Raw genomic sequence first — 72,089 nt, 5'->3', positions numbered from 1 at the left:
TGGGAACCCCAGGATCTCCTGGCAGAGGCGGGCATTCTCCTGGGCCGGGTCCGCGGGCGTCTGCGTGTGCAGGGCCTGAACCACCTTGGCCAGGACGATCTGGCACAGGTTGAAGAGGCCTGGGGCGTGGGAGGAAGGAGACGGGGGGCTGGCACCGTGTCCAGGCCGCGCTTGCCAGCCGGGCAGACCGGAAGCCCCCTTCCCTTCCCTCGGTCCGGCCGCATCTGGGTTGGCCTCCCGGGACTTGATGAGCTTGTCCAGCAGCTCCTGAGGGACGGTGCTGCCCGTGCCCCACCAAGACTGGCAGCAGCGCCAAGGGCCTCACAGGGCACGGCGCCCCCGGCCCCAGAGCCTTCCCTCTGGTTCTCATCACCGGCTGTCACCAGACTTGCATGCAACGTGCTTTTCTTTTCTCTTGTCTTCTTTACGTCCCTCAGCCACGCAATGCGGTGAAGCCCTGACGCTCGCTGCCACGTCGGTACACCCTGAGAACACGATGCTCAGCGAGAGAAGTCATACACAGAAGGACACACAGGGCGTGACCCCACTGAGGAGAAACATCCAGAGCAGGTAGATCCACAGAGTCAGCGAGTGGGTTCCTGGTTGTCAGGGGCTGGCGAGGGGACGCAGTGATAGCTAAGGGCGTGAGGGACATTTTCGGGATGATGGAAATGGTCCAAAGCAGTAGTGACGTCTGTACGGCTCAGTAAACTGTCCCCACACGCCCCGGTGCAGCCTGTGAGAGCATCGCTCTCAGGATGAAGGGCTGACCACAGGAAGACCGAACGAGCAGTGGGTCCTGGGCCCAGACTCTCAGCTGGCGCCCCCCACGTGGGGAAGTCACCGGGACTTGCTGAGCCTCCACGGAGACTGGCAGCAGCCCCCGAGCTCACAGGGCACTGCGCCCCCGGCCCCAGAGCCTTCCCTCTGGTTCTCATCACCGGCTGTCAGCAGACTTGCAGGCAACGTTCCTTTCTTTTCTTTTGTCTTTTTTAAAGGCAACTCTTGAGTACATGTATTTAACATGCAGGGAACCAGCCCTGACTCCTTGATCTGGGTCTTCCAGCCTCTAGAGCCTCGAGGACATCCATTTCCGTTATTTACGCGCCCAGTGCCTGGGGTTTGATGATGGAAGCTGACACCGAGGGCGTCACCACGTGTGGGGTGATGTCAGTGAAAGAATCCCGCGGCGAGGGCCTGCCTGAGGACCACGCATGCCCGGGCCCTCCCCGCCCCCTGCCTGCAGCCCTGCGCCTGGGAGCGGAGCTGGTGCATCGCATGCCCGACGTCGTGGAAGTTGGTCTCCCGCTCATCGTGCCGCAGCAGGGAGGGCAGGTTGGGCGTAGGCTTGGTGAAGTTGGCCACCGTGGCCACGATGGCGATCTGGCAGCTCCCATCGTGCTGTAGGCAGGCCGAAGCAGGCCGCGTGCCCGGACTTCCCCACCCTGCGGAGGGACGTGGATGGGGCCCCGCTTCCACAGAGGAGCCCCGGCCCACGGCCGACCGGGGACAGGTTCCCCCACGCACGCACCGAGGATAGAGGTCAGGTAGAACTTGCCGATGGATGACCTTGCCCGAGGCCGCGTCCCAGACCGTTTAGAGCCTCACGTCTTCGTGACCCATGCTGGTGCCCTCCTCCAGGTCGAAGGTCAGCCCCAGCAGCTCCTGGGAGATGCCCAGCAGCCCGCGTGTGACCGCCTGCACGGGGAAGGACTCATTGAGCAGGTACTGGCCCACGTGGTAGCGCGTCTCCTCCCCCTGGTTCACGTAGTAGCGCAGGTCCCAGGCGTTGATGGGGCCGTCAAAGTGCAGGCCCCGCCTCTGGCACTCGGCCTTCTTTAGCTCCAGGATCACGGCCGCTCCTGCTCCCCGAGGGGCTTCAGCTTCTGGGCCAGCTCACCTGCGGGCGGAGGGGAGAGGCTCGGCTACGTCCCTGGGGCGGCCCCCCAGCCACCCCCGACCCTGTGCCCCTCGAGGCAGAATGAAGGGTCTGGGAAGGTGACCCCCAAGGGCTGACACAGTGGGGTCTCAGGCAGCACCACGTCCGGTCAAGGTCCGCCTGACCCCGTCCCCACTGGGACTCAGGGGGAGGCGGTGTTACCTAGGACAGTGGCCACCACCTGGCTGGTCTTGTCCGTGTTCATCTCCAGCACAGAGTCGGCATGGTGCGGAACCCCAGCAGGCGGGACTTCAGGGCCTGCAGCCTCACCGGCTCCCTGAGGATCACGCAGTTCTCCTGGAAGCCAGAGACGGAAGGCGCTGGGGACCGAGGGCCACGCCCTCCCCGCGGGCCCCGGGCCAGGTCTCTGCAGGCGGGCAGGGCTCCCAGGCCACTGGCGGGCACAGCCAATCCCCCTCCCTCCTCCTCCTGGCCCGGATTTCTAGACACTTTGGTGCTGTCCTAACACGTGGTCTTTATTAACACAGGTCCTTTTGGAAGCAGAAACGGCATGAACGTGATGGGCTCTAAGGCCAAGGGCAGGAAGAAATGCGGCCAGGCTCTCCAGGAGCCACCAAGGGGCCTCCCCGGGCTCAACAAGACAAACACGGCTGCCGTGCAGACAGTAGCTCAACCCCACGGCGCCCGAACACCCAGCCCCTGGACGGTGAGACACCTGTTGCCGCAGGTGGCCCGTGGCTCACTGATGAGGCCCGGCCCCAGGCGTACGCCACCTTCTCGGGGGCCACCTCTCCGGTCTGCAGCGGGGTTCTCCTGGGAGCCCCCAGTCACCACAGCACCAGCGTGGCCTGTCTGCAGCCCAAGAAGGTGGGGACACAAGACTGTCCCCCGTGCCCCCCGCATCCCCCGCGAGGCCGAGCGAGCACCAGTGGTGTCTGCGGGGAAGATGAAGGGCTCACGCACAGCCCGCATCTACAGAAGCACAGACTGCAGCCACATGCGCTATGGAACAAACACAAGTGTCCATGCAGGACCCGATGTCTGAATGTCAAGGCCATGCCCGGGCCACAGTGAGAAGGTGCATCCCCCATGCAAGCCACAGAGAGGGGATGGGGGGGTCCATCTGCGATTCTGAGCTCATCGGGCATCACCCCAGAGGGAGAGGGAGAGGGAGAGAGGTAGACAGACGTACAGAGGGAGAGAGAGAGAGAGGGAGGGAGAGACGTCTCTCCCTTCCCTGGGGGTTCTCGAGTGCAGCCAAGGCTGAAAACCACTGCATTTTGGGAGATGGGTCCTCGTGGAAGAGTTAAATAGTCGCTCATGGCATTATCGACACATACTAAAAAGGCCCCAAATCTTGGGGAGTCAGGGAGGGGAGTGTCGGCTGCCTCGTAAACGAGGAGAGATTGGGCATCAGAGGAGGTGCCTGTGCAGCCTGCGCCCAGGGCCCCGCAGACTTCATCTCCCAGCGGTGGTCCTGGGCTGGAAGTCAGCGGAGAGGTCAGGCTGTCCAAGCATCAACGTTGACTTCAGGGCTGATCTAAAAGGCGCCTGGGGTTTGTTGAAGCAGAAAAAAGAGAAAGCAGTAGGGAGAGGATGGGAGTGGGAGGGGGAGGGAGCCCCCCTCCTCAGCACTTCTACCGCTCTCCCTCTCTCTCTCTCTCTCTCCCCTCTCTCCCTCTACCTCGCTGCCTCTCACTCTCCCTCTCCCTCCATCTCTCCCTCTGCCTCTCTCCCTCCCTCTCTCCCTGTCCCTCTTTCCCTGTCCCTCTCTCTCTCTCCCTCTTTCCCTCCCCCTCTCCCTCTCCCCCTTTCCCTCTCCGTCTCCCCTTCTCCCTCTCTCCCTTCCTCTCTCCCTGTCCCTGTTTCCCTGTTCCGCACGCTCTGGCTCTACCTCTACCTCTTTCCCTCTCCCTCTCCCTCCACCTCCTTCCCTCTCTGGAGAGGGAAGGAGGTGGAGGGAGAGGGAGAGAGAGATGGAGAGGGAGGGGGGAGAGGGAGAGGGAGAGGGATGGGGGAGAGCAAGGGGGAGACGGAGGTGGAGAGGGAGTTGGGAGAGGGACGGGGAGGGGGGAGAGGGAGGGGGGAGGGAGAGAGGGAAAGAGAGAGACGCAGAGGAAAGAGGGAGAGGGAAGAGAGTGAGGGACAGAGGGAGAGGGAGAGAGGGAGGAGGAGAGGGACGAGAGGAAGCAGGGAGAAAAGAGAGAAAGAACACACCATCTACATTTCTGTCAAATGACACCGGGGATCCTTACACAACCAGGAGAAAATAACACAGCGAGGCTCTTTCTCAGCTGGAACTGGAACTGCAGATGGGGCCAAACACCACCAGGGTGGCCACACATGTCCAGCTGCCGCCCCAGCCCCCTGAGTCTGGTCACCAGGGCTCTGAGTGTTTGCTCCAGGGACCTGGGGTTCACCCTGTCACCCTGGAGGTCGGGCCTAGACAGCATGGCCCCGGGCTGGACACATAGGGGGAAAAGCATCCCCACAGGGCAGCTTGTGCGAGCCGATTCAGCTGCCAGATTCTAGAGGCCCGGGATCACCCTGTGGCCCATGAAAGCCAGGAGCCAGGAGGGTCTTGCATCGGGATTCCTGTCCGTTGGACTGGAACGTTTATGTAAGGAGTGTTGGAAACAGTGGTAACAAGACTGAATTCGAAGGAGCTTTAGGATATTATGGACCACTCCGAAGTGTGTGGGTTGCTAAAAACCCTCCCGGCTTCACTCTTGTTGAAAATGAAGATCCCCGAGATGCAGCGGATGCTGTCTGAGAAGTAGACGGGAGAACACTCTGTGGCTGCCGAGTAAGAGTGGACCTGTCGAATGGGGAAGGGAGAAGTCGAAATCGTGGCCGCCTCCTTCTTGGGGTCGTCGCCCTCGAGATGATTATCGGAGGAGGAGTCCTCCCCCTCACCACAGATCTCCAAGACGGAGAAGCTTCTCCCGCAGCCGGAGCAGGTCCCTTTAGTAGATAGAGGAGAAGAGAGAGATCACTGTCCCGGGAGAGAAATCGCAAGCCGTCCCGATCTTTCTCTAGGTCTCCTAGCCGATCCAGGTCAAATGAAAGGAAATAGCAGACCACTTTGCAAGAGGAGTGGTGCACAGGAAATACCTTCATTTGACAGGAGTATGTACAGAAAATTCAAGTTTCGTTTGAGACTTCCGAAGCTTGATGCACTTTTTAAATGTTTTAGCTGTTCCCGTTTGTTTGTCTCTTGGGACAGTGACACATAAAGGTGTCATTCTCTATGGTTTGAAATGGGTCATATGAGGCATGTAATATGAAGAATTGTTTCTTTACAGTGTTCTCTTAAGCAGAATTGAATTTGCTTTGAATTTTTGGTCTTGCCTAGACTGATAATAAAACTCTAACTCCTGCCCACCTAAAGTGTGATGTTTATTATTATGGAAACAACACTGGCAAACATTGAAAAGACTTTCTGTAGCTGGGATGTGGTATGCAGCTGTAGTCAAGCAAGCAGTCTTTAAAAGGTGCTGTGAACACAAGCCAGCAGGTAGAAATGAAAGCCGCACCCTTACCCTAGATGAGAGGTTTAAGAATTCCACTAGTCTTCACACTGGACAAGAGGTTGTCCAGTGAGTTTAGCATCTAAGAAGTTTCAAGGAAGTTAGTTTACCTTTGAGTTAGGTCATAAGTCCCCTCTGTGATTGCTGTACATGAATACATAGCTCCTTGTAAAGTTTTTTGGAAGTTGAGATTATCAAGATACCAATGTCCTGCCAGATAAAGAGTATACTGTAGAGCTGAACTTTGAGTTACTGTGCAATTTTTTTTTTCATGCTGTCATTTGTAATATGTTTTGTGAGACTCCTTGGGATTAAAGTTTTGGTTCCAAACGGAACAAAGAAAACAAAAAAAGGATCCACCTGCCAATGCAGGGGACCCGGGTTCGAGCCCTGGTCCGGGAAGGTCCCATGTGCCGCAGATCAACTAAGCCCGTGGGCCACAACTATTGAGCCTGCGCTCTAGATCCTGGGAGCCACAACTACTGAGCCCCCATGCCACAACTACGGAAGCCTGCACATCTAGAGCCCGTGCTCCGAAACGAAGCCACTGTAATGAGAAGCACGTGCCCGCCACAAAGAGGAGGCCCTGCTCACCGCAACTAGAGAAAGCCCGTGTGCAGCAATGAAGACCCAACGCAGCAAAAAAAAAAAAAAAAAAAAAAAAAAGACGCTACTGGCCAGGTGATCAAGGGTAAAATTGTTTGTCACAAGTCCCGTTGACGGTGTGTATCCTTGATGTGTGTATCCTTGATGGTGTGTATCCTTGATGATGTGACCTGAGGAGAATGACATTTTTATCTCTGTCTGCATCTTCCGCCCCAAACCCCATAACTCCAGCGCAACCATAAGAAAAACATCAGAAAACCAACAGACAAACAAATTGAGGGACAAAATACCTGACCAATCCTCTTCAAAACTTTCAAGGTATCAAAACCCAGGGACGTCTGAGAAATGTCACAGCCCAGAGGAGACTGGGACAGAAAAAGGATGTTAGGGGAAAGCTAGGGAAATTCTAATAAAGTGTGGACTTCAGTTAATAATAACGTATCCATCTCGGTTCCTTAGTTGGATAAGCATGTCGTACTAACGTACTAAAGTACTAACGTGTTGGAAATAGGGGTACTGGGTCGGGGGTCCACAGCACTCTGTACACTCTGTACAGATCTTTGCAACTTTTTTGTAACTTTAAGCTATTCTAAAATTAAGCAACTACTAAACAGAGATAAGAATGTTATTTCCCTGATTTGAACATGGCTGAGTTTGTTTTCATGGTCACATTTGTGCTATCTGGATGTGTCTTGGAATCAGTAGCAAAGGAGAGTTGCCAGCCCCTGGGAAGATGCGGCTGGTTTGCAGGTGGCTTGCTCTGGAGCTGAAGAGCATGGTGGGAAGTCTGCAGCCTCGGGCTGCACTTAGAACCATGGGAGGGGATGGGCCAGCTCAGTTAGGGATGGAACCTATAAATAAAACTTTTTCTTTTCCATTATGGCTTATCACAGGATATTGAATATAGTTCCCTGTGCTAGACAGTAGGACCTTGTAGCTTATCCATCCTATATTTAATAGTTTGCGTCTGCTAACCCCAAACTCCCAATCCAACCCTCCCTCACTCTTTCTCCCCCTTGGCAACCACAAGTCTGTTCTCTATGTCTGTGAGTCTGTTTTTGTTTCGTAGACAAGTTCATTTGTGTCGTATTTTAGATTTCACATATAAGAGAGATCATATATGTGTCTTTCTCTTCTGACTTACTTCACTTAGTATGATAATCTCTAGGTCCATCCGCGACGTTGCTGCAAATAGCATTATTTCATTCTTTTTATGGCTGAATATATTCCATTGTATATATGTACCACATCTTGTTTATCCATTCACCCATCAGTGGACATTTAGGCAGCTTCCACATGTTGCCTATTATAAATAGTGATGCAATGAACATTGGGGTACATGTATCTTTTCTTTCTTTTTCTTTTTTTCTTTCTTTTTCTTTCTTTCTTTCTTTTTCTTTCTTTCTTTCTCTCTCTCTTTCTTTATTTTTTTGTTACACAGCATGTGGGATCTTAGTTCCCTGGCCAGAGATGGAACCCATGCTCCCTGCACTGGAAGCACAGAGTCTTAACCACTAGACCACCAGGGAAACCCCAGGGGTGTATGTATATTTTTGAATTAGAGTTTTCTCCAGATCTATGCCCAGGAGTGGAATTGCGGGACCCTATGGCAGCTGTATCTGTTCTCTGCACGTCTCACATCAACCACCTGCACTCCAATCCTTGCTCTCAACGTCATCTTCTGGGAACACAACCTGCGACAGGGACCTTGACAAGAAGAAATGGCTCAGGGAGAAGCTAGCTGCACAGGGAGGAGATAGAGGCCATCGACCCTGGGGTGTGGCGGGGAGAGTGGGCACAGAGATTGGTCATTTCATCCCTGATACTCAGCCCTCCTGGCTGCCCCACTCTAGGTCACCTCGGGATACAGAGGTGACCCGGTTAGAGTCCCAGCCTGTGCAGGAATCTCGGGGCCCCAGCGGGTCTGAATAATATTAGTGCAGGGTCTCCCCCATGGCACTGGGGTTATTTGGGGCGGGTCATTCTCTGCTGGGGGCCCCTCTTGGGCACTGTGTGGGGTTCAGCAGCATCCCTGTCCCCACCCATTTGATTCCAGGGTACCCTCCCCCCGAGTTGTGACAACCACAGATTTTCCCCAGACATCACTGAAGAACTGGGGGAGGCGGAAGCAGGATGGCCCTGGGTGAGGACAGCTGTGTTGAAGCAACCAGCCTGGCTTAGGGCAAGGTCTGCCCCAATCCCGTCAGAGCCTGCACTTAGAACTGCCCCTTCCCTCTCCCACCTCCCATGCCCTGCAGTGGTCTCCGAGACATCATCCCCATGTAAGAAATCACACCTTCTCAGTTTACTGTCCCCAGCACCTAGAAGAGTGTCTGCTATGTAGTAGATGCTTCATAAATACTTGCTGAATAAAGGAGTTGAATAAAGGGATGAGTGGATGAATGAATGAAGGTTACCATGGAAGGAAGGGGGAGATTCCCTTTCTGGCTCTCGGGGATTGGGATATCAAGTGAAAGATCCATCCTAAATAGGCTGACCAGCCTTCTGGGTTCCCCAGAAATGAGGGTTTCCCCATAGTTCCAGCGCTCAAACCTGAGCGGTCCTGGGCAAAGTGGGGGCGGGTGTTGGTCACCCTGTGTAAACACAGTAACAATTCCAACTGCAATAGCAATGGCCAAGGACCTCTACGGTCTTACTGACCAGGCACAGTTCTTCACCTGGCGGGGAAGGGTGGGCCAGGATTGGAATTCCGGTGATCCAGGGTGGGCGGGTGAGGGCACACCCCGGGCTTGTGTAGGGGAGTCCAGGAAGGTTCTGGAGGAAGTGACAGTGACACAGGAGGGAGGGAGGAGTCTAAGGAAGAACGTCCCACACGACAACGTGTGCCAATGGCCCTGGGCCCAAGGTCACACCTGACCAGGGCTTGCTTGTTTTCTTTTTTTCTAATTTACTTTTCCCCACATAGATATGCAATTGTCCTAATGCCATTTATTGAAAACTCCTTAATTTCCTCACTTTCTGTCATATCAAGTTCTCATCTATCTGTTTCTGGACCTTTATTCTCTACCATAGAGCTATACGTCCCATCCTTGCACCACTAGGGCTGTTTCATCACTATAACTTTATTTTTTACTCATTTATTTCTTTGGCCGTGCTGGGCGGCATGTGGGATCTTATTTCCCTGACCAGGCTTTGAACCCGCACCCCTTGCAGTGGAAGCTCGGAGTCTTAATCGCTGGACCTCCAGGGAAGTCCCCAGGGCTTGCTTTGACATCCATCGAATGGTGGCGGGTGGGCACGGGGAGCAGCTGTCTGTGAGCCACCCTGTGTAGAAATGCAGGGTGGAGGGCAGGACAGCTGGAGCGGGAGGGGAAAAGGCGGAGGAGGGAGGGAGGGAGGGATGGCGGGCGGGCGAGAGACAGACAGAGAGTTTCCGGAGACAATAGCTCTGGCCGTGTCCTAGGGCATGAAAGCTGAAAATAGCTCCTAGTGCCGGGAGCCCTGGAGCCGGAGCCTGGGAGCCATTGTGACTGGCTCTCCTCCCTGGTGTGTGTGTGTGCGGGGGCGGGGGGCTCTGGACTTCTCAGGCTGGGAATGGGGTGCACGGAGCAAGGACGGAGCAGGGACGGAGCAGGGACCCTTCTCTCTGGGACCTCGCAGGCCATCCTTAGCTCACAAAGCTGAGCCACGCCTGGCCCTACGAGTGGGGGGCTTATCCTCCCTGCCCCCTGGATCACACCCCCTCACACACAACTTCCCCTTGTGTGCTCCCAGCAACCAAGAGAACCTGTTTTTAAAAGATTTGGGGGAGGGAGGTAAACAGACAAACAAGAGCAGAATGGATACTTTTTCCGAATGGGAATGGCTCTGTGTAACCCCATCCCCAGGGTAACCAGAGTCCTGACCTCTAACACCCTTGACGAGTCAGCCTTGGTCTGGGCTTGCAGACCCATGGAAGCTTCCTCATCCCCTCCTTCAGACCCCAGTCTCTCCCTCGGCGTCTTTGTGAGAGGCACCCGGGGAAGTGGGACTGCTAGGCTGTACTGCTGCTAGAACTCCACCTGGGCTCCACCAGGCTCCAGCCCCCCGCCCTGTGCACCTCTCTGACCCTGAGGCACCTCAACTGGTAGGAGCGGCATCACCTTCCCTCCCGGGACATGTGACACTTAAGTGAGACACAGAAAGGACAAGCGTTTGGCTCCCTGGCTGGCAAAGAGCAGGTGCTCAATTGTCATAAGTGGCCGTATCAGTGAGGGTTCTCCAGACAAACAGAATCCGTAGGGTGTGTGTGTATATACACACACACGTACATATGTACACGCATACAAAAATATACAGCTGTGTATATATGCAGTACGCATACAGACATATACACATATAGTATATACAATACGCAAATACATATATACACACATATATATAAAATGCATAGTTTGTATATATACAGTATGTATACACACATATACACGTAATGTATACAATAGACACATACATATACACTATACATACACACATATGAAATGCATCGTTTGTGTATATACAGTATGTACACATACGTATAACATATGCAATATACACACCTAGGTACGTCTATATCATACATATATACACACATAGAAAGATATTTAGGTGTGTATATATACAGTATACATACATACACATATAATATATGCAATACATACACGTACATACATATAGACACACATATACACCTACATAGAAAAGCATGTAGAATAAAAATATATATGTACTGCATATATAAATTCCTTGTATTCGTTCCTCCTTTACGCAAAGTGGACCAATTTCAGTGTTAATCTCTTCTGAAAAATACCTTCCCGGCCACATCTGGAATAATGTTTGTGGTTGCCGGGGCCCCACGCAGTGCGCACATGAGATTAACCATCCCCGTGGCGATGATGACACTTTATTTTCTCCCTTGACCATTGTCACTACTATTCCAATTAAAATAGCAGTGCTATGAGGGCAGGGCATTTCCTTTTTGGCCAGTACTGAGCGTCCGCGGTCTGGTGCCTAGCATAGGCTAAATACACGGCAATTTTGTGAACAGAAGCCGGGATTCCAGCTGTCATATTTAATAGGAATTATAGTCTTATTATTGGGGGGGAGGGGTTGTGTCACGGTACGTCGAGGTCGGGAGTCGAACTCGCCACCACTGGCCCTGAGAGGTTTGGCCGGGTCCCCACTTCGGGCCGGTGGGTGTGGCCAGGGGCAGCCGATGACGTGCGTACGTGCGTGCGTGGGAGCGTGCGTGCGTGGGAGCGTGCGTGCGTGGGAGCGTGCGTGCGTGAGAGCGTGCGAGTCCACGGGGCGGGCCGCGCGCGCCGGGAGTGTTTCAGCCCGGCCCCCGGCTCATTGTGGTCGCCTCACGCCGGCCCGAGTTCGCAGCAGCGCTGGAGGCCCCGGGCCTGTGAGCACAAAGAGGGAGCCGGGGGCCGGACGATAGTGTGGCGGCGGCAGCTGGGGCCCAGGCCAGGCCCCCTCCCCTCAGCCTCCCGCCTGCCCGTCTGCCCCGCCCCCGGCGGTGGCGCCGCGCCCCTCCCCCAACCGCCAGACTAGCGCGGTGCGGGTGCCGCGCGCGAAGGAATGGGGGAGAAGCTGGAGCTGAGGCTGGAGTCGCTCTTGGGGACCGAGCCCGCCGTCTACCCGTGGCCGCTGCCGGTCTACGTAAGTGCCGCCCGTCCCCTCCTCCCGGACCCCCGCTCCTGTTCCCCCACGGCGCGCGCTGAGCCCACCGAGAAACGGAGCGACTCGAGTCGCTAGACCCTCTTTGGAGCCCCCCTTCCCGCCCCGCCGTGGTTCTCCGCGGCAGTTTCCAGCCCCCGCGCGCAGGGTGGGCAGAGGGGAGCCGGCGCCGGCCGGGGGCGCCGACTCGGCCGCGGGGACCCCGCGCTTCCGAGGGGCGCCTGAGCCGGTCTGCGGTTGGCTCTGCAGGGCTGGGGACCCCGGTCCCCCCGGGCCTGGACTGCCGGCGGGCTTGCCCTTCTGTACTTTAGGATCTGACACGTAGGGTTTCTTTTTCCTGGTAGTTTATTCTTAGCTCTGTCAACGTACTTAGTTTTTAAAATTTGTTTTTATTTTTCAGGGCACCCTTTCCTCCCTCTCTCCAGTTTTTTTGTGTTTCTCTTTTGTTTTGTTTTAGTGAGGCATTTTGTCCCTCTGATCTTGAGTGGGTGGGCTGGCAGGACACTTGGAGAGGAGGCGTTCTGTCCCCTGATCTTGAGTGGCCTTTGGAAAATGACGGGCCAGACGGAAATTAAATTTAATTGATATATAATATTGTATCCGTCCAAGGTGTACAATGTGATGATTAATATATATAGTGTGTGTGTGAAATGATTACCACAATAAGTTTAGTTAACCTTAATTCACATAATTACATATGTTATCTTTGTGATGAGAACTTTCAAGATCTACTCTCTTAGCAACTTTCAAACATAAAATACGGTATTGTTAACTGTAGTGACCGAGCTGTACATTACATCACCATTACTCACTTGTCTTATAACTAGAAGTTTTTACCTTTTGATCATCTTCCCTCATTTTCGTCACCTCCAGCCCCCAGCTCTGGCAACCGTCATTCCATTCTTTCTATCATGAGTTCAGTATTTTAGATTTCACATATGAGATCATAAAGTATTTATCTTTCTCTGTCTGACATTTCATTTAGCATAATGCCCCCCAAACCCACCCATGTGGTCACAAATAGCCAGATTTCCTTCTTTATCATGGCTGAATAATAGTAGGTTGTATGCACCCCATTTTCTTCATCCATTCATCCACAAGAAAACACTGAGGTTGTTTCCATGTCTTGGCTACTGTATTGGGTTGGCCAGAAAGTTCATACAGTTAATGAATACACTGTTCAATCAAACTTGGTGAAAATGAGTCTTTTATTTTTACTTAAAATAAATCTTTGACAAAGCCAGCTAGGCATCCCTTTGAGTAACGACTTATATCACATTGAAATATTTTAAACATATGAACAGTAATAGCTGAAATGACAAATGTTACTAATATGGACACAATTTATCAAGGAGAATATGTTAGAATATGTCAAAATGCAGGTGGACAGTGAAAGAACAACTATAACTTTTAACTAAATATTGTCTTGATATTTAGACTATTGGTTAAAATCATGATAACAGGTTTCATCCGTTTCAAGAAAGCAGAATATTTGCAGATCACTTAACATTTACTAGGTATGTTCTCAGTCTGGAAGGATGTATTTCACTTACATGTGTCATTTAATTTAACCACATCCCTCTGTAATAGATAGTGGTATCCCTATTTGCAGATAGGAGACAGGCTCAGAAAGATTAAGAATGTTACCTAATTCTAGTAAGTAGCCAAACCTAAACTGATCTAATTCCAGGGCAAAGCTCTTTCTGGCACATCAGTGTGGGTCTTTATCTCTTTGAGAATTGTTGAACATTAAAAGCCTTCTTCCAGGTAAATGCATAAAGAAACAACATGAGCAATGATATAACAATACAAGTCTCACTAAATAATTGGTGTGTTTGGCCTTGCTTTTGCTGATAGATCTTTTGCAAAATTGCTTTTCTCTGAGATATTTAAAGTGGACTTTAACTATTTTCTTGGAAGACTTTCCTAAATTATACCTATCAGAAAGCTGCTTTGCTTTAAGGCCGAAGAAAAATGAAAGCTTACTTAACTACACTTAGGTGCCAGGGTCATACTATGAGCTCTACACCTGCCAGGATTCACGCTAAGATAGATAGGGTGGCTCAGCAAACTGTCCATAGTCCTGTGATTTCTTTCTGATATTCTGAAGTAGAAATAATTTCATAACTGTTCACAAAAGAGAGAAACACTGTTTCTTGGTCCTCAATATCATACCGCTGTAGGCTAATTCTTTCTCTCTTCTGTTGCCCCTTAGTATAGAGAGTGTGTTTTGGGAACCCTCCTTCACGATCTTCTCCATTCCAAGAGCATCTTACATAAATCCAGGACTTCTCAAGCAGCCAGTTTTGCCAGATGGTCTTAGGGTTGGTTGTACCCATATATGTATAATCTGAACTTCTCAAGTAAGGTCCTTAGAGAGCATAATGGCTAAGAGAATTGGTGCTGATACCAGACCTGAGTCCAAATACTGCCTATGCCCCTAACTAGCTGTGTAACCTTGGAGAAGTGACTTCAGCCCCTTAAAGGGATTAGATTTCTCACCTGGAAAATGGTATAATAAATGCATCTACCTCATATGGTTAGTGTGTAAATTAATGTAACTTGAGATGGTGCATGTTAAGCATTAGCACAGTGCCTGTCTCTTGTTAGTAATACCTGCTTTTCTTATTAATTATTCTCTTTATATTGCCAGTTCCAGCTGGGTGCCTAACATATAATAGTTGTTCAGCAAATAGTTACTGGATTGAACCAGCTCTGAAATTGAAGCATTGGGTCAACAGCAAAGTAGTCACCCCACCATCATTTCTCCCAAAGAAAGGGAGAATAGATGGAAGCCAGCCATCATACTTTCTTTTCTTATTCTAAACTTCCCATCCAGCCCCAGCAATAAAATAATCTTCCTGGACCCTAACAATTTCAAGAATTTTTCAAATCACACTATTTGAAAATAGCTGGGTTGCCCTAATCTAATATGTCCCAGGACCCCAAGGTCACCAAGCTTCTATTAATGAAGTCTAGTTAAGATAAATGATAACAGTTAGTAAACCAACTGCTTATGAGCTCATTGGGCTTTTTAAAATTTACTATCTGCGCTTCATAGAGACACAGGTATTTTGCTTTTGTAGGACATTCAACAGTCAAAGTAGTCTTTTAAAAAGCACAAATCAGACGCTGTTATTGCACTGCTTCTAACCTCTAAAGGCTATCTATTGTAAAGAGATGAAATTTTCAACTACTTAGCCAGGCTCACAGAGACCATGTGCTCTGGTCACTTACTACATCTTTCCCTGACCTTCATGGGGCTCGAGGCACAGTTGTCCTTTTCAGTCCCTCAGATGCAACAAGCTCTACTTCTTGCTCTCCCAGCTTTAGATTGGCTAATCCATCTACCCAGACCAATTTCCCTCTTATCGTTAAGGCCTCGGTTCAAACGCCACCACTACTATCTTGACCAAAGAGACCTGCCTCCTCAGTGCCTCTCCATCCCTTTGTCCAGTCGTATTTCTGTCACTGTACAACATTTATTTACATGTTTACTCTGTCTTCCTCCACCACTGGACATTTGCTTAAGAGCAGGGACTTTGTAATTTTTTGCTTCCAAGGCTTGCAGCAGACACTGGCACATAGGTGTGTAGGAAATGTGTGTCTAATAAAGAATAAATATGTGGATGAAAAAAAAAACTGAAACACTAACACAAGATTATTCTTCTTTCAAAAGAATAAGGAAAAATAATTTCATTCAATAAGAGTCATTCTTAGTTACTGATCCATGACTTAGTAGATCCCATTCAATTTAAAATGTCCCCTTTTTTTCTGATACTTTCACAAGTCATTAATTAAATGTTGCTCACTTTTAAGGCCAATCGGTGAGACATTATTTAACTTGTCTCCTCTAAAGTTCCAGCATTAACTCAGGCGGGGGCTTCACCAAGTACTGATCATGTGACCTTGGCCTCTCATTGCCTCAGTTTTCTCATTTGTAACATGGGTATAATAATCGGCTTATTTCATACGCCTATGAGGAGGAAAACTTCATATGTGTGTGTGTGTGTGTGTGTGTGTGTGTGTCTATATATATGTATTTAAACAGTGTCTTAGAATAGTGTCTGGCACATGATAAGCATTATAGAAGTATTGACTGCTGCTACTAGTACTGTTATTATGAGAACTAACTGTTGAGAATAATCCTTCATATAGGGGTTTATTCCACTGAAGATAAAGGAAACTCATAGAATGTTAGAGATCAGATTAAACACGGAAAGCCAGTAAAATATACCAGGACAGAAGATGATGAGAGTTTGAAAGGATAGAGGAAAAAGAATGGTTTTTGTTTTTCTTTTTCTTTTTTAAAGAAGGAAAGAGCCTAGAAATAGGACAAAAACTATTCATTGGCTATACTGACATGGAGATCGCTGGTGACCTTCATAAGTAAAATTTCAGGACAGTGGGCAGAGAGATTACGGTGAGGGAAGTCAGATGGATGTAAATTACAGAGTAAATGGGACGTGAGGAAATGGAAACAATATATGATGATAACAATTTTGAAAAGTTCAGACATGAATTGGCTAAAGAAGATATGCAGGGATTAGAGGAGGAGGGAGGCTTTCGTGTTACACGTATAGTTTTTAACATTTTAAGTTGGAGTTACTAGTCTAGAATGAGGTTGAATTTTGGCAAGAATCATTCATAAGGAGTAGATGGGTTGTAGAAAATGCAGTGCTGTGAAGTACTTGAGAAGATGAGAGAAAATGAAATGCTATCTCTAGTGCACGTGGCTTTTGAACTTGAACTCCTGTAGTGCAAGGGAATACAAAGATCAATGCAAATGCTAATGAATTAACGGATTTGGCAGTGGACTATTTACTGACTTCTGTGTTCCTAATGAGTTAGGAAGCGCCTCACCAGCTCAGAGTGAAGGAAGTAGAGAGGATGGAGGGAAATTTGAGGAGGGTAGGGAAAGCTTCTAAGAAAATAGTCCTTAAGGAGAATTAGAAAGAACTTACTGTAAGTCAGAGCAATATTTCCAGTCTTGAAAATCCATTTGAAGTTGGTGTTTATTAATTTATTGGAATACCAATTTTCCCTGCCACATGATGTTTCTCCAGCTACCTGGATATAAGTTACACAGAGGCAGAAAAGAATGAGAGATAACAATCGAGGGAAAATACAATTAGTATTTTTTTTTTACCTTTTTCCACTTCCCCGCTCCAACTCTGGGGAGCCTTCATGGACATGGCTGCCCTCGCAGCCTCCAGCAGCACCCTGTTATCAAAGAATTCAAAGAAATGGAACATAGGTTTCCAACTTAATAATTCAGCAAAATCAAAAATTGTATATAATGTTTTCTGTTGGCAAAGATTTTTGCAATATAATTTGGTTCCATCTTTTGACAAGTAATTTGGCAATGTCTAGCAAGATAAAAATGTTAATAGCTTTTTACACATTAATTCTAATTCTGGAAGCTTATGCCGATAAATAATTTATAATCCAGAAAATTATTATATAAAGATGCTCATTGTCATGTCATTTGTAATAACAAAACATTGGAAACACCTTTAATTGTTAAGAATAGGAAAACAGTTTAGGAAATTATATCCACTTAGTAGAAAGTGACACAGTTACTATATTATAATTACAAGATGATGGAGCAAAATAAAATAATGCTTAATAAAGAAAGAATGAAGAAAGCTGACCTAAAATTGTGTCTTCCTTATGACAGTAATTATGTAAACATATCAATATTTATTAAAACTTAAAACCAAGATAAAGTTTTAAAAGCTCTGTACCAGTAATGGGGATTTTATGTTCATTTCAAAATATTTTTTGACACAACTCTTAGAATTTTGTTTTGTCTACTCCTTTTCTTAAGAATTTCTGATTATTACCTCACTTTTCATTTCATAGTTTCAAATAAAGCCAGCAATTTTATCATCAGAGAAGATTAGACTTATTTGACAGTTCATAATTCCAAGTTTTTTGGTATAAAAAGACCATATACAGTTGTAGGTGCTTTCAAAATAAAATTCCGAGAATTTTTTTTTTTTGCTTAGTCTTTCCTAGTAGGAGATGAAGCAAACTACCTAAAATTGCTAGCCATTCTTTTTTCATTTTTCTCATTTTATTGATTTATCTTGCCCTTCACAGAAATGATAAGAAATGAGTCTGCAGTTGCATCTGCCAATTTCTTAAATCCTCTATTATCCACATTATGAAATCATACTAGTATGAATGCTTCCAGTATTTTCAGAACTCTTTAGTTAGTATACTTTAGCATTCTGTATGAAGTATCTTATGTAAGTGTAAAATTTAGACTCAACTTCTGGAAGCTTTTGATTTCTTAGTTCAAAAGTGAGAGATCCTTAGTTCAGCCATATGATTAACAATTACTTGTATAGTAAGAAGCTCCTAAATTAGTGTTTTATGGGTACCTGGCAGTTTTCTTGCCATTTCTCAGAAGTTCTCTATTAAACACATTCTCTCTCTTTCTCTCTCTCTATCTCTCTGTCTCTCTCTGTCTCTCTCTCTCTCTGTCTCTCTCTCTCTCTCTCTGTCTCTCTCTCTCTCTCTCACACACACACACACACACACACACATTGTGATTAAAAGCACAGATTTTGGCATTATGAAATCTAAGGTTCAATTTCCAGTTGTGTAGTTTCTGGGCCACTTCACTTTAGGCAAGTAACCTAATGTCTCTGAACCTTGTTATTTTCATCTGTAAAATAGAAATTGCAATTATATCAGACAATCCTCAAAACATCCGTAATGATTTTAGAGTTTCAGAGTCAGGTAAAAGCAGGCACTCAGTAAATGGCTAGTGCTTTTATTACTTTATTATTATTTAGGTCTTGGTTTTCCTTGAGTGTGTGAGTCCCCATAATGAAATGTAATTTCCAGTAGATTGAGTAACACCTGTTTTCACCAAAAATTTTAACTGAGTTCATTACTTTCTGTGCAACCCAGATTAGTTTTCTGCCTCCTTTTCTGTGCCGTATGTAGGTGTTCAGTAGATTTATTTAATAAATGTATGAATGCATGAACGCGTAGATGAATTTTTAAATGCTTCTTTTTGAGAAGGTAGAACAAATGTGACACAGTAGAACAGATAAGAAAATAATCCATGGAAAAAATGGCAAAGTCATGTATGTGTCCAGGGCCAGCCTAAGAAGAATTACTTTTTTTTTTTTTTTTAGGAAAAATGTGTTGAATAGCTTATTTTAATTATTCTTAAAAGTTAAGTACAGGGACTTCCCTGGCGGTCCAGTGGTTAAGACTTCGCCTTCCAATGCAGGGGGGTGTGGGTTCAATCCCTAGTCGGGGAGCTATGGTCCCACATGCCTCGCAGCCAAAAAACCAGAACATAAAACAGAAGCAGTATTGTAACAAATTCAATGAAGACTTTAACAAATGGTCCACATCCAAAAAAAAAGTTAAGTACAAAACTTTGCTGATGATTTACATATTTAGGACCAATAAAATAATGTGAGATTAGCTGTACTAAAACAGAATGTTGAGCTACATTCACATTAAGTGACATTATATAGTCTGAGTTTATGGAAAACTTCTGAGATGGTGAGTGACCTTTGAGCAGAAAAAGACAGAAGGAGAAATGGCCTTTTCTACATTCTATTGTGCCTCTAAGTAAAATGCTTGGTAATCTAGCTACAAAGCTCTATGTCATTGGCCTTAGGCACGTACTATGATCTACCTTGTGAAGATCAGATTTTGCCATGGAGAGGATTTGTAAAAGTATCACACATTCCAGTACCGTTGGCAACCACAGCTACCAAAAACTCCAATTTAAATTGATGAGCCTAATATCAGATGATAGTATCATTTCCTTGTGGGTGTTCTGGGAAAAGGTGGGTAGGAAATGTATAAAAGTGAATACTTTATTGACTGAAATAACACTTCATCATTTTGAAAACATAAAATACATTAAAGTTGTTATAGCATCATACATGAATATTTCACTGTATTTTAGACCTTGCCTACAAGCAATGTTTTCTGCCCTTTGAAAGAGAACCATGCTTGTGGTATGCATTAATCATAGAAAAGATTAAACACTGAAAAGAAATTCAGCCTTTAAAGACAATTTGCTTTGATTGATTCAGTGGGTTCTCCTAAAAAGTTAATACCCAGAATTATTGCTTGTTAAATTGGAGTTACAAATTCTTTCAGAGTTACTTAGTATTTTCTTTAATATCAGTATCAAGGAAGGCAAAGCAAATTTACATATTTATTAGGAAATACAGGCACATAATCATAAAACAAGAAAACACAACGTTTTTATAGACTTTATTTTTTAGAAGTGTTTTAATTTTACAGAAAAATTGAGAAGATAGTATAAAGTGTTTCCATATACACTATACCCATTTCCCTCTGTGACGATCAACTTATATTAGTATGTTACATTGTTACAATCAGTGAACAAATATTGATACATTATTGTTTACTATAGTCCATACATTAGTCCAGTTCCTTAGTTTTTACCTAATGTCCTTTTTCTATTCCAGGATTTCATCCAAAACATCACATTACATTTAGTTGCCATGTTTCCTTAGGCTCCTCTTGGGTTTGATAGCTTCTCAGATTTTCCTTGCATGACCTTGGCAATTTTGAGTAGTTAGGCTTGTGTAGGATGCCCGCTACTAGAATTTGTTTGATGCATGTTTCATGATAATATTGGGATTATGTGTTTGGGGGAGGAAGACCACAAGAGTAGAAGGGTTATTTTGTCAGATCACATCAAGTGTACAAAGTATCAATATGCATTATGAATGCTGAGGTCGACCTTGATCACCAGGCTGAGGTAGTGTTTTTCAGGTTTCTCCATTGTAAAATTACTGTTTTCCCTTCTCCATATTGTACTTTTTGGAAGGAAGTCAATATGCTCAGCCCACAACTAAGGAATAGAGAGTTATGCTTAAGATGGAGTACTACATAAACTATTTGGAATTCTTTTGCACTGGAGATTTATCTATTCTCCCGCATTTATTTATGTATCCAATTATTTATTTATATCAGAAGAACTCACGGATTTTTATTTTATACTTTGGGTCATAATCTAATTCTACGTTAGTTACTTTGTTCCTCAAATTGCTCTAGTCCTGACCCTTGTGAACTCTTTTCAGTTCAGTGGCTCGTGCGCCACTCTGAGGTATCCCCATCCTATATATTTTTTTGGAACTTCCTTACTTTCTGACACTATAAGATGGCCTTGTATATAAATCTTGTATATTTACTGCCCCAGTCCTAGAATCAGCTATTTCTTCAAGGATAACTAGGTCTTTTTAGTGGAGAACAGCATTAGACAGCAGGATCTGGGTGTGGGGTGTGCTAATTGCTGCCCGGATGTCATTGCTTCTAGATCTTCTCAGCTGACAGAGCAAAGAGATAACATGTGTGTACATTCCCCACGTATATGGACATATCTATAAGTATCTCTCTACATAACCATGTGTGTTAAGGTAATATGAAGCAATATTAAGCTAAGCATGAATGTATATTGATGTTTCCAACTTTAATCTGTTACCACATAGATCATCTTAGCCTCATCTCTTGCTTATCTTTAAATTTCAACTGCGGCAAAACACTTGACTTTTAGAAGTATGAAAATCAAATTGTAGCTACTTTGGGAAGCCACATCATCTAGCAGAAGAATTCTTAAAGGGCAAGGTGTATATCATCAAATTTTAATTTACAGTCAGCAGTACTTTGTAACATCCATAGGCCTCCAGACCTCTGCTTCCAAGAAGATGAAGTAGCCCATTTCTCCCAGGTTCTTCCACTTAAAACTAAAACCCTGAACATAACAACAGACAAACATAGGAAGACACTGAAAGGTGGAAATGAGAAGGCAGACTTAACTAGGGACTTTGGGACTTGAGGAATAACATGGTGATGAGTCCCCTGTGTTTCCTGTTGCTTCCCATACATCCTGGAGAGGGTATTACAGGAACCCCCAATCAATAACCACCAACAGAACAACAGACAAAAAAGCTTCAAAAAAGAAAACACAAAACCCCCGTTCCCCCTAGCCAAGGTATGAGGAAAGGGGTTGTCAAAGACAGAAAACCATTTGGGCAATAATATACACACTACTCGAGCCAAGTGCCAGTGGAATATTGCACCCATCCCCTATGTCCTGTGGTTTCAGTTGGGCCAAGCTACGATTTGATCTTCCACACCACCCCACTCCTGCCCTCCAGAAGAGGCAGTGCTCTGATTCGCCACCAGGGCTGTTTCAGTGTGGTGCAGTGGTGAGCTGAGCCTCCACCCCTTTGCATTAGCAAAGAGACTTTCAAAGGTGGTGCCTGACAGGCTAGTTAACACTGGGCTGCCCTCACACAGTCGTGGGGTCCAATGGTGGGACCTAGCCTCCGTCTCTCCCTGACATCGATAAGAATAGGATGTTACAGGTTGGAGGGAGTAGGCACCCCACTAACCCCCAACACATGGTGTCAGTGAGACCCAATGGGGTGCTGAATCCCCATAACCGTCCTGAGGCAGTAAGACAGAATGAGATGGCACAAGCAGGGCTAGTTGGCAGTTCTCTTCCTCTTACCCTGGTGTCAGTGGGGCCAGCAGGTAGCTGACCCTCTACCCACACCCGGCATCAACAAGAAGGAATGAAGTGGGAGGAAGGACAGCAAACACAGCAAACACTTCACCTCTCCCCTCCCCTGGTGTCAAGAAATCTACTGGGGAGATGAACTTCCACTCCTACTAAAAGGCAACAGAATGATATTAATGTTCCCACTTTTGGGGGGAAGGTGTCAGAAGGGCCAGTAGGATAGCTGAACTTCTACTTGATCTGTCTGCAGTGAGAGAATGTAAGTGCCCACTTTTGCTGGGGTTTTGACAGTAGGGCCCAGTGGAAATCTGTACGTAACCCCCCAGTCCTCATACTCCACCTCCAATAGGATGACTTCCTTCTAAAAAGTAATAATAAAATTAAATGGGATACAGAGTCATATAATAACTCACAATGTTTAGAATCCAATTGAAAAATACTCATGGCACCAAGAAGCAGGAAATCACAGAATAAATGAGAAAAGACAATAGACCTACACCAGCACTGAGATAAAACATCTATTGAAATTATCAGACAGGGGTTTTAAATAAGCTGTCACATAAATGCTTCAATTAGCAATTATGTGTTCCTTGACGGAAATGGGAAAAATAGAAAATGTGAACAAAGAACTAGAAGTTATAAGAATAAAAACAAATGAGAACAGTAGAACTGAAAAATACAACAATCCAAAAACTTTGCTCAAGAGTAGAGTGGAGATTACAAAGCACAGAATCATGAACTTAGAAGAGATCAATACAATGTACCACATGTACAGAGAAAAATAGGCTGAGGGGTAGAGATGGGAGAAAGAACAGGATCTCAAGAACCTGTAAACAGTAACGAAAGCACTAACATTCATATCATCAAGGTTCCAGAATGAAAAAAGAGAGCACGTAGGACTGACAAAGTATTCAGAGAAATAATGACTAAAACGTTCCCAATTTTTTAGAAGACATAAGCACACATCCAAGGATCTGAGCAAATCCAAAGAGGAAAAACACAAAGGTATCCTTGTCAAGACGCGTCATAATTAAACTTCTGAAAAGTAGAGACAAAACAAATCTCGAAAGTGGACAGGCAGAAACGATGCATCACTTATTGAGAAACCAATTCCAATGACAGCATATTTCTTGTCTAAAATTATGGAGTCAGAAGCATTGACATAACATTTTTCAAGTAGTAAAAGAAAAGAACTCTCAGCCACAAATTCACACTTTTTATATCCACTTTCTTGTTTGACTTATATTAATGGACTACCAACTCATCTTTCTATATCCGGGCCTGCCATCAGACTTCTCCAAAAATCTAGTCACAGTATTTCCAGAGTGATCTTTCTGAAAAAGAAACAGATTTTTCTTATAAAAGTACCTGATTGTGTTATGAAACTTTTCTCTCTTCTAAGTTACCAGGTAAAATCCTTCAATGGATTCCCATCTTTCTTGGAGTAAAATCTCACATCCAAACTCTCTTTGTCCTTTTGGGCTGCTGTAAGATTATACTGCAGGTTGGGTGGCTCATAAACACCAGGAATTTTTTTTCTCACGGCTCCGGAGGCTGCGAGTTCAAGAATAGGGTGCCAGTATGGTCAGATGAGGGCCCTCTTCTGAATCACAGACTTCTCATTGTATCCTCACATGGCAGAAGAGCTTAGGGAGCTCTGTGGGGTCTCTTTTATTAAGAGCACTAATACCATAATCATTTCCCAAAGGCCCCACCTACTAATACTATCAGCTACGGAAATTAAGATTTCAACGTATGAATTTGGAGGGGAACACAAAGACTAGACCATAGCACTTTATACATACATGGACTATGCATGATCTGGCTTCTACCCCCCTCTCCATTGTCTTCTTTTTCTACACGCCAGTGAGCATTTCTCTTTTTTTTTTTTTCCTTTTTTTTGCGGTACGCGGGCCTCTCACTGTTGTGGCCTCTCCCGTTGCGGAGCACAGGCTCCGGACGCGCAGGCTCAGTGTCCATGGCTCACGGGGCCTAGCCGCTCCGCGGCATGTGGGATCTTCCCGGACCGGGACACGAACCCGTGTCCCCTGCATCGGCAGGTGGCCTCTCAACCACTGCGCCACGAGGGAAGCCCTAGTGAGCATTTCTTATACTGATTATGAATGGAACTCCTTTCTGGACTGATCCTTAACCATTCATTTTCTGGCAACTGTGAATTTATCTTCTCTTTTCCTCAAAACTTCACCCTTCCTTCATGTTACATATCCATTTCAATTGCCTTCTACAGGAAGCCCTACTGATATCGCCCATATACTACTGTCCACAGCATGAATTAAGGTCTTACTGTGTCTTCCTATAGCACTCTGTAATATCTTTTACGGTAACTATGGATTTTCTTACTTGAGTGTCACAATACATTGAATTGTAGGTGGCACTATAATGATTTTAGTAACAGTAACACTGGTGCCTAGTTTATCCCATGACATACTTTAGGTGTTCAATAAATGTGTGTTGAATGAGTGAATGAATGAATGGTCAATTTGAAATCTTAATCATGTTACTTTTCAAAAATCTGTTAAAAGATACCACAGTTTTCCAGAAGATTAGGGAGTTAGGACCTGAAACTTGATTTAACAGAGGAAATTTTTACTCATACATCATGCTTAAATACCTCAAAGTAAAACCATAAACCCAGGAATTTAAGGTTATCCATTTGGACTTTCAAGCCAATAGTTAATATCTCCTGCCCCGACTGTATTAGATGGTTTCGATGCTCCACTCATATCTCCCCAGCACTCATCATTCCAGTATATGCTGATAGAATCATGCTGCCGCCTGCAATTATCCACCTTAGGGCAGGCCAGAAGTGTACAGGAGTTAATGTATCTGGGTGTAGCTTTCAACCAAGGACAGAGGGGACTGGAAGATAAGTACTTCAAGTTTCTCACCGATTCTTGGGATAACTCTGAGACATGTTCTGTAGAGTTTCACAGAACTCGCCTGAAGTACTGGCAGCAGTTCCCTGCAGGAGTAATTTATTCGGTAATACACCTCTGTTGGCTTCCTTCCATGCCTCCATTCTCAATTCCCACTCCACTTCTGAGTTTTCTGGAAGCACCTCCCAGATGAGCAGTTTGCACTCAAATTATCGCCTCAAGTTCTGCTTCTAGGGGAACTCAGTTGATAGCCTCCTAACAACCCAGTGCTCCTTACAGAGCCGTCACTGGTACAAGTACCAAGGCACGGCACATTACGTATCACTCCTCCTAAATCCTAATATTTTTAAACAGATAGGAAAGAGCATGACCTTGAAGAGAAAAAGAGTTCATATGAGGATGGCCAATGGATAAAGGGAAGGAGAGACAGTGCCATTTGTTTTCCATTAATGATAGTGTGAAATGTATGGGCAGATGGTCTAACAGGTGTGACTATAATTTGAGGAGCCTGCTCCCTTGGTTACAGAAGACTGCTATTGTTATTATTTTGGAACCACAACCTCATGACTTTATAGTTTCACTTGATGTAACCTTCTCCTTTACCTTTAAATCTTCGTACATCACTGAATTGCAGCCAATAGATTTATTTTCTCCCTATGGCTCCATCACAGAAAAAGACACACACGTGCACACACACACACACGCGCGCGCGCACACACACACACACACACACAGAGTTTTGTGTATGCCAGTGCTAGAAAAGACAAGCTCATGGTGCATGTATGCAATGGATATTGTACATTACAGGTCTCTGTGAAATAGTCTTCTGCAGGTTCCTATGTTTATTTTATGAATAATTAACTTTAGTAAAGTTAATTTCCTGAAGATCTTGTTGAAGACTGAAGAAAGGAAGTAAATTGTAAAGAAAAAGACTTCGAAACTTGCCCTTTTCGCCCTCTCTTTGTGTCTTAATGAACAAAGGATAACTGGGCCTTTTTTGAAGCCTTTGCTTGAGTTGAAGACACAAAATGCAACCTGTACTCTTATCATAATATGTTCAGTTTATGAGTACCCAAACTTATAAACCGTGAATTTCCCTAAAGTTATTATACCATCTAGAAGATGTTTGCTTGGACGTTTACTTAAAACCAAACAATTGAGGTCTATGTGTCCAAATAATTTCCTTCTCTCTTGCTGTCTCCCTTTCAGTTTCCTGAGTTTCTGGGAAGGCCTGGTTTCCCCAAAGGAAGGATTTCTGGTAGAAGTCTGAAGGTCTGACCCAAGAAGAAAAAATCCAGTACAGCCAATGAATTGAGGACAAGAAGTTTTCCGATCAGGTAGGAACATTTAATCTCATACATTACGATCGCCTTAAGTAAGGTGTGCTGATAGCTGGATATGATTTAACTGCTTGGAAAAAGATGCATATATATTATATGACCTACCCCACAAGGAAGCTGTTCTCAGTTCTCTTAGAGGTTGTGGTGTTTATCAGAGGGCGCCTTGGGGGAAAATGAATACAATAACAGTATGATGCTTTTTTTTATTATTAGCTCATTGTTGCCAAGTACACTTGGTGACCTTGGTGCCTGTGGTTTAATCCAGGGGGTTAGACATGTGGAACAGCACATTAACCCTCTTTAGTATTTTCTCCCAAGACAAATCATTTTTATAGGTTGTCTCCATGGTCTTCTAGTTGCTTATCAAAATTAAGCATCAAGCCTTCTAAGTGTGCAATAGCCCCAGTCAGTGTGAGGAAATCAGCTTGGTTCTTATTGGGGCACAGCTTCTTGGCCTTGGCACAAAGTGACTTCACATAGGGAGTTAGAAGGAGGAGAACGGGACATGAGAAAGGGGAGTTCTGTGTTCTCATTTACCTATGCATGTTGAAACTCCACTAACAGCTTTATTTTCATTAGCAATTTGTGATAAAAACTTAGGGTAAAGGGAATAATGAAGCTGTCCCATTATATGGCAGGACAAAAGATAGTAGTGACATCAAAATCAGGGCCTGTCCATCTCGTTTGCAGCTATATACTGAGTGTTAAGCATAGCATTTGACCCCTCATCAGTATTCAATAAGAAGATGCGTGTTGAATGATTTAGGGATGAATTGATGAATGAAAAAAGTTAATATGGTAGAAAATGTGTTTTATCCTTGTATTTTCGTGTGTTGACTTCTGTATTTCAAGACCCAGCACTGTAACTGACACATAGAATATAAGCAATAAAATGTGTTGAAAGAATGAATGAGTCCCCACTATTCTAAGAATAATTTTAAGACCAACACAGACCCCATATCTGCCAGAGGTATCCAGAGGTGAAAGCCTGGATCTCAGCTAGTGGTAGAGCTGACAGGATTTATCTAGTTTTAATAATTTACAGCTCATCCCATTACATTTAGGCATAGTACCTACATGAGCCATACAATTAAATGTTGACTGAAAAACAATGCACAACCTAGAAGTTGAGAATTATGTTTTATGTGGAAGACATACTGAGGACTGAAATCAGGAGACAGCCTCTCAGATAGCTCTGAGGGACTGTTCTGAAGAGCTAAGGGAGGGCACAGGGTATTTAGAGGTTCTTGCAAAAAAAAAAAAAAAGACAGGTAGTTGGAACATCAAAAGATTACTGTTAATTAAAGAAACTAGACATCTTAAGTTAATAAATGTAGCACTTTTCCATATATGGTGAGATGCAAGAATCTGGTCTCCTGGAAATCATTCCCTTGATTTGCACTTTAATTATCTAGGGCCAGTATCCTGTTTTCTCCATCCTGAATCCCCTCAGGGTGCGGCTTTGGGTGTGGCTTCAGTGGCTGATGGCTTGATGGCTGTAACATCCTGTGTTACTGATAAGGCTGGCTACATTCTTTCTCCACATAAATGACTTGAATATGGATAGTAAATCTGTGGATTTGCAAAACGTAATTCTTGGAGCATTTTTATAAGGACAAAGTTAAGGGCAATTTCAGAATCACTAGTGGCTAAAATTGCTATTTATACTTTTCCACTGGTAGGTAGTAATCTGCTGTTGCTGTCTTCAGTATTCCCAAGGGATAACAAAAGCCATTTAATTCAAGAAAGAAAGGTAAAATTTAGCACAATGCAGCTTCCACAAAACCAAACACACACCCAACTCTCTCAGATATGAAGTAGTAATCTAAAATAGAATCCTGGAACTAATTGCAAAACAAGAGCAAATGTACTCATATTGGATAATTTTATTCTTTTATTAATGTTTGATACATATATGTATTTATTATTAAAATTCAAAGTTGCTGTATGGAGAAATAGTTTTGTACCAATAGTGTCTTTGTATGTGTTTATCAATAATGTATGAGATTGCCTCCTATGCTCCTTTTCTTTTATTGGGGGGGGGAGGGGGTGTGTCACGCTACGTCAAGGTCGGGAGTCAAACCCGCCACGACTGTCCATGAGGGGTTTTCCCGGGTCCCCACTTCAGGCCGGTGGGGGTGGCCAGGGGCAGCCGAAGACGTGCGTACGTGCGTGCGTGCGTGCGTGCGTGCGAGCCTGCGAGTCCACGGGGCGGATCGCGCGTGCCGGGAGTGTTTCAGCCCGGCCCCCGGCTCATTGTGGTCGCCTCACGCCGGCCCGAGTTCGCAGCAGCGCTGGAGGCCCCGGGCCTGTGACCACAAAGAGGGAGCCGGGGGTCGGACGGGAGCGCTGCGGCGGCAGCTGAGGCCCAGACCAGGCCCCCCTCAGCCTCCCGCCTGCCCGCCTGCCCCGCCCCCGCCGGCGGCGCCGCGCCCCTCCCCCAACCGCCAGACTAGCGCGGTGCGGGGCCCGCGCGCGAAGACATGGGGGAGAAGCTGGAGCTGAGGCTGGAGTCGCTCTTGGGGACCGAGCCCGCCGTCTACCCGTGGCCGCTGCCGGTCTACGTAAGTGCCGTCCGTCCCCTCCTCCCGGACCCCCGCTCCTGTTCCCCCACGGCGCGCGCTGAGCCCACCGAGAAACGGAGCGACTCGAGTCGCCAGACCCTCTTTGGAGCCCCCCTTCCCGCCCCGCCGTGGTTCTCCGCGGCAGTTTCCAGCCCCCGCGCGCAGGGTGGGCAGAGGGGAGCCGGCGCCGGCCGGGGGTCACAGACTCGGCCGCGGGGATCCCGCGCTTCCGAGGGGCGCCCGAGCCGGTCTGCGGTTGGCTCTGCAGGGCTGGGGACCCCGGTCCCCCCGGTCCTGGAATGTCGGCGGGCTTGCCCTTCTGTACTTTAGGATCTGACATGTAGGGTTTCTTTTTCCTGGTAGTTTATTCTTAGCGCTGTCAACGTGCTTAGTTTTTTTAATTTTTTTTTATTTTTCAGGGCACCCTTTCCTCCCTCTCTCCAGTTTTTTTGTGTTTCTGTTTCTGTTTTGTTTTAGTGAGGCATTTTGTCCCTCTGATCTTGAGTGGGTGGGCTGGCAGGACACTTGGAGAGGAGGCGTTCTGTCCCCTGATCTTGAGTGGCCTTTGGAAAATGACAGGCCAGACGGAAATTTACACAGGCGTCCGGTGATTGCAGAAATGCAGGGTGTCCGGCTAGGTGGGCGCCCGGCCTGTCGTCCCCCGTGGCGGCGTGGTGCGCGTGTTCCTTGTCTCAGGGTTTACGCTTGGGCCCCGCAGCCCAGCTTCCAAAGGGAAAGCGCAGCGGGCGCCTTGGGCCGGCGCCTTTGGGGCGCCCTTTCGTGCGCTCGGCTTGCGGGGGACCGGCCTCCAGGCGACCCGGCGGGGAAGCCCGCGCGACCCGGCCCTCGCGCGGGCTCCGTGTGTGTCAGTTTGTGGAAAGTGTGTCGCGCGCGGCCGGGGTCGGGGTCGGGACGCTGGGACCACCTGGGAGCCGATGTAGAGGGATATGATTTCCATTTTCAAGGCGCATTCATCCTGTGCAGGGAGACAGCCTAACATAAAATTTGCCTAACAAAAACTATATTAACAGGTGGAAAGACTATCTCCCAGTTGAACAGCGGATGCCTGGGACTCGTTTCATTGCTTTCAAAGTTCCTTTAAAAAAGGTGAGCAAAAGTTAATACCGTATTCTTCCAGAAATCTGAATTCACCATATAGAGCCCTGGCTCTCAACCCCGTCGTACTCCATTTTCCCTTTTTATAGCAAATACTTTTTAATACCTCTTTTACTATCCAGAAATGGGATTCATAGACAAATACAACCAACTTTTGTACTTAATTAAAAAACAAAAAAAAACAATGCAATGCCCTAACTATAAATAAAGAATAAAGTAATTTATAAGAAAGTAATATGTATCTCAGTATGTAAATGTTTGGGGATGACTATACTAGAAATAAAGAAATAGTCGGTTACTTGTACCATGAATGCAATAAACTGTGGACTTTGATTGATAACGATGTGTCAGTGTTGGTTCATGAATTCTAACAAATGAAGCACACTGGTATGGCATGTTGATAATGGGGAAGGCTGTGTGGGATGAAGGAGAGAGGGTGTAAGTGGGAACTGTGTACATTTTGCTCAGTTTTGCTGTGAATCTCAAACTGCTCTAAAACTAGTCTACCAATTAAGAAAAAAAGTGTGTGTTGCTGACACTTGAATAACCAAAGAGATCAATGGAACAGGGTACATGTATAAGCCAAATACATGAAAGAATATTTAGCAGTGAAAGCCATCCTTCCTATATGTAGATGTTCAAGAAGTATTTATTTCTGTGTCTATTTTCAGGCACTCCGCTTGGAGCTGGCAATACAGTGGTAGGCAAAATTGATGTGGTCCCTGCCTTCTGGGAGTTTAGAGTCAGGTTAGGAGACCAACATGAAATAAACAAACATAGAAATAACTATATAGAAGTGAGCTTATTTTCTTCGGTCTAATCTCTCTGGAAGAAAGGATTGTAATATCGCTTGTAAGCTGCAGAGGAGGAAACTTGACTTTGAATCTCATATGTTAGCATCCCAGGGTTTGAATAAATGGATAACATAGTAAAGGATTTTAAACATATGTTCTTCCTTATTTTATTCTTTCTGACAGAGTTTTGAAAAGAATCTTGCTCCAGAAGAACGTTTCTCCCCCTTGGATCTCTTAACAAAATCCAAGGACAGAATGAAGAACTTGGGCTGATTATTGACTTAGCAAATACTCGCCGCTCTTACAAGCCAGAGGTAAATGGAAGGCGTAATTGAAAATGACCTTCTTTCTGATACTGTAATAATTCATAGTAGTTCAGTAGTTATCATCTTATGCTAAGGTGAGTCCTGGCCTTCTCTCGTGGGTTCAAAAAGGGAAGCTAGTGGTTTCCTTAAATACACATTTGTAATTGCTGTTTCAAAATGAGATGAAAGATATGAATTGAACTGTAGTATTTGGCAGTAGGCTCTAGATATGCTTAAGAAATTCTATAAGCTTCCATGTTCTACATTTTGAAAATGAAGTAAACTTTTAGTAGTTACAGTAGTATCCTAAAAAGAAAGAAAGGTATGTCCATTATGTCTTTAGCACTTATGTTAAGCAGTTGCCTGAGCATGTTTAAGCATCAGTGTAAAAGACAATTGTTCTCTAAGTTTTATGCTTCCTTTTCCTGATGCCTTCTGATATAGTACAGAAACCCATCTATTCTCTTGGCCCATGTAGGACATTCCAGTGCAAAAGAATTATCCTCCTTCTGACCTGTTCCATGGCCTTGGGAGACAGTAACACCTAATGTCTTTTAATATTTGTAGAGCAGTTTGCCATTTAGAAAGTTCTTTCATATCCGTTGACTTAGTTAATCTTCACAGCAATCCTTTGCTCTTGAAGTGGAAGTAGTACTGATATCTCCTACTGAGTGCTTACCCTGCACTAAGCTCAGAGGATAGACAACTACAATTACTAATTTTACAGACGATGAAACTGACTCTCGGAAAAGGAAGAATTGAAATTTCAGCTCTGTTATTGCTTTTTTTTTATTGTGGTAAAATATAGAGAAATCATATTTCTTTTAACCGTTTATAAATAAGCAGTTCAGTGGCATTAAGTACAGTCACAGTGCTGTGTAACCATCACCGCTGTCTAGAACCAAAACTTTTTCATCGTCCTCAACAAAAACTCTGTAACCATCAAACAGTAACAACCCCATTTTCCCTCCCACCAACCCTTGGTAACCTCTATTCTATTTTCTGTCTCTGTGAATTGGCCTATTCTAGGTACCTCGTGTAAGTGGAATCTGCAGTATTTGTCCTTCTGTGTCTGGCTTATTGCACTAAACGTCGTGTTTTCAAGGTTCATCCATGTTATAGCACGTAACGAAATGCCATTTCTTTTTTGGCTTAGAAAATCCCATTGTGTGTATATAGACCACAGTTTGTTATTCAACGGTTGATTGACACTTGGTTGTTTTCCACCTTGTAGGTATTGTGAATCATGCTGCTATGATCATTGGTGTACAGATATTTGTTCAAATCCCTGCTTTCAGTTCTGTTAGATGTGCAGCGTAGGTAGTAGCAGAGTTGTTGGATCATAGCCTACTGCCAAATACGAAGCTCTACGCTTAACCTGTGAGAAAGTGCCAAACTGTTTTCTACAGTGTCGTCTTGTTTTTAAACAATTATCACAAATTTTAAGCATATACAAAAGTATAAAACTACTGTGAGTGTTCCTTGTATACCCAGGAACTCATCCAGCTTTCTTATTTACCAACTGATGGCTGTCATGTTTTATCTATACCCCCACCTGTTTCACCCCATTCCGTATTATCTTGAAGCAGCTCCGAGACAACATGTAAATTACACCTGTACGTTTTTGGTACGTGCATTTAAAATATAGGACTTTTATTCCTTAATATCATTTTTTAATATTAAATACCCAGGGAGTGCTCAAATTTGCAGTTGTCTCCTAAACGTCATAAAAAATTGTCTATAATAATTTTGAATTAGATCCAAATAAGGTCCACACTTTGCCGTGGATTGTTAGGTCTCTGAAGTCTTGTTTAATCTATAGGTTCTCCCTCCATGTCTCTCTCACTTTTTTTTTCCTCCTTGAATTTTGTTTTTAAAGAAACCAGGTGATTTGTCCCATCTAGATGCCGATGATTACATTCCATGTGTTGGTAACATATCCTTCAGTCCTTTTATTTCCTGTAAATCGGTAGTTGATCTGAATGAAGCTTGCATGTTTTGTTTTGGCAAGACAGTTTCATGGGTGATGATGTGTTCTTCCATGGAGACGTATATAGTTGTGTCTTTCTGTGGTATTAGCAGTCACTGATGATTCATACCTACATCCATTAATTCAGTTGAGGCTTCAAAGAATGGTGGATTCTGTTGTTCTTTTTTTCACTTATTAGCTGGGTATATTTGTACGAGGAGAAGATTCCCCTCATCAGCTGTTTGGTTGCTCAGTTGTAGAGGCATGATTCTCTTCTTTTATTTAACAGTTTTCAAAATAATGAGTTGATTCACAAATATCCTCCAGTGTTGACCAGTTTTGTAAAATTTTATTTATTCCTATCACCGTGGACTCCGTTACAGTTATTATTCTAACTGAGGCCCTATCTTTGGCCAGTTGGAGCTTCTCGGTGACTCCTGAGTCCTTTTGACATGACATCAGTTGTTTCTAGACTTTTTCAGTGGTCAGAGCTAGGAAATATGTACGTTTGTTTTTAATATTTTTAAAATATGTCATAGGTTCCTACTGCTACTTTCCATTTAAATTCAGAACTAGAGAATTTTCACTTATCCTTTTCTGTCTTCTATTGATAGTCTACTTTCTCCCACCTCAAGAATACCAGTTCTCAACAATGCCTGAAATTGCCTCTGTTTCCTAATTCGAATCCAAGTTCTTCTGACTCTATTCTACTACTCTCCTTAAATCACAGCCGCTTTATGGCCCTTGAAATGTAAGATAGAACATAAATGTAGGCAGAACTGTTTATGTCATTTTGAGTTACATGTGCATTCATTCACATAGATTTGCTTTTCCTTTTGCATGCCTGGTAACTGTCCGTTCTGCAGTTTGAATGAAAATCAAGTGATAATTACTGGTTAAAGCAGCTTTGGAAAAAATGGCTCTCATCAGAATGACTGACATACAAAGTTTAATGTACTCTCCTGGTTTATATTCTGCCTTCTCTAATTAATTTTTTATTCTTTCCCTACAAAGGAAATAATACATATTTTCATGGTTTTGCCTTATAGGACTTACCAGAAACTCTTCCTTATTTAAAAATGTGTACAATTGGGCATCAGGTGTCAGATGACGACACTAGTTTTAAATTCCAGTGTGCTGTTAATGGGTTTCTGAAAGAACATAAAGATAACGGTGAGTTGCTTTTGTGTTTGTTTTTGTTTTTCCTTTACCTGAACTTTGGTATGCATTTTGAGTGGGGTTGGGGATTTTTAACATTTTTAATAGTTCTGACATTAGTGTCAAGTTGTGTTTGGTAACATTAAGGTGGAAATGTCAGATGGTGCTACTAGAGTACGGTGTTTTTCCTGTTTATGGTCACAAACAATTTAGTTGAGTTTGGAAAGTGATCTTTGTGAGAAATATGAACTGAGCTAGCTTACTTATCTCTTTTTTAAAAATTTGAATGGAAAATACATAAAAACATAAAAATGTTCTTTTGTCCTGTTTATTGGTTGAGAGGTGGAAGAAAAGGTTTAGACTCTCAGGTTCTTAGCGTACATAAAAGAGAAAACAAAAAGCAAAGGTTCAGAGTGAGACAGATCCCTAGAAGCAAAACAAAACAGAGTGGACCAGGTAGAGTGGCTTCCTCATCATATATGTGTTTAAGATATTTTTGCTGCTTTTACCCTTCGGGTGCAAGTGAGGAAGAACACTACCACCTCTTACTCTTATCTTCAGACAGGAAGAACTTAAAAGGCTGGTGTTTTCTTGTTTCCGCTTTAAGATCTACTCTGTTGATAGTAGGTGTTAATAGCGTGTGAATTTTAAGGATCCACTTGCCTTTTTCTAGCATCTAACTATCAGAAGGAACATGGTGTTTGCCATGTTTTAAGACTGAGGAATCTTTTGTCTTTGGAACACCACTGACGCCCATGTGAAAGTGTTCATTTTGTCCTCTTTCTAAATTTAGCCTGAGGAGTGTGCACTTTATTAAATCAATGTAACAGACAGTAAATATTCCGTGTATATATAAAATGATGCACGTATATACATAAAACAGGGAGTAGGGGAGAGGGAATAGAGATGGAGGTGGGAAGATAGGGGATAGGAGGCGAGAGAGAGAGGGAGAGACTGGAATTTCAAGATAAATGTTCATTCTATAACCTGGTTGCTTAATGCAGGTACTAGCTCTTAAATATCTTCAGCCCTATTCACAGATCTTCCGTGTACTTTAGCTTTAAAACTTGAGAGGCTTGGCCTGTCCTGTGATAACCAGGGTGTCTAGAAAGGAGGCAAATTATCTGATGTGTTTAAACTGTAGTCACAGAAATGTTACCTCTTAAGACGTTAGGGCGCAGCTGCCGGCCTACTCACTTCCTCCAGGCTCCTTTGTGTGTGTTCTGTCTGTTCCGCGTGGGCTAGAAGATCCTTACAAGTGCATGAGAACACGTTTGTAAACCTTGATTGTTCACATGTTATACCAAGTGTAGTCCATTGCATATGCTGACTCCTCTGTGGGTCTTCTGCATGCAGTGGGCTAACTTCACCATGCTGTCTGCCATTGCAGTCTCAGGACCTTAGTTATGATCCATTGGTGACTTCCTCTGCTGTAAGGCCCTCCCACAGATGCCAGGCTCACTGATAATGAGGAGGAGACTATACTACGCACTCCCTAGAATGGGTAGAGACTCAGAAAATGAATTGTTTCAGTAAACACCGAGAGCCTTATAGGTTTGTTGTTAGGGCACGGGGATACAGAGGTGAGTAGAAGTCTTTGTTCAGTAGCAACTTCCAGTTGTCTAGGAAGAGAAACATGTAGTGAGTCTAAGTGGGTTAATTATGATAAAAGAATCAAGTGCAGCAGGAATATAGAGGAGAAATTGAGGAAGGCCTGACTGAGGAGACAGCGTTTGAGCTGGGCTTGGGGGAAGAGGATTTTGCCGGAATGAGGAAAGGACAGCCCAGGTATTGGGGACAGGTACAAAAGGCCCAGGGCTTGAACTTGTGCTCTGGAGGGGCAGCCTCTGGTGTGACTAGAGGGTAGTGTGAAAGGGCAAAGAAGTCATACATTCATTTTCAGCAAATATTTGTATAACACCTTCTAAGTTGAAGGCACTGTTCTAGGAAGTAGGAAGAGAACAAAGTTCTTGCCCTTACGTACTTTCCATTCTAGTGGGGGAGAGAGATGAATAAATAAGTCAATATGTGGAGTGTCAAGCGGTGGTAAATGCTTTGGAGGATAACAAAAGAAGATGAAGAGGTGAGGGAATGTGGTAGGTGATCAGGGAAGTCCCCTCTATTAAGATGTCGATTGAGCAGAGCCTTGCAGTGAGAAACAAGCCATTGGATATCTGGGAGAGTGGAGATGGGGTGGGAGGGTGTGTCCTGGGAGAGTGGAGATGGGGTGGGAGGGTGTGTTCTGAAGCAGAAGGAATAGTAGGTGCAAAGTCCCTGAGGCACGCCTGTGCTTGGCATGTTTGAGGAATAGTAAGGAAGCCAGTGTGGCTGGACAGGGGAAAGTGAGTGAGGGCAGGGCAGTAGAGAATGAGATCAGGGGAGGCTGGCAGGGCAGAGGAGGGAGGTGGATGATGTAGGTCCTTGTAAGTCATAGTTTGAACTTATAATTCAGTTGGAGAGACAGACTGATATCTGTTTATAAAGAGTTCTCAATGCTGTGCTAACAACCTGGGCTGTATTCTGTGCTAAGTGAAGATGTTCAAGCGACAGAGCAATCCAGCCAAGTTTATATTTTAGAAAGATAACAGCGTCACTATCCAAGACACATTGTAGACTATGTATGTAGTACGTGTATAGTGTGCTGCTCTTCTATAAACTACAGGATACCTGTTACGTACAAATACTTACATACAAGATACAAGTGTGAATGTAAGCACTTGGGAAATATCTGAAAGAACCACACAAGAAACTGGGAGAGTCGGACAACTTTCCATGTCCCGTATGATTGGAATGCTGAAGGGTACACACACGAACTAATGGACGTGTGCTCCCAGCCTCCGGCTAAGGAGGGAAATTGCAGGCATCAGAATCCTCTTTACGGATCAAGCGCGTTAATCCGCCTGCGTGATGACAGTCATCTCGACACGCCACGCGGTGGCGCATGCGCGGTAGAAGGAGGTCCGCGAGCTGCGTGGGCTTGTGCCTAGGCGCCTGTGGTTCGTGGCCTTGTGCTGGCACCGGGGATGCCGGGTTGGCGACTTTGGCACTCCTGGCGGGGGTGACATGAGCCAGTTCGTCGGCCACGAGGAAGGGCGGAAAGCACATCCCGGAAAGGTAATACGCCTTGGCCCCTGGGCGTTGCCGGTGGAGCTCGGAGCCCCTGGGCCTGGGCTTCCGTCTCTTGTGCTGTCGCCTGTCACAGTGGCCCCCGTGCGCTGGCCCGTCCGCGCTGTGCTAGGGGGTGCTGGTCGTCTCGCGGCTCAGTTCATAGTAGCTGAAAGGGACAGTGTGTGATGTTCTGATTTCTCCCCATCGTTTTAAAAGGGAGGCTCTGGCCATTGCTCCTTGGGTAAAATGCAGCGGGACTGCTTTTTAAGATGGGACTGTCAGTGTTGGGGACCCTCCTTAATTACCAGGATGGAATCCCCTTCAGTTCCTCAAGCCGTGTTGTTTAGGCACAGAAAATGTGAGTAATAGGCACTGGAACTAAGTTTGAGTGAAAAAACGCACCGGTACCGCCGAGTTTTCCATCGAGACAGTTGATCCGTGTTGTCTCTTGGAATTATAAAGGGCGTACTGTTGCTTCCTAACCAGTGTCCTTTGAGAGCTCTACCTCTGTACGTTCAAATGATGAATTTTGAGGCTTTGCTCATACGTGGAGTAAACCCTTAAATTCCCTAAGACCTTCCTTTCCTCCGTCTCATACCCCATTAAGCCCGCTTCAGTTTATCTCCTGAATTTCTTCTGAATCTGTCAACTCTTCCTCAACATCCTCATACTGAACTTGCCTGTCTGTTGCAATGAGGTCCTAACTAGTGTCCATATATCTTGTTTCCTTCCAATCCATTCTTCACACAAGAAACCTTAGAAGCAAGTTGGGACATTGCTCATCAACATGGCTCAAAAACATTGTTTTGAGAATAGAAAACAAACTGTTGGCCTTTAACACTCTGCGTGGTCTAGAATCCTGTCTGCTTCTCTGCTACGTGGACTCCAGCTTGGTGCCTCTCCAACTTTAATATGGGTATGCCTCTCCTGTGGATCTTGTTAAATGCAGGCTGTAATTCAGTAGTTCTGGGTGGGGCCTGGATTCTGTGTTTCTAACGAGCTCCTAGGTGACGGTGACCCTGAGAGCAAGGGTCCAGCTCCTGCCTTTCTCCCTTCTTTCTGGAAGAGCAGGACGTCTGCCCCCCCGGGAGGAGAAAACATCTGCAACGTGACTACTAGCAACCAGCTTCCCTCACAGGCAAGGGACCTTTACCACTGCTCCCTACCATTTTGTCTGAGGCGCAGCAAGCCAAAACACTGACATGCTGAGGTTTGCAGCAAAGAGGAGGTTTATTCACAAGGCAGCCAAGCGAGGAAGTGACGTGACAATAGCTCTCAAATCCGCCTCCCCAAAGGCAAGGGGCTTGGGGTATCTATGGGATAAAGAAAAAAGAAGCAGGGCAGTATGAGGCACGGGGAGCATGAGGAAAGGTGATTGGGAAAAGGTGTGCTCCTCATTGTTCTGAGCTGGCGTAACTAGGCTACGGGGCTCAGCACATTCTCAGGCTGTAGTTTTCGGCCCTCTGATGGCAGGAGGTCAAAAGGCACTGGGCCAGGTGGAAGATCGGTGGTCCTCTCCAGTCTTAACCAGCTCAGCCTAACTAGACACAGCTGATTCCAAGTTCCTGGACAGTACCCGGGGCAAACATCTTATTGCTTATGCTACGTGCTATTTGGAGGACGTGCAAGTGTTCAAGCTACCTTGAGGAGTGAAGACAGGATTTGACTAATCCTTACACATGGTTTCACCTCCAGATGAGCAGAAGAGGCCTGTAGGCTGAATCTGGCTCCTGGCACCTGGAATTGGAGGCAGATGGTTTAAAAACAGGCTCTCCCGCCCTCTGTGTTATCTTAGGTAGATAGACTATTGAACCTTCCTGTGCCTGTTTCTCCACCAGCAGCATGGGGACACTCAGAGTCCCTCTCTTGGGGGCTGTTATGGGGGTTCAGTGAGCTATAGATGCATGCACAGGCACACGGGAGACACCCAGTGTGTGTTAGCTTCATGCTTACTTTTTATTAGGAGACCAGTATTGTTAGAAGATTTCTGGTTTGGACAACAGATTAGATAGGTGGTCATTACTATAGTTTATGCAACAGCAATTCACATTACCATTTGCAAAAAAGCAGTTGGTTGTCCAACGGGGATTATAAACATCCATTTACCATGAGCTACTGAACAGATACTTTACACAGTAACTACTTCAAGTACTATTTAAGATCAATTCTCTATGTTGTCTTAAGCAGTTGTTAACCCCCAATTTCGTGAATAGTACCAAGTAAGTCACTTGAACATCAGCTAGAGCAATCTGTTATCACTTAGCAAGCCTAAAGCTATAGTTCAACAATTTTATTTACTGTTCTATGACAAAAATGACTCTCAACAGCTATGCCCTGGATAAGTAATCAGCTAAAGCTAGTTTGACTGACCAAATCTGATTTACTGAGTTAATAAGCCAGTTGATTTAGAAAGGTCTAATGCCTATTTCTCATCCATTCAGCATTCAACTGTTTCCCATGCCTAAAATGTCTTTTTTCCCATTCGTACATATCCAGATTCCTACTTCTGTGCCGTAGGGCTTGGCTGAACTACAACTGCCTTTAGTGACACTTTTCTCACCTGCACAATTGGAGATAATTTTAGTCTCCTCAAGACTCCCACGGGGTTACCTCTGTTGTGACACTTGACGATTTGGTGGCATATTTTACTTTATTTTATTTTAAATAGCCTTCCATTACTCCGTGCACATCAAACGGTAAATGCTTTCTCCTAGTAAACGTGTATAACGATTTTCTGAACTCTTCTGCTCTGGGCAAGATTCATAAATACACCAGGCAAACATAGTGAAAGAGGAGACAGTACTTGTGTTATATTCAGTTGGGTCTTGATACCTAAGTGTGACTCTTAACCAAGGATTATGCAGTAATTAAGGACACAGGTTAAAGTTGTTTAGAGTGTGTCCTAAAGTCTCCCTGGCAGAATTTAAATCTCTACTCTGGAAATTGTAGACCTGAGACAAATTACTTCCCTAAACTTCATTTCCTACATCTGAGAAAGCTAATAGTATCTACCTTGTAGTAGACTGAATAGTACCATTGCCCCCAAATGTCCACCTTCTAATCCCCAGAACCTATGAATGTCACCTTAAATGGCAGAAGGGACTTTGCCAATGGGATGAAAGTAAGGGTTTTGAGATGGGGAGATTCTTCTGGACTACCTGGATGGACCCAGATGTAACCACTGGTGTTCTCGTAAGAGAGAGGCAGAGGGAGTGTTTACTCCAAAGAGAATGTGATGATGAAGTTGGGGTTGGATTGATGTGGCCAGAAGTCAAGGAATGCTGTCAAGGAAACAGATTCTCCCTTAGAGCCTCTAGAAGGTGGATGGACGGCCTTGTCAACTCCTGGTTCCAGCCCAGGGAAACTGGTTTTGGACCTCTGTCTTCCAGAACCATAAGAGAATGAGTGTGTTTTGTTTTACGCAAGCTCATTGGTAGTCATTTGTTACAGCAGCCATAGGGAACTAATGCGTACCTCATAGGAACTATTTCTCCAATGAAAATGTGTGACTGGAAACACACTTGGTGGCATGTCTGACACACGGTAGGTATGCTACTGTGGGTAGTTCTTGGAAAGTAAAGCCTTGGTTTTTGAGGAATCATCAAAACCAGTACAATGGTTGCCATGTTTCTCCTTGTTCATCCTGGTGACAAAGCTGTAGAGAGAGCTCCATCCTTTCCCACAGGACGCCCACCCCTAGTACTTACAGGGAAGAGGTTATGTCTCACTTCAGGCACCTTCCTCTTTCCCTTTCTGCTTTTTGTTTCATTAATCTTCATCCAGCTGGCCTTTCTAAGTTAAAAAAACAAAACAAAACAAAACCATTTCTCAATGGATTCAGATACTACCCCAAGTTAATATTCCAACCATGTTCTTGTTCTTCTGGGTCTCACCACCAGAAATTTCTGAGCTGAAATCCTCTCTAGTTTCTAGGATCAGTCACTTTCTAATTTCTCCCTTCTCAAGTTCAGAGTCTTGTCAGTTTAGTCCCTTCCCTAACCACAACATCTATTAAGGTGACACAGCAAAGTGACGAAAGTCTAGACGGTCTGGTTTTCATCCTGGGTTTCTGCCCGCTACTTACTGTGTGGCATTAGGCAAGCTATTCAACCCCCCTGGGCCTCAGTTTCCCCCCAAAAAGGTGAATATTATGAACATTACCTACCTATAGGGTTGCCATTATGAGGATTAAGTGAGTTAATATTTGCTAAGCACTTAGAATATTACTTGTTATAGTCTAAGCACTACAGTTGTGCTTGTTAGTAATAATAAATGCAATTCCAAGCGTATAACTTACTCAACTTTCTGTCATAACTTTGAAGTGTTGGTCTATCTGTTGGCCAGCGTTGCAGGGAAATGAGTCGAGGCATGGGCTGAGGCATTGCTACCAGTGCGTGGTGTGTTCCCAGAACTAGGAACAGCCGTGTGAAATAGGTAGTGGTTCTACTTGGAGACGGGGCAGACTGGAAAATGACAGCCCTGGAGGTGTGTCCATAGGTTTGGTGTCAGAGCTGCTGCCTGCTGAAGCACTGATGCCGGCCTGAGCCGTAAATGGGGGGGGGGGGCGCTGGGGAAAACAGGGGCAGAATGGAAAGGGAAAATAGGGGAAGAACGGAAAAAGATAGCCTAGGGAGGAGGTGTGGTGTCCATAGCTTCGGGGTCAGAGGTGCTGCCTGCTGCAGCACCGATGACACCCGAAGCCGTAGATGGGGGGCTGGGGAAAAGAGGGGCAGAATGGAAAGGGAAAACAGGGGAAGAACGGAAAACGAAAGCCCGGGAAGGTGGTGTGGTGTCCATAGCTTCGGGGTCAGAGGTGCTGCCGGGAGCAGCACCAATGACACCCGAAGCCGTAGATGGGGGGCTGGGGAAAAGAGGGGCAGAATGGAAAGGGAAAACAGGGGCAGAACGGAAAACGAAAGCCCGGGAAGGTGGTGTGGTGTCCATCGCTTCGGGGTCAGAGGTGCTGCCTGCAGCAGCACCAATGACACCCGAAGCCGTAAATGGGGTGCTGGGGAAAAGAGGGGCAGAATGGAAAGGGACAACAGGGGCAGAACGGAAAACGATAGCCCGGGACGGTGGTGTGGTGTCCATAGCTTCGGGGTCAGAGGTGCTGCCGGGAGCAGCACCAATGACACCCGAAGCCGTAAATGGGGTGCTGGGGAAAAGAGGGGCAGAATGGAAAGGGAAAACAGGGGCAGAACGGAAAACGAAAGCCCGGGAAGGTGGTGTGGTGTCCATAGCTTCGGGGTCAGAGGTGCTGCCGGGAGCAGCACCAATGACACCCGAAGCCGTAAATGGGGTGCTGGGGAAAAGAGGGGCAGAATGGAAAGGGACAACAGGGGCAGAACGGAAAACGAAAGCCCGGGAAGGTGGTGTGGTGTCCATAGCTTCGGGGTCAGAGGTGCTGCCTGCTGCAGCACCGATGACACCCGAAGCCGTAGATGGGGTGCTGGGGAAAAGAGGGGCAGAATGGAAAGGGACAACAGGGGCAGAACGGAAAACGAAAGCCCGGGAAGGTGGTGTGGTGTCCATAGCTTCGGGGTCAGAGGTGCTGCCTGCTGCAGCACCGATGACACCCGAAGCCGTAGATGGGGTGCTGGGGAAAAGAGGGGCAGAATGGAAAGGGAAAACAGGGGCAGAACGGAAAACGATAGCCTGGGAAGGAGGTGTGGTGTCCATCGCTTTGGGGTGAGATGGGCTGCCTGGCTGATCTGAGAAAAGCGAGTGAAAGTGGGAGAGCTTCTCCCTAGCTGCTAACTCTTCTCAAGGTCTAGCACGCACTGAACACTGGCCTGCCGGCTCAGCCTGGGTGTTGCCATTGCATTGTACGTGTCACAGAGCAAGGGCGGGCGGGTCAGGGGGTGGGCTGGGGGCCCCACACAAGCCCAGCCCCTGGAGAAACCCGGCCCGAGGGCAAAGAGCCCGAGCCCTTCTGGACTTTGTAGCGGCTGGGACTTGTCGCTGTGGGTGGCAGGTGTTTGGCACCGGATGGGCCACCATGCGGAGACTGTTGGGGACTGTGGAAGGCTTCTCCTCCAGAGCTCACGCTGCCTGGGCACCGGCTCTGCAGACCCCTCAGCCCTGGGTATGTATCGGCCAGCCCTTCCCCGCAACGGGGCCCAGAGGCCAGAGCCTGCCCAGAGCTGAGTGCAGGAGGCACCCAGAGCTTGCCAGGCTGTGGCCCGCCTCCTCCGTGGACCTCCCCAGCTTGTCCGCGAGCCCTGGAGACAGGAGCAGGAGCGCCTTCTCCAGGGCTGCTGAGCTGCCAGCATCACCGTGAGCCAGGCGGTGAAGGTTTCTGAGCAGGGGATGCAGAGCCCTGACCCGACTGGATGCTGCACCCCACGATGTCCCTTCCTGGCGGGTAGGTTCTTTCTTCACTTGTTTTTCGAAATTTGGTAAAAGAACATTTCAACCTTCGACTGTTCTTCAGGGTATACAGATGGTAGTGGCTTAGCCGGGATTCGAAGCAAGCCTGTGTGATTCCAGAGCTCGTGCTCTGGACTCTGGCGCCTCCTTATCATATATGCTTCATGTGTTACTTTTTCTTTTGTTTCTTGAAGTCCTTATGATACTTAGCCCTAAGTGCCATACCTGTAATGAACACATCCACTGCCCTGTAGGAGGTGTTCTTTTGTTCAACGCGTGAATTGGTCATCCACCACACTGGGTTCTAATCTCAGAAGATAGGTCAGGGACCACCAGTTGTCAGCATAGCACCATCCCACATTTCTGATTGAGGCTTGGAGCCTAGATTTTTCCCTTTGGTCTAGTTTGAAGGATCCAGGTATGTAAAGCTTATATTCTAGATAAATCATGGGCTATCCTGAAAGGAATTCATCAATGAATTATTCTGTATGGATTAGAAGCCAGTTTCTCTGGCCTTCCTGGAGTATATCCAGTAAGGCATCTCATTCATGTCTAGAAAGCAAATATATGATTTATTGCAACTTCAGCGTGGAGCGATGTATTGGTTTAAAATAAAGTACGAGCAACACAATTTGGTCATTGTGAGTATGCCGGCTGGGTCCACTCTTTACTACACATATGTAACTCTAGAGCTTCTTATGCCCCATAGAGGAGACATACTCTTGTGTGTCTAGGACAAGGGAAACATGTGTTGTTATTCAGGAGCTGGAAGCTACAGCATGACAGGAAAGAATTGAAAAATCCTGGTCTTGGTCTACACGTCACTTTACCTTGTCCGAATCTTGTTTCTTTGGCTTGCTTCATTGGAGTGTTTTCTCTCTCCTGGGACTGACATTGTGTGTTCTGTATCAGGCATGTGACATGTAGAAGTTTCAGAACCCAGAATCATATAGATCAGTAAAAATCTATATATTTTTGTTTAAAATCTATTTAAAATCACACTGGGCATAATTCATATATTCCAAAAGTAGTTTGACCCTCTGCTCATGAGATTCTTTTTATGGTATGTCGAAGCAAATTTGGACTTCCATCCCCAATAAACTTTGAGGTTGGAGGACACAAAAGCTTTTGCTCAGACCTAAATTCTGTCTGAAAAAAAAAAGGGTAACTATTATAAGCCCTTTCTAACCTCTCCAGGAGCAGAAATGATTTACAGCTATGGCATTGAACCATAATTTCTTGATCTCGTTTGAGAAGAGTTCAGTAAGAAACAGTGTCTTGAGTTTTGTTCGTTGGTTCCCTGTTTTCTTGTCTTGCGTGCCAACAATCCACTGTAATACGTGAGTGAGTATGGCAGCAGGCTGAGTGTTCCCTGGAGCTCATTAAATGAACGTGTTTTCCTGAAATGACTTTTGTCTCCTTGTTTTCAGCCCCTCTTCCTTCCTCTGTCCTTTACTATAACCAGGGCTCAGCAAAAGCTGACTGGCTTTGTGCAGACCCTACTTAGGGTAGTCTTTTCTTCATTATTTTATTCATGGCCCCTCCATTTCATTGTTTGCCTTCTCGAAATGTGTTGAAATCTTTCTGTGGTTGATGACTTCCACAATGTCTTGGCTCTTATTGGTTGATTAATTTGGGTATTTCTACAGTTTTATTTAAACCTGGTTTCAGGAGGACCAGAAAGTAAATATATTTCCTAGTCTGCCATCTTGAGCTGAAAATCCCTGTGGATTTTAGCATCCAATGTTCCCATGGGTAAAAAACCCAACCTTGGCATCAATAGATGTACACTCAAGATTTCAGCTTTTCTTGAGCAATCACTAAGGATTTAATATGCGGTCACTTCTAATGGGAAAATAGTAACTATCTCATGGCGTTGATTTGAGGATTAACTTAGATAATGGACAAGAAAATGCTTGGTAAGGTTTTAAAATCTATAAAAAATGTTTTTTGTTATTATTTGATTTGTTGCTATTTCAACTTTAGCTGACAGTTGTTTGTGACCTTGCTTATGTGAGAAAATGCCTTCTGGTTTATTGTTTTGAAAGCCAGATTATATTTTTCAATAGCTCAATGGAAATGGCATCATTTGTGAAGTTGAAGGGTGAAGGCATAAATGTTTCTTGACATTTGAATCAACTATTGGTCTTCTGGGGCTTGTCCTTATTCTCCTGCAGTCTCTAATCAACATGGCATCCAGAGAGATCCTGTTAAAACGTAAGTCAGATCATGTCACTCCAGGCTCTTCAGTGGCTTCTTCACAGGAAAAGCAAAGTCCTCAAAGTGCCTCCACAGCCCTAGAAATCTGGGCCTCTGTTTCCTCTCTGACGGTTTCCTTCTCCTCTCCACTTTGCTCCCTCTGTTTTCCACACACTGACATCCTTTCTGCTCCTTGGATACTCCAAGCCCACTCTTGCCTCATTGCCTTTCCATCTGACTGTTCCCTCTGCTTGTACTATTCACTTCCCAGATATGCACCTTGCTCCCTCTCACAACCTTAGGTTCCCTCTTAAATTTTATCTTCCCCAGAAAGCCCTCAGTGATCACTTAGTTTCAGATCGCAGCCTCCTCCTACCAGCTAACAATCTCCATCCCCCTTCCCTGCTTGCTGTTTTTCTCCAGCACTTACCTGATATACTAGTTATTCTACCCATTTATTCAATTTTTATTTACGTATTTACACTTACGATTTTATATTTGCTTCTTTACTTTTGTCTCTCCCCTCAGCTCGAGAGAGGCTATATTCATCTGTGTTAATCACTGCTGTGTTTCCTGAACATGCCTAGAAAACATACTGAAGAAGGGTGCCTGAAATTTGGTAAGGGAGCCATCAGTTTTCTTGGCTGAATGAAGAAATATGCTCATAAATTAATGAACAAATCTCTGGGGTTTCTGAATTAAGGACTAATGGGAAGAGGAAGGCAAATGGTTGGGACAGGGTACTGCAAGAAGTAGTATTTGGAGTACTCTGATAGCTCTCCTAATAGATAACATTTTGTTCATTTAAATAGTTTTAACGAGAGAGCTGGGAACTAGGGACACACAGCATCGAGGTTTTATAATGCATTCTGTAGAGTTCTTTTCGAGTGTGTTCAAATATCATTGAAAATATATGCATGCATATAAACCTCTGTTACTTTATTTAGTGCTTTACAAGAGCCCCTCAAGGAAGGGGTAGTAGCAACTATCAGTATCCTTCCTTTATGATGAGCTTAATTTATTCAAAATTACATCCTAATTTATTTGTAACTGTGAAACTAGACTTAGTTATTTAGTAGACCCTCCCTAGAAACCTATGACGTTAATAAAACCAACAAAAATGTGTTCAGGTTCCAGTGATACACACACTACAGACTCAATTATGTGTCATCCATTTTAATGAAGGGAAGAAGTGATTTAACAAACACAGAGCAAACAAACAGAATATGAAGGTTTGTCCTCCATTAATATTAGTAATGGATAAAGTGGGCTCCAACGCCTTCAACGTAGCTTGAGACCCATCATCTCTGTGTCATGGGAAGGGGGATGCTCGGCCAGGATGTCTTTCTGTGTCACTGAGAAAATTTTCCGTAATGTATAACGATACTTACTGAAACGGATATGGGGCATTTGGGTAATTAGGAATCCGTTAGCATATTTTTCCGGAAGCCTTGACTACGAAACGAAGATAGTAGATTTGGACACTTGCAGCTATGCAGAAGTTGTTTGGGTATTCATCTTTATGCCGAATGAAGTAAGCTTATTTCATCTCTGCAGCTTCCCATATGCCATTTTCCCACCTCTGTTTTGTGTTTGCAAAGACTTTTAGAAATTAAAACTCAAGTTAAAAAGTGAGTGACGGGCTTCCCTGGTGGCTCAGTGGTTGAGAGTCCGCCTGCCGATGCAGGGGACACGGGTTCGTGCTCCGGTCCGGGAAGATCCCACATGCCGCGGAGCGGCTAGGCCCGTGAGCCATGGCCGCTGAGCCTGCGCTCCGCAACGGGAGAGGCCACAGCAGTGAGAGGCCCGTGTACCGCAAAAAAAAAAAAAAAAAAAAAAAAAAAAAAAAAAAAAAAGAGAAAAAGAAAGAAAAGAAAAGAGAGTGAGTGACAACTTAACTGATATATGGAATATTTTGCTGACTTAGAAGAGCATGCAGAATTAAATATGACCCAGTTGAAATGTTAATTTTATTTTAATGTGTATATTGGGGTGGAGTCTTAAAGGTGCCAGAAAACAAGCATTCACCCATCCTGTTTGGAACTGCAGCACACAGGCACCTTCAGTTACCAGTTCTGTTCATTCCACAGAATCATCTTGGGAAAACATACTGTGTTTTAGGTACCTGGTGTATATCTTAACCAGTTTGAAGAATTTCCCAAATACCTGTTAATATGTAGTTCTCCGATTCCAATCTTGCCACGTCCTGTACCAGTGACACAGCACATAGGAGTTTTATTTCTCTTTCTTTCTCTGGGTTGTTGAGAACCCAACGAAAGAACAATGGAATGGCATCAAAGAGATCAGGGTTCTTGACTCAGATTTACCAAAGAATAATAGTGTCCTCTTGGGAAAATTATAGTTGTTCTAGGCCCCTTTCCTTTTCTTTACTTTGACAGAGCTGCACTAGATGACCCCAAGTAACACTGCGCTCTTTGCAGTAGTAGCTTAGACGTTATTGGTTTTCTGAAACAAATGAAGACAGTGACACAGGAAACCGTGCAACATCTCTGTAACGATGTTTTCTTAGAGTTGCCTCCAGTTTTCAGATGATAAGATGGCTGAGCACAGAAGTAGGTGTTTTGACCAGAGGTTCCAGAGTAGATGGAACTGAACCACAAGTTTCCTTCATTCCTGAAGCTCACTTAGCCAAAACATAGGCTTCTGAATATTAAGCTGTAAAGCATATTATCAGTGTGCTTTAAAAGAAGCGGTTCTTCTAGGATTTCTAATTAATAGCAGGCGGTTTTGAAATTCTTAGAAGATCATCGAATTTTGTGAGATTTACAGCTCTATTTTCCTGTCAAGCAAGTTGTATCAGTGCCAGACAATCATCTGAGCTTCTGGATGCTTCTCTGAACCTCTTGAATTTTTCTTCTTGCTATCTGAAATTCATGCCAGATGAGCCTTTTTGTAGAGAGCGTGTACAGACTTGTCTATTTTCATATAAGAAAGCGATGCAGTGAGCCAGGTCGGGGGTTAAGCCCTCATTCTCAGAGTGGTATTGAGCTCCTGGTGAAATGTAATCCTCATTTCCTCAGAATAGAAAAGCAGTTATCTCACGTTTTTAATGCCATTAACTCTTTATACATTTATGTATAATACATATATGTATTGTACCTACGAGGTGTGCTCTCTTTGGGAAGTACAAAGCTATTTGAGACGTAAGTTGTTCATTTTTTTGTTTTCCCACAAATACTGTGACCCTTTGAGCAGGAAGGTCTATGTTTTACTAACATCTAGAACAAGCAGCTAACACGGTGTCTAAGATGTAGTCAATAAATATGAAATAGGTAAATGAACACATTTTTAAGGAAGGGCCAGGGCATGAACAAATAGAAAATTTTCATTTTCGGTCACAAAGCCACAACAGACATAAAAATGATACAGACAACAAGTGCTACGGTCATTCAAAGAAGGCATAGAATTGAAACAACAAGGATCTCCCCTATGGCACAGGGAACTGTACTCAATATTTTGTAATAACTTATAAGGGAAAAGAATCTGAAAACGGGAATCAGTGCGCCGTACACCTGAAACGGACACGACATTGTAAATCAACTATATTTCAATTAAAAAACAAACAAGCAGACAACAGCAACAACAAAAAACCAAAGAGGTCATAGAAGTTCTTATGAGATTCCAGAAGAGAAGAGAAGCCAAATGAGGACGGGAGAGGCGGCTTTTGAATCAGTTCAGAGGAGAAGTCACAGAGGAACTAGTCATTGATCTGAACTTGAGATTAAGATTAAGATGAATTAATCTGAATTAATTAAGATTGCAACACAGGGATATTACAGATGAAGGTAATCACATAAACTTACTATACTGAAACTTGCAGAGGTTATGAGTGTTGCTCAAGATCCCAAAGCAAGTGCATTGTGGAATCAGAATTTTAAGTGAGGCCTAATGAACTAAAAACAAACCAACACAGAAACAAGCCCTTCCTGTGACACCACGTTGCCTTTGAAGTCGTTTTTTTTGGTGGGTTGGCAGAAACTGGTTCCAGTGTTTCTTGCAGGAATGACTGGCCATAGGACTGGGCGTCGTAGCTTCCTGCCAGGCGGCCGAAGGTCGCAGGCAGGTGGGTCACTGGGACACACGCGGAGGGGCTCCTGGCCGGCCCCCTGGCCGCTCAGTGCCCCTGCCCCAGAGCGGGGGTGGGGGCCTCAAAGCAGCCTTGTCTGAGTCCCCTGCCACTAGAGAGAGTATTGGCCCAACACTTGTAGAAAACGGGGACCTTGCTGGCAGTTCAGTGGAGGGACACAAATAAATCTTTGCCGACTTTCTGCTGAAGCTCACGAGGGTTCACTCCTAAGCCTCTTACAAGGCCAGCTGCCGAGGCTGCGAGAGATGAGTCAGGGCTCTCCCTCCACCACGGGGAGATCGCTGGTTAAAGCGCTCACGAGGGAGTGAACCGCGTGTCCGCACCGACACGCATGGGCAGACCTCGTCGATGCCTTCTGTCCGGGGTATGAAGCCCTCTCCTGCCTCTTCCAGGCTCTCTAGAAAGCATGTGCAGAGCCTCCCACTCCACCCTCGGACTCCGTGGGCCACAGCTGGAGGGACCAGCCAAGGAGCCGTGGCAGGAGGAGGCCAGAGGGCAGTGGGCCTCGGCCGGAGCCCGTCAGTCGGTCCCCATTCACACACCACCAGACGATCCTCTTGACCTGGGCAGTAGCCGCCAACCGACCGCTAAGGTGAGCCCGGCGCGCGCTTGGCTACCTGGCATGGCTGGGAACCCCAGGATCTCCTGGCAGAGGCGGGCATTCTCCTGGGCCGGGTCCGCGGGCGTCTGCGTGTGCAGGGCCTGAACCACCTTGGCCAGGACGATCTGGCACAGGTTGAAGAGGCCTGGGGCGTGGGAGGAAGGAGACGGGGGGCTGGCACCGTGTCCAGGCCGCGCTTGCCAGCCGGGCAGACCGGAAGCCCCCTTCCCTTCCCTCGGTCCGGCCGCATCTGGGTTGGCCTCCCGGGACTTGATGAGCTTGTCCAGCAGCTCCTGAGGGACGGTGCTGCCCGTGCCCCACCAAGACTGGCAGCAGCGCCAAGGGCCTCACAGGGCACGGCGCCCCCGGCCCCAGAGCCTTCCCTCTGGTTCTCATCACCGGCTGTCACCAGACTTGCATGCAACGTGCTTTTCTTTTCTCTTGTCTTCTTTACGTCCCTCAGCCACGCAATGCGGTGAAGCCCTGACGCTCGCTGCCACGTCGGTACACCCTGAGAACACGATGCTCAGCGAGAGAAGTCATACACAGAAGGACACACAGGGCGTGACCCCACTGAGGAGAAACATCCAGAGCAGGTAGATCCACAGAGTCAGCGAGTGGGTTCCTGGTTGTCAGGGGCTGGCGAGGGGACGCAGTGATAGCTAAGGGCGTGAGGGACATTTTCGGGATGATGGAAATGGTCCAAAGCAGTAGTGACGTCTGTACGGCTCAGTAAACTGTCCCCACACGCCCCGGTGCAGCCTGTGAGAGCATCGCTCTCAGGATGAAGGGCTGACCACAGGAAGACCGAACGAGCAGTGGGTCCTGGGCCCAGACTCTCAGCTGGCGCCCCCCACGTGGGGAAGTCACCGGGACTTGCTGAGCCTCCACGGAGACTGGCAGCAGCCCCCGAGCTCACAGGGCACTGCGCCCCCGGCCCCAGAGCCTTCCCTCTGGTTCTCATCACCGGCTGTCAGCAGACTTGCAGGCAACGTTCCTTTCTTTTCTTTTGTCTTTTTTAAAGGCAACTCTTGAGTACATGTATTTAACATGCAGGGAACCAGCCCTGACTCCTTGATCTGGGTCTTCCAGCCTCTAGAGCCTCGAGGACATCCATTTCCGTTATTTACGCGCCCAGTGCCTGGGGTTTGATGATGGAAGCTGACACCGAGGGCGTCACCACGTGTGGGGTGATGTCAGTGAAAGAATCCCGCGGCGAGGGCCTGCCTGAGGACCACGCATGCCCGGGCCCTCCCCGCCCCCTGCCTGCAGCCCTGCGCCTGGGAGCGGAGCTGGTGCATCGCATGCCCGACGTCGTGGAAGTTGGTCTCCCGCTCATCGTGCCGCAGCAGGGAGGGCAGGTTGGGCGTAGGCTTGGTGAAGTTGGCCACCGTGGCCACGATGGCGATCTGGCAGCTCCCATCGTGCTGTAGGCAGGCCGAAGCAGGCCGCGTGCCCGGACTTCCCCACCCTGCGGAGGGACGTGGATGGGGCCCCGCTTCCACAGAGGAGCCCCGGCCCACGGCCGACCGGGGACAGGTTCCCCCACGCACGCACCGAGGATAGAGGTCAGGTAGAACTTGCCGATGGATGACCTTGCCCGAGGCCGCGTCCCAGACCGTTTAGAGCCTCACGTCTTCGTGACCCATGCTGGTGCCCTCCTCCAGGTCGAAGGTCAGCCCCAGCAGCTCCTGGGAGATGCCCAGCAGCCCGCGTGTGACCGCCTGCACGGGGAAGGACTCATTGAGCAGGTACTGGCCCACGTGGTAGCGCGTCTCCTCCCCCTGGTTCACGTAGTAGCGCAGGTCCCAGGCGTTGATGGGGCCGTCAAAGTGCAGGCCCCGCCTCTGGCACTCGGCCTTCTTTAGCTCCAGGATCACGGCCGCTCCTGCTCCCCGAGGGGCTTCAGCTTCTGGGCCAGCTCACCTGCGGGCGGAGGGGAGAGGCTCGGCTACGTCCCTGGGGCGGCCCCCCAGCCACCCCCGACCCTGTGCCCCTCGAGGCAGAATGAAGGGTCTGGGAAGGTGACCCCCAAGGGCTGACACAGTGGGGTCTCAGGCAGCACCACGTCCGGTCAAGGTCTGCCTGACCCCGTCCCCACTGGGACTCAGGGGGAGGCGGTGTTACCTAGGACAGTGGCCACCACCTGGCTGGTCTTGTCCGTGTTCATCTCCAGCACAGAGTCGGCATGGTGCGGAACCCCAGCAGGCGGGACTTCAGGGCCTGCAGCCTCACCGGCTCCCTGAGGATCACGCAGTTCTCCTGGAAGCCAGAGACGGAAGGCGCTGGGGACCGAGGGCCACGCCCTCCCCGCGGGCCCCGGGCCAGGTCTCTGCAGGCGGGCAGGGCTCCCAGGCCACTGGCGGGCACAGCCAATCCCCCTCCCTCCTCCTCCTGGCCCGGATTTCTAGACACTTTGGTGCTGTCCTAACACGTGGTCTTTATTAACACAGGTCCTTTTGGAAGCAGAAACGGCATGAACGTGATGGGCTCTAAGGCCAAGGGCAGGAAGAAATGCGGCCAGGCTCTCCAGGAGCCACCAAGGGGCCTCCCCGGGCTCAACAAGACAAACACGGCTGCCGTGCAGACAGTAGCTCAACCCCACGGCGCCCGAACACCCAGCCCCTGGACGGTGAGACACCTGTTGCCGCAGGTGGCCCGTGGCTCACTGATGAGGCCCGGCCCCAGGCGTACGCCACCTTCTCGGGGGCCACCTCTCCGGTCTGCAGCGGGGTTCTCCTGGGAGCCCCCAGTCACCACAGCACCAGCGTGGCCTGTCTGCAGCCCAAGAAGGTGGGGACACAAGACTGTCCCCCGTGCCCCCCGCATCCCCCGCGAGGCCGAGCGAGCACCAGTGGTGTCTGCGGGGAAGATGAAGGGCTCACGCACAGCCCGCATCTACAGAAGCACAGACTGCAGCCACATGCGCTATGGAACAAACACAAGTGTCCATGCAGGACCCGATGTCTGAATGTCAAGGCCATGCCCGGGCCACAGTGAGAAGGTGCATCCCCCATGCAAGCCACAGAGAGGGGATGGGGGGGTCCATCTGCGATTCTGAGCTCATCGGGCATCACCCCAGAGGGAGAGGGAGAGGGAGAGAGGTAGACAGACGTACAGAGGGAGAGAGAGAGAGAGGGAGGGAGAGACGTCTCTCCCTTCCCTGGGGGTTCTCGAGTGCAGCCAAGGCTGAAAACCACTGCATTTTGGGAGATGGGTCCTCGTGGAAGAGTTAAATAGTCGCTCATGGCATTATCGACACATACTAAAAAGGCCCCAAATCTTGGGGAGTCAGGGAGGGGAGTGTCGGCTGCCTCGTAAACGAGGAGAGATTGGGCATCAGAGGAGGTGCCTGTGCAGCCTGCGCCCAGGGCCCCGCAGACTTCATCTCCCAGCGGTGGTCCTGGGCTGGAAGTCAGCGGAGAGGTCAGGCTGTCCAAGCATCAACGTTGACTTCAGGGCTGATCTAAAAGGCGCCTGGGGTTTGTTGAAGCAGAAAAAAGAGAAAGCAGTAGGGAGAGGATGGGAGTGGGAGGGGGAGGGAGCCCCCCTCCTCAGCACTTCTACCGCTCTCCCTCTCTCTCTCTCTCTCTCTCCCTCTCTCCCTCTACCTCGCTGCCTCTCACTCTCCCTCTCCCTCCATCTCTCCCTCTGCCTCTCTCCCTCCCTCTCTCCCTGTCCCTCTTTCCCTGTCCCTCTCTCTCTCTCCCTCTTTCCCTCCCCCTCTCCCTCTCCCCCTTTCCCTCTCCGTCTCCCCTTCTCCCTCTCTCCCTTCCTCTCTCCCTGTCCCTGTTTCCCTGTTCCGCACGCTCTGGCTCTACCTCTACCTCTTTCCCTCTCCCTCTCCCTCCACCTCCTTCCCTCTCTGGAGAGGGAAGGAGGTGGAGGGAGAGGGAGAGAGAGATGGAGAGGGAGGGGGGAGAGGGAGAGGGAGAGGGATGGGGGAGAGCAAGGGGGAGACGGAGGTGGAGAGGGAGTTGGGAGAGGGACGGGGAGGGGGGAGAGGGAGGGGGGAGGGAGAGAGGGAAAGAGAGAGACGCAGAGGAAAGAGGGAGAGGGAAGAGAGTGAGGGACAGAGGGAGAGGGAGAGAGGGAGGAGGAGAGGGACGAGAGGAAGCAGGGAGAAAAGAGAGAAAGAACACACCATCTACATTTCTGTCAAATGACACCGGGGATCCTTACACAACCAGGAGAAAATAACACAGCGAGGCTCTTTCTCAGCTGGAACTGGAACTGCAGATGGGGCCAAACACCACCAGGGTGGCCACACATGTCCAGCTGCCGCCCCAGCCCCCTGAGTCTGGTCACCAGGGCTCTGAGTGTTTGCTCCAGGGACCTGGGGTTCACCCTGTCACCCTGGAGGTCGGGCCTAGACAGCATGGCCCCGGGCTGGACACATAGGGGGAAAAGCATCCCCACAGGGCAGCTTGTGCGAGCCGATTCAGCTGCCAGATTCTAGAGGCCCGGGATCACCCTGTGGCCCATGAAAGCCAGGAGCCAGGAGGGTCTTGCATCGGGATTCCTGTCCGTTGGACTGGAACGTTTATGTAAGGAGTGTTGGAAACAGTGGTAACAAGACTGAATTCGAAGGAGCTTTAGGATATTATGGACCACTCCGAAGTGTGTGGGTTGCTAAAAACCCTCCCGGCTTCACTCTTGTTGAAAATGAAGATCCCCGAGATGCAGCGGATGCTGTCTGAGAAGTAGACGGGAGAACACTCTGTGGCTGCCGAGTAAGAGTGGACCTGTCGAATGGGGAAGGGAGAAGTCGAAATCGTGGCCGCCTCCTTCTTGGGGTCGTCGCCCTCGAGATGATTATCGGAGGAGGAGTCCTCCCCCTCACCACAGATCTCCAAGACGGAGAAGCTTCTCCCGCAGCCGGAGCAGGTCCCTTTAGTAGATAGAGGAGAAGAGAGAGATCACTGTCCCGGGAGAGAAATCGCAAGCCGTCCCGATCTTTCTCTAGGTCTCCTAGCCGATCCAGGTCAAATGAAAGGAAATAGCAGACCACTTTGCAAGAGGAGTGGTGCACAGGAAATACCTTCATTTGACAGGAGTATGTACAGAAAATTCAAGTTTCGTTTGAGACTTCCGAAGCTTGATGCACTTTTTAAATGTTTTAGCTGTTCCCGTTTGTTTGTCTCTTGGGACAGTGACACATAAAGGTGTCATTCTCTATGGTTTGAAATGGGTCATATGAGGCATGTAATATGAAGAATTGTTTCTTTACAGTGTTCTCTTAAGCAGAATTGAATTTGCTTTGAATTTTTGGTCTTGCCTAGACTGATAATAAAACTCTAACTCCTGCCCACCTAAAGTGTGATGTTTATTATTATGGAAACAACACTGGCAAACATTGAAAAGACTTTCTGTAGCTGGGATGTGGTATGCAGCTGTAGTCAAGCAAGCAGTCTTTAAAAGGTGCTGTGAACACAAGCCAGCAGGTAGAAATGAAAGCCGCACCCTTACCCTAGATGAGAGGTTTAAGAATTCCACTAGTCTTCACACTGGACAAGAGGTTGTCCAGTGAGTTTAGCATCTAAGAAGTTTCAAGGAAGTTAGTTTACCTTTGAGTTAGGTCATAAGTCCCCTCTGTGATTGCTGTACATGAATACATAGCTCCTTGTAAAGTTTTTTGGAAGTTGAGATTATCAAGATACCAATGTCCTGCCAGATAAAGAGTATACTGTAGAGCTGAACTTTGAGTTACTGTGCAATTTTTTTTTTCATGCTGTCATTTGTAATATGTTTTGTGAGACTCCTTGGGATTAAAGTTTTGGTTCCAAACGGAACAAAGAAAACAAAAAAAGGATCCACCTGCCAATGCAGGGGACCCGGGTTCGAGCCCTGGTCCGGGAAGGTCCCATGTGCCGCAGATCAACTAAGCCCGTGGGCCACAACTATTGAGCCTGCGCTCTAGATCCTGGGAGCCACAACTACTGAGCCCCCATGCCACAACTACGGAAGCCTGCACATCTAGAGCCCGTGCTCCGAAACGAAGCCACTGTAATGAGAAGCACGTGCCCGCCACAAAGAGGAGGCCCTGCTCACCGCAACTAGAGAAAGCCCGTGTGCAGCAATGAAGACCCAACGCAGCAAAAAAAAAAAAAAAAAAAAAAAAAGACGCTACTGGCCAGGTGATCAAGGGTAAAATTGTTTGTCACAAGTCCCGTTGACGGTGTGTATCCTTGATGTGTGTATCCTTGATGGTGTGTATCCTTGATGATGTGACCTGAGGAGAATGACATTTTTATCTCTGTCTGCATCTTCCGCCCCAAACCCCATAACTCCAGCGCAACCATAAGAAAAACATCAGAAAACCAACAGACAAACAAATTGAGGGACAAAATACCTGACCAATCCTCTTCAAAACTTTCAAGGTATCAAAACCCAGGGACGTCTGAGAAATGTCACAGCCCAGAGGAGACTGGGACAGAAAAAGGATGTTAGGGGAAAGCTAGGGAAATTCTAATAAAGTGTGGACTTCAGTTAATAATAACGTATCCATCTCGGTTCCTTAGTTGGATAAGCATGTCGTACTAACGTACTAAAGTACTAACGTGTTGGAAATAGGGGTACTGGGTCGGGGGTCCACAGCACTCTGTACACTCTGTACAGATCTTTGCAACTTTTTTGTAACTTTAAGCTATTCTAAAATTAAGCAACTACTAAACAGAGATAAGAATGTTATTTCCCTGATTTGAACATGGCTGAGTTTGTTTTCATGGTCACATTTGTGCTATCTGGATGTGTCTTGGAATCAGTAGCAAAGGAGAGTTGCCAGCCCCTGGGAAGATGCGGCTGGTTTGCAGGTGGCTTGCTCTGGAGCTGAAGAGCATGGTGGGAAGTCTGCAGCCTCGGGCTGCACTTAGAACCATGGGAGGGGATGGGCCAGCTCAGTTAGGGATGGAACCTATAAATAAAACTTTTTCTTTTCCATTATGGCTTATCACAGGATATTGAATATAGTTCCCTGTGCTAGACAGTAGGACCTTGTAGCTTATCCATCCTATATTTAATAGTTTGCGTCTGCTAACCCCAAACTCCCAATCCAACCCTCCCTCACTCTTTCTCCCCCTTGGCAACCACAAGTCTGTTCTCTATGTCTGTGAGTCTGTTTTTGTTTCGTAGACAAGTTCATTTGTGTCGTATTTTAGATTTCACATATAAGAGAGATCATATATGTGTCTTTCTCTTCTGACTTACTTCACTTAGTATGATAATCTCTAGGTCCATCCGCGACGTTGCTGCAAATAGCATTATTTCATTCTTTTTATGGCTGAATATATTCCATTGTATATATGTACCACATCTTGTTTATCCATTCACCCATCAGTGGACATTTAGGCAGCTTCCACATGTTGCCTATTATAAATAGTGATGCAATGAACATTGGGGTACATGTATCTTTTCTTTCTTTTTCTTTTTTTCTTTCTTTTTCTTTCTTTCTTTCTTTTTCTTTCTTTCTTTCTCTCTCTCTTTCTTTATTTTTTTGTTACACAGCATGTGGGATCTTAGTTCCCTGGCCAGAGATGGAACCCATGCTCCCTGCACTGGAAGCACAGAGTCTTAACCACTAGACCACCAGGGAAACCCCAGGGGTGTATGTATATTTTTGAATTAGAGTTTTCTCCAGATCTATGCCCAGGAGTGGAATTGCGGGACCCTATGGCAGCTGTATCTGTTCTCTGCACGTCTCACATCAACCACCTGCACTCCAATCCTTGCTCTCAACGTCATCTTCTGGGAACACAACCTGCGACAGGGACCTTGACAAGAAGAAATGGCTCAGGGAGAAGCTAGCTGCACAGGGAGGAGATAGAGGCCATCGACCCTGGGGTGTGGCGGGGAGAGTGGGCACAGAGATTGGTCATTTCATCCCTGATACTCAGCCCTCCTGGCTGCCCCACTCTAGGTCACCTCGGGATACAGAGGTGACCCGGTTAGAGTCCCAGCCTGTGCAGGAATCTCGGGGCCCCAGCGGGTCTGAATAATATTAGTGCAGGGTCTCCCCCATGGCACTGGGGTTATTTGGGGCGGGTCATTCTCTGCTGGGGGCCCCTCTTGGGCACTGTGTGGGGTTCAGCAGCATCCCTGTCCCCACCCATTTGATTCCAGGGTACCCTCCCCCCGAGTTGTGACAACCACAGATTTTCCCCAGACATCACTGAAGAACTGGGGGAGGCGGAAGCAGGATGGCCCTGGGTGAGGACAGCTGTGTTGAAGCAACCAGCCTGGCTTAGGGCAAGGTCTGCCCCAATCCCGTCAGAGCCTGCACTTAGAACTGCCCCTTCCCTCTCCCACCTCCCATGCCCTGCAGTGGTCTCCGAGACATCATCCCCATGTAAGAAATCACACCTTCTCAGTTTACTGTCCCCAGCACCTAGAAGAGTGTCTGCTATGTAGTAGATGCTTCATAAATACTTGCTGAATAAAGGAGTTGAATAAAGGGATGAGTGGATGAATGAATGAAGGTTACCATGGAAGGAAGGGGGAGATTCCCTTTCTGGCTCTCGGGGATTGGGATATCAAGTGAAAGATCCATCCTAAATAGGCTGACCAGCCTTCTGGGTTCCCCAGAAATGAGGGTTTCCCCATAGTTCCAGCGCTCAAACCTGAGCGGTCCTGGGCAAAGTGGGGGCGGGTGTTGGTCACCCTGTGTAAACACAGTAACAATTCCAACTGCAATAGCAATGGCCAAGGACCTCTACGGTCTTACTGACCAGGCACAGTTCTTCACCTGGCGGGGAAGGGTGGGCCAGGATTGGAATTCCGGTGATCCAGGGTGGGCGGGTGAGGGCACACCCCGGGCTTGTGTAGGGGAGTCCAGGAAGGTTCTGGAGGAAGTGACAGTGACACAGGAGGGAGGGAGGAGTCTAAGGAAGAACGTCCCACACGACAACGTGTGCCAATGGCCCTGGGCCCAAGGTCACACCTGACCAGGGCTTGCTTGTTTTCTTTTTTTCTAATTTACTTTTCCCCACATAGATATGCAATTGTCCTAATGCCATTTATTGAAAACTCCTTAATTTCCTCACTTTCTGTCATATCAAGTTCTCATCTATCTGTTTCTGGACCTTTATTCTCTACCATAGAGCTATACGTCCCATCCTTGCACCACTAGGGCTGTTTCATCACTATAACTTTATTTTTTACTCATTTATTTCTTTGGCCGTGCTGGGCGGCATGTGGGATCTTATTTCCCTGACCAGGCTTTGAACCCGCACCCCTTGCAGTGGAAGCTCGGAGTCTTAATCGCTGGACCTCCAGGGAAGTCCCCAGGGCTTGCTTTGACATCCATCGAATGGTGGCGGGTGGGCACGGGGAGCAGCTGTCTGTGAGCCACCCTGTGTAGAAATGCAGGGTGGAGGGCAGGACAGCTGGAGCGGGAGGGGAAAAGGCGGAGGAGGGAGGGAGGGAGGGATGGCGGGCGGGCGAGAGACAGACAGAGAGTTTCCGGAGACAATAGCTCTGGCCGTGTCCTAGGGCATGAAAGCTGAAAATAGCTCCTAGTGCCGGGAGCCCTGGAGCCGGAGCCTGGGAGCCATTGTGACTGGCTCTCCTCCCTGGTGTGTGTGTGTGCGGGGGCGGGGGGCTCTGGACTTCTCAGGCTGGGAATGGGGTGCACGGAGCAAGGACGGAGCAGGGACGGAGCAGGGACCCTTCTCTCTGGGACCTCGCAGGCCATCCTTAGCTCACAAAGCTGAGCCACGCCTGGCCCTACGAGTGGGGGGCTTATCCTCCCTGCCCCCTGGATCACACCCCCTCACACACAACTTCCCCTTGTGTGCTCCCAGCAACCAAGAGAACCTGTTTTTAAAAGATTTGGGGGAGGGAGGTAAACAGACAAACAAGAGCAGAATGGATACTTTTTCCGAATGGGAATGGCTCTGTGTAACCCCATTCCCAGGGTAACCAGAGTCCTGACCTCTAACACCCTTGACGAGTCAGCCTTGGTCTGGGCTTGCAGACCCACGGAAGCTTCCTCATCCCCTCCTTCAGACCCCAGTCTCTCCCTCGGCGTCTTTGTGAGAGGCACCCGGGGAAGTGGGACTGCTAGGCTGTACTGCTGCTAGAACTCCACCTGGGCTCCACCAGGCTCCAGCCCCCCGCCCTGTGCACCTCTCTGACCCTGAGGCACCTCAACTGGTAGGAGCGGCATCACCTTCCCTCCCGGGACATGTGACACTTAAGTGAGACACAGAAAGGACAAGCGTTTGGCTCCCTGGCTGGCAAAGAGCAGGTGCTCAATTGTCATAAGTGGCCGTATCAGTGAGGGTTCTCCAGACAAACAGAATCCGTAGGGTGTGTGTGTATATACACACACACGTACATATGTACACGCATACAAAAATATACAGCTGTGTATATATGCAGTACGCATACAGACATATACACATATAGTATATACAATACGCAAATACATATATACACACATATATATAAAATGCATAGTTTGTATATATACAGTATGTATACACACATATACACGTAATGTATACAATAGACACATACATATACACTATACATACACACATATGAAATGCATCGTTTGTGTATATACAGTATGTACACATACGTATAACATATGCAATATACACACCTAGGTACGTCTATATCATACATATATACACACATAGAAAGATATTTAGGTGTGTATATATACAGTATACATACATACACATATAATATATGCAATACATACACGTACATACATATAGACACACATATACACCTACATAGAAAAGCATGTAGAATAAAAATATATATGTACTGCATATATAAATTCCTTGTATTCGTTCCTCCTTTACGCAAAGTGGACCAATTTCAGTGTTAATCTCTTCTGAAAAATACCTTCCCGGCCACATCTGGAATAATGTTTGTGGTTGCCGGGGCCCCACGCAGTGCGCACATGAGATTAACCATCCCCGTGGCGATGATGACACTTTATTTTCTCCCTTGACCATTGTCACTACTATTCCAATTAAAATAGCAGTGCTATGAGGGCAGGGCATTTCCTTTTTGGCCAGTACTGAGCGTCCGCGGTCTGGTGCCTAGCATAGGCTAAATACACGGCAATTTTGTGAACAGAAGCCGGGATTCCAGCTGTCATATTTAATAGGAATTATAGTCTTATTATTGGGGGGGAGGGGTTGTGTCACGGTACGTCGAGGTCGGGAGTCGAACTCGCCACCACTGGCCCTGAGAGGTTTGGCCGGGTCCCCACTTCGGGCCGGTGGGTGTGGCCAGGGGCAGCCGATGACGTGCGTACGTGCGTGCGTGGGAGCGTGCGTGCGTGGGAGCGTGCGTGCGTGGGAGCGTGCGTGCGTGAGAGCGTGCGAGTCCACGGGGCGGGCCGCGCGCGCCGGGAGTGTTTCAGCCCGGCCCCCGGCTCATTGTGGTCGCCTCACGCCGGCCCGAGTTCGCAGCAGCGCTGGAGGCCCCGGGCCTGTGAGCACAAAGAGGGAGCCGGGGGCCGGACGATAGTGTGGCGGCGGCAGCTGGGGCCCAGGCCAGGCCCCCTCCCCTCAGCCTCCCGCCTGCCCGTCTGCCCCGCCCCCGGCGGTGGCGCCGCGCCCCTCCCCCAACCGCCAGACTAGCGCGGTGCGGGTGCCGCGCGCGAAGGAATGGGGGAGAAGCTGGAGCTGAGGCTGGAGTCGCTCTTGGGGACCGAGCCCGCCGTCTACCCGTGGCCGCTGCCGGTCTACGTAAGTGCCGCCCGTCCCCTCCTCCCGGACCCCCGCTCCTGTTCCCCCACGGCGCGCGCTGAGCCCACCGAGAAACGGAGCGACTCGAGTCGCTAGACCCTCTTTGGAGCCCCCCTTCCCGCCCCGCCGTGGTTCTCCGCGGCAGTTTCCAGCCCCCGCGCGCAGGGTGGGCAGAGGGGAGCCGGCGCCGGCCGGGGGCGCCGACTCGGCCGCGGGGACCCCGCGCTTCCGAGGGGCGCCTGAGCCGGTCTGCGGTTGGCTCTGCAGGGCTGGGGACCCCGGTCCCCCCGGGCCTGGACTGCCGGCGGGCTTGCCCTTCTGTACTTTAGGATCTGACACGTAGGGTTTCTTTTTCCTGGTAGTTTATTCTTAGCTCTGTCAACGTACTTAGTTTTTAAAATTTGTTTTTATTTTTCAGGGCACCCTTTCCTCCCTCTCTCCAGTTTTTTTGTGTTTCTCTTTTGTTTTGTTTTAGTGAGGCATTTTGTCCCTCTGATCTTGAGTGGGTGGGCTGGCAGGACACTTGGAGAGGAGGCGTTCTGTCCCCTGATCTTGAGTGGCCTTTGGAAAATGACGGGCCAGACGGAAATTAAATTTAATTGATATATAATATTGTATCCGTCCAAGGTGTACAATGTGATGATTAATATATATAGTGTGTGTGTGAAATGATTACCACAATAAGTTTAGTTAACCTTAATTCACATAATTACATATGTTATCTTTGTGATGAGAACTTTCAAGATCTACTCTCTTAGCAACTTTCAAACATAAAATACGGTATTGTTAACTGTAGTGACCGAGCTGTACATTACATCACCATTACTCACTTGTCTTATAACTAGAAGTTTTTACCTTTTGATCATCTTCCCTCATTTTCGTCACCTCCAGCCCCCAGCTCTGGCAACCGTCATTCCATTCTTTCTATCATGAGTTCAGTATTTTAGATTTCACATATGAGATCATAAAGTATTTATCTTTCTCTGTCTGACATTTCATTTAGCATAATGCCCCCCAAACCCACCCATGTGGTCACAAATAGCCAGATTTCCTTCTTTATCATGGCTGAATAATAGTAGGTTGTATGCACCCCATTTTCTTCATCCATTCATCCACAAGAAAACACTGAGGTTGTTTCCATGTCTTGGCTACTGTATTGGGTTGGCCAGAAAGTTCATACAGTTAATGAATACACTGTTCAATCAAACTTGGTGAAAATGAGTCTTTTATTTTTACTTAAAATAAATCTTTGACAAAGCCAGCTAGGCATCCCTTTGAGTAACGACTTATATCACATTGAAATATTTTAAACATATGAACAGTAATAGCTGAAATGACAAATGTTACTAATATGGACACAATTTATCAAGGAGAATATGTTAGAATATGTCAAAATGCAGGTGGACAGTGAAAGAACAACTATAACTTTTAACTAAATATTGTCTTGATATTTAGACTATTGGTTAAAATCATGATAACAGGTTTCATCCGTTTCAAGAAAGCAGAATATTTGCAGATCACTTAACATTTACTAGGTATGTTCTCAGTCTGGAAGGATGTATTTCACTTACATGTGTCATTTAATTTAACCACATCCCTCTGTAATAGATAGTGGTATCCCTATTTGCAGATAGGAGACAGGCTCAGAAAGATTAAGAATGTTACCTAATTCTAGTAAGTAGCCAAACCTAAACTGATCTAATTCCAGGGCAAAGCTCTTTCTGGCACATCAGTGTGGGTCTTTATCTCTTTGAGAATTGTTGAACATTAAAAGCCTTCTTCCAGGTAAATGCATAAAGAAACAACATGAGCAATGATATAACAATACAAGTCTCACTAAATAATTGGTGTGTTTGGCCTTGCTTTTGCTGATAGATCTTTTGCAAAATTGCTTTTCTCTGAGATATTTAAAGTGGACTTTAACTATTTTCTTGGAAGACTTTCCTAAATTATACCTATCAGAAAGCTGCTTTGCTTTAAGGCCGAAGAAAAATGAAAGCTTACTTAACTACACTTAGGTGCCAGGGTCATACTATGAGCTCTACACCTGCCAGGATTCACGCTAAGATAGATAGGGTGGCTCAGCAAACTGTCCATAGTCCTGTGATTTCTTTCTGATATTCTGAAGTAGAAATAATTTCATAACTGTTCACAAAAGAGAGAAACACTGTTTCTTGGTCCTCAATATCATACCGCTGTAGGCTAATTCTTTCTCTCTTCTGTTGCCCCTTAGTATAGAGAGTGTGTTTTGGGAACCCTCCTTCACGATCTTCTCCATTCCAAGAGCATCTTACATAAATCCAGGACTTCTCAAGCAGCCAGTTTTGCCAGATGGTCTTAGGGTTGGTTGTACCCATATATGTATAATCTGAACTTCTCAAGTAAGGTCCTTAGAGAGCATAATGGCTAAGAGAATTGGTGCTGATACCAGACCTGAGTCCAAATACTGCCTATGCCCCTAACTAGCTGTGTAACCTTGGAGAAGTGACTTCAGCCCCTTAAAGGGATTAGATTTCTCACCTGGAAAATGGTATAATAAATGCATCTACCTCATATGGTTAGTGTGTAAATTAATGTAACTTGAGATGGTGCATGTTAAGCATTAGCACAGTGCCTGTCTCTTGTTAGTAATACCTGCTTTTCTTATTAATTATTCTCTTTATATTGCCAGTTCCAGCTGGGTGCCTAACATATAATAGTTGTTCAGCAAATAGTTACTGGATTGAACCAGCTCTGAAATTGAAGCATTGGGTCAACAGCAAAGTAGTCACCCCACCATCATTTCTCCCAAAGAAAGGGAGAATAGATGGAAGCCAGCCATCATACTTTCTTTTCTTATTCTAAACTTCCCATCCAGCCCCAGCAATAAAATAATCTTCCTGGACCCTAACAATTTCAAGAATTTTTCAAATCACACTATTTGAAAATAGCTGGGTTGCCCTAATCTAATATGTCCCAGGACCCCAAGGTCACCAAGCTTCTATTAATGAAGTCTAGTTAAGATAAATGATAACAGTTAGTAAACCAACTGCTTATGAGCTCATTGGGCTTTTTAAAATTTACTATCTGCGCTTCATAGAGACACAGGTATTTTGCTTTTGTAGGACATTCAACAGTCAAAGTAGTCTTTTAAAAAGCACAAATCAGACGCTGTTATTGCACTGCTTCTAACCTCTAAAGGCTATCTATTGTAAAGAGATGAAATTTTCAACTACTTAGCCAGGCTCACAGAGACCATGTGCTCTGGTCACTTACTACATCTTTCCCTGACCTTCATGGGGCTCGAGGCACAGTTGTCCTTTTCAGTCCCTCAGATGCAACAAGCTCTACTTCTTGCTCTCCCAGCTTTAGATTGGCTAATCCATCTACCCAGACCAATTTCCCTCTTATCGTTAAGGCCTCGGTTCAAACGCCACCACTACTATCTTGACCAAAGAGACCTGCCTCCTCAGTGCCTCTCCATCCCTTTGTCCAGTCGTATTTCTGTCACTGTACAACATTTATTTACATGTTTACTCTGTCTTCCTCCACCACTGGACATTTGCTTAAGAGCAGGGACTTTGTAATTTTTTGCTTCCAAGGCTTGCAGCAGACACTGGCACATAGGTGTGTAGGAAATGTGTGTCTAATAAAGAATAAATATGTGGATGAAAAAAAAAACTGAAACACTAACACAAGATTATTCTTCTTTCAAAAGAATAATGAAAAATAATTTCATTCAATAAGAGTCATTCTTAGTTACTGATCCATGACTTAGTAGATCCCATTCAATTTAAAATGTCCCCTTTTTTTCTGATACTTTCACAAGTCATTAATTAAATGTTGCTCACTTTTAAGGCCAATCGGTGAGACATTATTTAACTTGTCTCCTCTAAAGTTCCAGCATTAACTCAGGCGGGGGCTTCACCAAGTACTGATCATGTGACCTTGGCCTCTCATTGCCTCAGTTTTCTCATTTGTAACATGGGTATAATAATCGGCTTATTTCATACGCCTATGAGGAGGAAAACTTCATATGTGTGTGTGTGTGTGTGTGTGTGTGTGTGTGTGTGTGTGTCTATATATATGTATTTAAACAGTGTCTTAGAATAGTGTCTGGCACATGATAAGCATTATAGAAGTATTGACTGCTGCTACTAGTACTGTTATTATGAGAACTAACTGTTGAGAATAATCCTTCATATAGGGGTTTATTCCACTGAAGATAAAGGAAACTCATAGAATGTTAGAGATCAGATTAAACACGGAAAGCCAGTAAAATATACCAGGACAGAAGATGATGAGAGTGTGAAAGGATAGAGGAAAAAGAATGGTTTTTGTTTTTCTTTTTCTTTTTTAAAGAAGGAAAGAGCCTAGAAATAGGACAAAAACTATTCATTGGCTATACTGACATGGAGATCGCTGGTGACCTTCATAAGTAAAATTTCAGGACAGTGGGCAGAGAGATTACGGTGAGGGAAGTCAGATGGATGTAAATTATAGAGTAAATGGGACGTGAGGAAATGGAAACAATATATGATGATAACAATTTTGAAAAGTTCAGACATGAATTGGCTAAAGAAGATATGCAGGGATTAGAGGAGGAGGGAGGCTTTCGTGTTACACGTATAGTTTTTAACATTTTAAGTTGGAGTTACTAGTCTAGAATGAGGTTGAATTTTGGCAAGAATCATTCATAAGGAGTAGATGGGTTGTAGAAAATGCAGTGCTGTGAAGTACTTGAGAAGATGAGAGAAAATGAAATGCTATCTCTAGTGCACGTGGCTTTTGAACTTGAACTCCTGTAGTGCAAGGGAATACAAAGATCAATGCAAATGCTAATGAATTAACGGATTTGGCAGTGGACTATTTACTGACTTCTGTGTTCCTAATGAGTTAGGAAGCGCCTCACCAGCTCAGAGTGAAGGAAGTAGAGAGGATGGAGGGAAATTTGAGGAGGGTAGGGAAAGCTTCTAAGAAAATAGTCCTTAAGGAGAATTAGAAAGAACTTACTGTAAGTCAGAGCAATATTTCCAGTCTTGAAAATCCATTTGAAGTTGGTGTTTATTAATTTATTGGAATACCAATTTTCCCTGCCACATGATGTTTCTCCAGCTACCTGGATATAAGTTACCCAGAGGCAGAAAAGAATGAGAGATAACAATCGAGGGAAAATACAATTAGTATTTTTTTTTTACCTTTTTCCACTTCCCCGCTCCAACTCTGGGGAGCCTTCATGGACATGGCTGCCCTCGCAGCCTCCAGCAGCACCCTGTTATCAAAGAATTCAAAGAAATGGAACATAGGTTTCCAACTTAATAATTCAGCAAAATCAAAAATTGTATATAATGTTTTCTGTTGGCAAAGATTTTTGCAATATAATTTGGTTCCATCTTTTGACAAGTAATTTGGCAATGTCTAGCAAGATAAAAATGTTAATAGCTTTTTACACATTAATTCTAATTCTGGAAGCTTATGCCGATAAATAATTTATAATCCAGAAAATTATTATATAAAGATGCTCATTGTCATGTCATTTGTAATAACAAAACATTGGAAACACCTTTAATTGTTAAGAATAGGAAAACAGTTTAGGAAATTATATCCACTTAGTAGAAAGTGACACAGTTACTATATTATAATTACAAGATGATGGAGCAAAATAAAATAATGCTTAATAAAGAAAGAATGAAGAAAGCTGACCTAAAATTGTGTCTTCCTTATGACAGTAATTATGTAAACATATCAATATTTATTAAAACTTAAAACCAAGATAAAGTTTTAAAAGCTCTGTACCAGTAATGGGGATTTTATGTTCATTTCAAAATATTTTTTGACACAACTCTTAGAATTTTGTTTTGTCTACTCCTTTTCTTAAGAATTTCTGATTATTACCTCACTTTTCATTTCATAGTTTCAAATAAAGCCAGCAATTTTATCATCAGAGAAGATTAGACTTATTTGACAGTTCATAATTCCAAGTTTTTTGGTATAAAAAGACCATATACAGTTGTAGGTGCTTTCAAAATAAAATTCCGAGAATTTTTTTTTTTTGCTTAGTCTTTCCTAGTAGGAGATGAAGCAAACTACCTAAAATTGCTAGCCATTCTTTTTTCATTTTTCTCATTTTATTGATTTATCTTGCCCTTCACAGAAATGATAAGAAATGAGTCTGCAGTTGCATCTGCCAATTTCTTAAATCCTCTATTATCCACATTATGAAATCATACTAGTATGAATGCTTCCAGTATTTTCAGAACTCTTTAGTTAGTATACTTTAGCATTCTGTATGAAGTATCTTATGTAAGTGTAAAATTTAGACTCAACTTCTGGAAGCTTTTGATTTCTTAGTTCAAAAGTGAGAGATCCTTAGTTCAGCCATATGATTAACAATTACTTGTATAGTAAGAAGCTCCTAAATTAGTGTTTTATGGGTACCTGGCAGTTTTCTTGCCATTTCTCAGAAGTTCTCTATTAAACACATTCTCTCTCTTTCTCTCTCTCTATCTCTCTGTCTCTCTCTGTCTCTCTCTCTCTCTGTCTCTCTCTCTCTCTCTCTGTCTCTCTCTCTCTCACACACACACACACACACACACACATTGTGATTAAAAGCACAGATTTTGGCATTATGAAATCTAAGGTTCAATTTCCAGTTGTGTAGTTTCTGGGCCACTTCACTTTAGGCAAGTAACCTAATGTCTCTGAACCTTGTTATTTTCATCTGTAAAATAGAAATTGCAATTATATCAGACAATCCTCAAAACATCCGTAATGATTTTAGAGTTTCAGAGTCAGGTAAAAGCAGGCACTCAGTAAATGGCTAGTGCTTTTATTACTTTATTATTATTTAGGTCTTGGTTTTCCTTGAGTGTGTGAGTCCCCATAATGAAATGTAATTTCCAGTAGATTGAGTAACACCTGTTTTCACCAAAAATTTTAACTGAGTTCATTACTTTCTGTGCAACCCAGATTAGTTTTCTGCCTCCTTTTCTGTGCCGTATGTAGGTGTTCAGTAGATTTATTTAATAAATGTATGAATGCATGAACGCGTAGATGAATTTTTAAATGCTTCTTTTTGAGAAGGTAGAACAAATGTGACACAGTAGAACAGATAAGAAAATAATCCATGGAAAAAATGGCAAAGTCATGTATGTGTCCAGGGCCAGCCTAAGAAGAATTACTTTTTTTTTTTTTTTTAGGAAAAATGTGTTGAATAGCTTATTTTAATTATTCTTAAAAGTTAAGTACAGGGACTTCCCTGGCGGTCCAGTGGTTAAGACTTCGCCTTCCAATGCAGGGGGGTGTGGGTTCAATCCCTAGTCGGGGAGCTATGGTCCCACATGCCTCGCAGCCAAAAAACCAGAACATAAAACAGAAGCAGTATTGTAACAAATTCAATGAAGACTTTAACAAATGGTCCACATCCAAAAAAAAAGTTAAGTACAAAACTTTGCTGATGATTTACATATTTAGGACCAATAAAATAATGTGAGATTAGCTGTACTAAAACAGAATGTTGAGCTACATTCACATTAAGTGACATTATATAGTCTGAGTTTATGGAAAACTTCTGAGATGGTGAGTGACCTTTGAGCAGAAAAAGACAGAAGGAGAAATGGCCTTTTCTACATTCTATTGTGCCTCTAAGTAAAATGCTTGGTAATCTAGCTACAAAGCTCTATGTCATTGGCCTTAGGCACGTACTATGATCTACCTTGTGAAGATCAGATTTTGCCATGGAGAGGATTTGTAAAAGTATCACACATTCCAGTACCGTTGGCAACCACAGCTACCAAAAACTCCAATTTAAATTGATGAGCCTAATATCAGATGATAGTATCATTTCCTTGTGGGTGTTCTGGGAAAAGGTGGGTAGGAAATGTATAAAAGTGAATACTTTATTGACTGAAATAACACTTCATCATTTTGAAAACATAAAATACATTAAAGTTGTTATAGCATCATACATGAATATTTCACTGTATTTTAGACCTTGCCTACAAGCAATGTTTTCTGCCCTTTGAAAGAGAACCATGCTTGTGGTATGCATTAATCATAGAAAAGATTAAACACTGAAAAGAAATTCAGCCTTTAAAGACAATTTGCTTTGATTGATTCAGTGGGTTCTCCTAAAAAGTTAATACCCAGAATTATTGCTTGTTAAATTGGAGTTACAAATTCTTTCAGAGTTACTTAGTATTTTCTTTAATATCAGTATCAAGGAAGGCAAAGCAAATTTACATATTTATTAGGAAATACAGGCACATAATCATAAAACAAGAAAACACAACGTTTTTATAGACTTTATTTTTTAGAAGTGTTTTAATTTTACAGAAAAATTGAGAAGATAGTATAAAGTGTTTCCATATACACTATACCCATTTCCCTCTGTGACGATCAACTTATATTAGTATGTTACAGTTACAATCAGTGAACAAATATTGATACATTATTGTTTACTATAGTCCATACATTAGTCCAGTTCCTTAGTTTTTACCTAATGTCCTTTTTCTATTCCAGGATTTCATCCAAAACATCACATTACATTTAGTTGCCATGTTTCCTTAGGCTCCTCTTGGGTTTGATAGCTTCTCAGATTTTCCTTGCATGACCTTGGCAATTTTGAGTAGTTAGGCTTGTGTAGGATGCCCGCTACTAGAATTTGTTTGATGCATGTTTCATGATAATATTGGGATTATGTGTTTGGGGGAGGAAGACCACAAGAGTAGAAGGGTTATTTTGTCAGATCACATCAAGTGTACAAAGTATCAATATGCATTATGAATGCTGAGGTCGACCTTGATCACCAGGCTGAGGTAGTGTTTTTCAGGTTTCTCCATTGTAAAATTACTGTTTTCCCTTCTCCATATTGTACTTTTTGGAAGGAAGTCAATATGCTCAGCCCACAACTAAGGAATAGAGAGTTATGCTTAAGATGGAGTACTACATAAACTATTTGGAATTCTTTTGCACTGGAGATTTATCTATTCTCCCGCATTTATTTATGTATCCAATTATTTATTTATATCAGAAGAACTCACGGATTTTTATTTTATACTTTGGGTCATAATCTAATTCTACGTTAGTTACTTTGTTCCTCAAATTGCTCTAGTCCTGACCCTTGTGAACTCTTTTCAGTTCAGTGGCTCGTGCGCCACTCTGAGGTATCCCCATCCTATATATTTTTTTGGAACTTCCTTACTTTCTGACACTATAAGATGGCCTTGTATATAAATCTTGTATATTTACTGCCCCAGTCCTAGAATCAGCTATTTCTTCAAGGATAACTAGGTCTTTTTAGTGGAGAACAGCATTAGACAGCAGGATCTGGGTGTGGGGTGTGCTAATTGCTGCCCGGATGTCATTGCTTCTAGATCTTCTCAGCTGACAGAGCAAAGAGATAACATGTGTGTACATTCCCCACGTATATGGACATATCTATAAGTATCTCTCTACATAACCATGTGTGTTAAGGTAATATGAAGCAATATTAAGCTAAGCATGAATGTATATTGATGTTTCCAACTTTAATCTGTTACCACATAGATCATCTTAGCCTCATCTCTTGCTTATCTTTAAATTTCAACTGCGGCAAAACACTTGACTTTTAGAAGTATGAAAATCAAATTGTAGCTAC

This window comes from Delphinapterus leucas, unplaced genomic scaffold, assembly GCF_059928025.1.
Source record: "Delphinapterus leucas isolate spDelLeu-1000000601 "Yukka" unplaced genomic scaffold, BTC_Dleu_Yukka2 spDelLeu_asBTCV2_sq40, whole genome shotgun sequence".
NCBI lineage: Eukaryota > Metazoa > Chordata > Mammalia > Artiodactyla > Monodontidae > Delphinapterus > Delphinapterus leucas.
The sequence above is the reverse complement of the archived record's forward strand: the minus strand, read 5'-3'. Positions refer to the sequence as shown.